The sequence below is a fragment of the Falco peregrinus genome, chromosome 4 (assembly GCF_023634155.1).
Source record: "Falco peregrinus isolate bFalPer1 chromosome 4, bFalPer1.pri, whole genome shotgun sequence".
Classification (NCBI taxonomy): domain Eukaryota; kingdom Metazoa; phylum Chordata; class Aves; order Falconiformes; family Falconidae; genus Falco; species Falco peregrinus.
In genome coordinates, this window is record NC_073724.1 from 42,365,715 (window position 1) to 42,421,890 (window position 56,176).

Consider the following 56,176-nt stretch of genomic DNA (forward strand, 5'->3'; position numbering starts at 1 on the left):
AATCTCTGCAGCTCAGGGCTGAGAAATGTCGCTGGGTGACAACTGACAAGGTTAGGGAACGACACCTCTTACTCTCCCCTGGTTTTCTGAGGTAGGTGGTACGAGAGAAGGCAGGCGGTGACTGCGGGTGCAAGCGAACACTGAGCGTGCGACGGTGAACGCGCACCTCTGCCGCTGCCGATTCCATAAGGAGGGGGCCAGAAACTGCCCTCCCCAGCCAGCGAGGGTGCCCACGCCTGCCTGTGCTCCAGGTCCAGCCACCAGCGAGGACTCCCCAGCTCCAGCACAAGCCGAGCCACACCAGACCCTGGCCTCACACGCGTCCCTGCTCATTCCCACAGGACATGTTCCTGTCATGGGGAAGGGGGCTTTACCCAGCACCCCTTCCCCCTCTGCTCTTCTCCATTTGGTTGGAAAAACTTAGTTCTTGAAATTGTCACCTTCCAGACCAGTCACCAGACGTCCCATGCTGGTGTTGAAGCCAGCAGCGTAACAAATTCTTCCCATTACAGGTTTTTAATTACATGCTGTCCAGGTATTTACAAATAGCTGAATGAATTCACATCCTGTACATGCTTGCAAGGTGTATTTCAGTCCATGGGGTTAGTTCTCTTTTGTGCCTGCCAAGCATTTAAGGAAATCAGAACGGGTTAGCCCGCGTAGTGATGGGTTTTGCAAGCACAACAATTGTTGGGAAGTCACCAGTGATTTGGACAGACTCCTTGCCGCCTGGGGAGGGTGGTGGTCTGCTGGGGTTGTTTATCCTTTGTCACCCATCTTATCTGTCACACTGCTTCCCTGTCTTGTGTGACTGATAACCTTTGAACAGGACAGAACAAGACAGCAATCCCTGAATATTGGTTTTGTGTGAATGCTCTTTATACAGGGCCAGCACAGGAATAACGAGACATTATTCTTCAAATCATCTGTGCAAAGAGTCTGTACCGGTTCCTTTGCAAGCCACCTTCTGGAGGTGGTGAACAGCTTCTTTGCTCTGCCACCATCTCTGATTTGAGGATGGCTTGCATCTCTAGCCTCTCTGCCTGGAAGCCTCACAGGATCTCTGTCTGTATTTCATCACGTTGAAATAAGCTGCTGCATTTTGCTACTTTTTCCATAAACAGCACCAGCACAGGAAGAAAAAAACCCAACCCTGTTCAAAGATGAGGCACCACTCAGTTGTCAGAATTTATTCATTTAACGTCTTGGGTTTTAGCATGCTTTATTTGAATGGCTGTTGTTCTGGATTCTCCAATATTAATCACCCATGTGCTTGTCTACATTTTGGACAGAGTATTGCTGGTATTTTTATTTCTGTTTTTCCAGGTCAGATTTTCCTCATGGTCTGTCAGGTGTAGTTTTACAACTACTCATTTGCATGGTCACTGTTACTTCACATCACAGCCAGAAAGGTATTTGCAGGTAAGGAGCCAAACGTGTTTCTTAAGTGCAAAGCAGCACACAAATGCTTGTGCATCCCTAAACCAGCCCTGAAAATTGAGTCAACTGAAATTTGCAACTCCTAAAAAGAACGAATTTTACATATAGCACAATAAAGTTTGGGGGTGGGGGTGTGTGTTCTTCAGTGTCTCATAACTTTGTAAAAGATCATTACTGCTGCTCAGTTATTTGTGGAACCAATAGGGCCTTTCTTCATTTTATTAATGATTTAATCATTGATTTAAAGAGAACCATGTTTTGGGCATCAGTCCTTTTCAACACACCCTCTCAGTTCCTGCCTCATGAGGCTGTAAAATATTATGGTAAAATATTCACAGGTGAAAGCCCATTAGGAGGTGACCTTTCAGCACGACTATACCCAGTACCAAGAAGTCAAAGTGTCTGGCCAAGTCCTTCTGCTTTTCCTGACCTGTCAGAAGTGAACTCCTTCTGGGTGGAAGCTGCTGCTCTGCTCCCCCAGCCTGCATCTGCAAAGCCTGGGTGTAGGGGGATGGCTGCCTTTTTGTCTAGGCATTATGCTCTTAAATTATTAGAAATCCTGATGCTGTGGCAGGTTCTGCACTTGTGATTGCTGATCAGGATGACAGCAACATGACAGAGGTTTCCCAGAGGATCCCCTAATTTAACTAAACTGGTTGGTAACGGACTGACTACACCCCTTCAGAAATACTTTTTTTAAAAATCTGAGGGCAGGAAGAGAGGTAACATTTAACACTATTTAACACATTTCAAATGTGTTCCTTAGAAATTTTAAGCCTGTACAGTGGGCCTGACATGCCTGCTGTCGTGCTAATGATGCAACTTACTAACCAGCAAACAGCACGAGGATGAGAACTAAACTCACACACACAAATGTGACTGGGTCAACATAAAAAGAAAAATATTATAAAGTAGAAGCTGACCTACACCAGGACATTGAGCTAAAGCAGATTTCTTAAATCACACTCCTTCCCATATCCCTTTGGTTCAATATCACAGTGAAAAATCCCAGAGGTATTTTAGAAGAAATTGCAAACAATATTGCATGACATTAAAAGTCCCGATTGTTAGATGTTCTCTGTGTTACAAACAGCAGCCTTTCCTTCTTCCCGGGGCGGGGGGGAAGTAGATTTGACATTTAAAACAGATGTCCTCTGGGAAAAGCAGAGAGGCTGACACTTCAGTTCTCTTAGTCAAAACTACGGAACAGCAAGCAAGGGGCTGCATAAGGAGGAGGATTTACTGGTCAGGAGTTTCAGGACAAACTCAATATATGCACAATTGATGCAGTATATATTTTCCTTCTAAAATTTTAAACAGAAATGGATTTTTCTGACCATTTATTAAGTGTAATTTCTTTAAATTAAGGATTTGCATGATTTACTAGGGAGGGGGTTTGCATGTTTCCCAATGTGCATACTTTGTGACACAGAGTATTAAAATATGCATTTCTGTGCCTAAGACCTTTTACTGGAGCAACCACAAACATTATAAAAAAACATGTACGTGACAAAAATGACACACATTCATTTGGGAAAATAATGTACAAATTGTTTTAGGCCTAAAGTGATTTAGCTTTAACATTGTGCATCTACGCTAAGGACAGCTTATTTTTAGTTACCATTCCAATACCGCATTCAGAGCGGGATCCACAACTCTGTTCTGTAAGGTTGTTGGGCTTTTTCCAGCCAAGCTGGATTTGAATCTTGCGAAGGATTTACAGAGTCATTATTCAACACTACTCACAGTTAAAAGTTCAAGAAACACAGAAAAAGTCCAGGGTATGTAATCAAGGATTAACTGTTGTCAGCTTTCAAATAAAGGAAGGAGGACAGAAAGAAAAAAAAAAAAAAAAAAAAAAAAAAGTCAGGAATACTGGAACAGTTGTTTGAAAGCAGAATGGAGCATCTTAGAGGAAAGTTATTATTTCTGTAGCTGCTTAAAGTGTCACTGCATTTACAGGTGAGACAGGGCTGTTTCCCCCACTACCTGACAAGTTGAAAAGGCAGCACAGGTATTATCTAACAACTGCCAACCCCGTTCCTCAGAATCTTGGCAGTTTTGCAATTCTGAGTTTCATTTGATGATGCTTCTTAAAATTTTCAGGGATCTCAATCCAGCTATAGTACTGAGTTAACAAAGTTAATCGGAATCAGCTGCACAAAGCAGTCCTCCTCTGTGTAAAAAACCCCAACCAAATAAAAAAAAATCACCTTGTTTCAATATAAAAATACAGTCAGATACCAGCAACAGAAATACTCTTTCTCCTTCCTGGCCTTGATCTGAATCTCACCCATGGAGCCATGCATACTCCCAAGTATCTTAGGAAAAAAAACCATCAGTACCTGTGCAGTAATTATTCTGCTTATGCAATTGCACAGGTAAGTCAGTTCCCTTGTCTTTACTGTGTGCAAGCCTCTGCTGAAAGTGGTCTAAATTCTAAAGACCAAATAAGGTTATAACCTGAGCTCTGCAGAAATCCATAGGAAACATAATGCGATGAACGTTAAGAGATTGAGGAGTCTCTGCAGTTTGTAGCTCATAGTGAAAGGATGCAGGGGGGCAGGGGTACAGCAAAAACAGCATTTAAATCAATCACTGGTTTCTTAAGTACTGCCTATTTTTATGACTGTTAAAAATCTTAGTTTAAAAATGCCTGGTTCTTAACAAAAGGTCTCTAAATTAAATTTTATTATCGAATTCACATTTAGTATATGCATCAGTTTATATTTAGGATTCAGTGATCACCTCAAGAAAAAGCTAGGAACAATTGTCAGGAGCAGGTCCAACGGCCTAATCTTCTGACTTGTGCTAGTAGTGACACAAAAGCCCAAAGACGAGCAGAGAAGATAAATATCCATAGATCTTCCCCTGTTACTTCGTAAGGTCTAGATCACATCTTAGCTGCATCAGGAAGACAAACCAAACCCGACCTACAAAGGTGACACAGTTTTCAGGTTTTAGTAGGGTATCTAGAGTGTGGTTTGTTGTTTTGTTTTTAAAATACACCACAGGCTTAATCCTGCATACCTTGCAGACTCTAGACTTGCATGAATTTAAACATGGATTTTAAATAAATAATACAGTATGCAGTATGTGTCCCAGCCTTATCTGTTATTTTTTGCAGAATCCTCATTTTACACTGCTTATGGTTTTTCCCCTCATTTTAGCACTGAGGATATTGCTCTCGTTTTCTGCAGTGTGGGGTATTTAGAAAAAGCCCTGAACTGCATACTAAATGATTACTGTTTTGTAAACAGGTGCTCCACAAAAGTAAACCATCATTTACTTATGACTGTGCTTCCAATTCCTGTAATGCTTTCCTGAACATGGAGTTCATCTTTCAGGGGAATCTGAAACAAACTGACTAGGAATACACTATATTTGACATAATTTAGGTGAAATAATCTGCTTTACAGATTGGTTGGTTCATTTTTTCTTCTCTTCAGATTAAGGAAAAAAAATTGCTTCCTGCCAGCAGTGGAGTTAGTATTTCCAATGATATCACCAGGAGTTACTTGAGCTGCTCTCAGGCGCTCTTCGAAATACTCCTGTGTCTAGAACACAAACTACTCGGCTAAGCACAGATTAACCCTTTAAAACCAACGTACGATCCAAAACTCTTGGGGACAGTTCTGGAGTAAGTAAATAGCTATAAAAAGGTAGTTTTCTGAGAAAATGGTCAATTATGCTTAGAACTGCATGTTCTTCAGGGTAAGCGGAACTCTGTCACACAGTCAGTCTGAAAGCTGACAGAGACCTGGTAACCTGAACAGTTTTGACATAGCCCATGAAATTTAAAGGAAGGTACCGACACCCCACCATGACACCCACCCAGCTGTTACTCAAGGGGACATGTCTGCCAAGCAAGGCAAGGCACCAGGAGGCTGTACCAGCTCTAGCCAGGACAGTCACACACAACCCCTTCAGCCAGGTGTACTGGGCTCTGGGCTGTTTTGTTTGGGAATCACACTTGGATGTCACCATGCCAGATGCTGGGGAAGCAAGAGTAGGAATAAATTACCCTTCGGTGCTAAGCAGAAGTAGCACTTCTTTTCAGAGCCCCCGTGACGGTCTACATCTTTGTGAGGAAGACTCACATGCACTGGATGAGTTTGGAGCTTCTTCCTAGAGGAACTGCTATCTTGTAATAAAAAGGCTGTTCATTTCCTGAAGATTTCTGATCTAGGAGAACATGGTAATTTTGGAAATGCATTACAATCTATCTGGCTAAACAAGTTCACACATGGGACTTACACAGAGGAAGTCTTTTCAAGTTAAGTCGCTGCCATATATGCTTGGAACCATTACTGAAAGTTTGATGTCCATATAATTTTAATTAACAATTTTGAAACAACAACAAAAAAAAAAAAACCAAAAACCCCAAACCAAACCCAAAGTCACACACATTATGGACTATTTATGTGCTAATTCTTTCTTTCATTGAAACTGCTCCTGCGTTACAAAAGAGTAATAAAAATCCCCATACTGGTAAGGACTAGTAAACATTTTTTTTTCATTTGCATAAACAAGGAAACCCAAACAAGTAACATGGCCAAGGATTGTCCTTGGCCAAGAACTGGTTAACTAGTTTGAAACTGTGCTCAAGATTTCTTGAAAACACATTTTTTTGTGTCTTTCAGCCAAACAATACTGCTAAAAAGTAATGCAAATGCTTTGCTTTACAAATGTGCTTTTTCTGTTCATAGGGAACAGTAGTGTAAAAATACATCATCCATGAAGCATATTCTCATTTTTAATGTCTCCTTTGATAGATCAGTTGCTTCAAGATCCCTTAACAACCAAGGAAGAAAAAGTTCTAGGGTTCACATTTTAAAGATTCCCAGTTGTACAGACCGAGTGTTGCTAACCCATGAAAGATTTACGAGCCATTTCTTCCACAACCTGAAAGCACTGGATTCTATTAACATGAAGTAAGTATCTTTATAGTAGCCTGCAAGGTTGGTAAGGCATTTCAGTGCTTTCTCGCACCTTGCTTTTCTCTGGCAAAACCAGCTGTGATCACTCAGCAGGTCCTAAAGAACTAAGTCACAGAAAAGGAACAGATTTTATATTTCCAGGTGACAAGAATGAACAAACAACATGATTTGGGCAATCACTTAAAAGCACATTAGTGCCAATTTCATTACACTTTACACTGGATGATGAAGTTAGTTTAGGACTTAAAAGCCAAACAACCCAAAACCCATTTGAAGGAGCTTAGCAAGCCAAGGGCTGGGGTGGGAAGGAATCCACACTGAGTTTGAGTTTGGCAAAATGAACCTGCTTTACTCTTCAGCTACGCTGAACAGTAAAGAGCAAAGCGTATCCAGCACAAGGCTGATGATTTGACTGTTCGCACACTACAATTAAACGTGCATTTTCATGGATATGTACTGTTTTTAGGAGGTGGCGAGAGTCTGAATTTATTATTAGGAAACCAAAACATTTCACTTAATTGTTTAACATGCGAGATTTTCATGAGGGAATGAAGGTTAGTTACATTTCCAACAGGATTTCAAAACTACATTTTGCCTCTTCAGCTCTAAAAAGTAAGCTGAATATAAGGCTGAAAGGTTTAAAAGACTAATCAAAGTAACAGAAGTCAGAAAGACAGTAACAACACAGCACCTAAAAATGGGTAATTCACACATTTTTGACAGTTGTGTCTTGCATAGACAAATACTCATTTTTTTTCTCCCACTCCCAAGACAACTCAACTTCAGAAAAGAAATCTTAAACTGACTTTAATTACAATTAGATGCATGTGTTCCAATTTTTCAAAATACCAGGGTGTTCTGGTTTTTTGTTTAAGTGCTACAAGCCTAACGGTTTTATGAAACTATCATCCTTTGAAAAGGCTTTGCTGCATCCTCTGGGCTGTCAAGTTCATCAAGTCAGGAAGCTGAACTGCCTTCTAATTATTTCAGAAACAAATAAATACATTATTCATGCATTAAGTCTTTGTGGCCACACTCCACTAGAACATCCATATACCTGAAGCTACTTTTAAAACACAGGGACTGGGAACTCTTAATTCCTCAGTGTAGGTCTGCCTCCTGGCTGTATTCTGAACATCAAAACGGTACATGGTGAACACCAGGTCAACATGAATTCCTGCCCTTCTAAACCCTTTGTCCGTACCCTGGTTTCCACTGAAAGAAAACCTAGGTATGCAGGCAAGAGGAAGCTGGAGTGCTCTCTAAGAAGTTCCTAACAGTGATCAGGCACCAGAACAAGGAACCAATTCTCTTACAGGTAAATGCAGCCTGAGGTGCAGCCTTAAGGAGTTTCCCTGAGGTCAGCAGGACTCCACTTTGACCCAACATCCAGATCTAGGAAACTCTCTGCAGAGCCAGAGCCATGCCTGCCAATTCTAAATGTTTTCCAATGTGATTATTTCTTTGGAACAGTCATTTAAAAATATATCCTCATTGACTCAGAACTGTTCTACTAAAATGCAGTGTTTCTAAAGTTAAAGAATAACAGGAACTTCTCTTGCCTGTTACAGAAATCTTGGAAAAAATTGGACTGAGAACCCCATTTTGGGTTAATGAACTTGATTACATGGAAGAAAAATTAAAAGTTTCAATGATCATAACTGCAGAAGAATTACACCGATTTAAAAAACAAATTAATTCTATTGCATATGAATACGACTTTAATTAGGGGTAAGGGAGGAATTATACATGGGTTTAAAGTTAGGTCCCCTACAAAGTCTTTTTAACTAATGTAAACATGTACCTTTCCTGAATAGTGATGCTTTGCTTAAACCAGCAATCTTTCTTAAACCAGCAATCTTTCTTAGACAGCAAAAAATTAAGGATGCTACTTTTTTTTTTTTTTCTTCTTTTTTTAAAAATCGTGGAACAAACAAGCCCGTCTGTGCAGTTCATACTCACTACAGAATTCTCACTGAATTAAAAGACAAGGTTTGAGTTCCATATATTAAACAATACCTTTGTTACACTGGTAAACCCTTTTCAGTTTTAGGAATTTGAATCCCTACCAGTTTATGTTTCTAATCTGACAGTACAACTATTCCATATTCCCCCTTTCACAGTAAATTTGGTCAACTTCACTTGCCAGGTACTAATAAACTTGCTGAAGGCAAAGTCACAAATGATTCAGAAGAATAAAACTGCTGCTGCATGTAAGGTGGGGGAATAAAAAAGCAGCTAACCAGATAAAAGTTTTTTTCTGAAAAATAAACTTTCAGAAGTTGGCAAACCCTGACGCCTGGTTGTTTCCAATTGAGTTCCAAGTGGCACATAAACTACATATTCCTGAACCTTCTTTCCAGCCCAGCTGTATAGATATTATTTTAATACCCTCTCTCTTTTTTAGGATCTCAGTTCTCAGTTTTGAAGTGCGGGCAAGTGTCCATTGCCACATTACCTCCAGACCACCCTTCCCTTCACTGCTGGCCACTTGCTACCCCAACAGCTCTGCTGGCTAAGCTGCTTCCACGACCAGCTCAACGCAGGCTGGGGAAGGCTCTGCTGCCACATCTGAGGCAGCAGCAACTGGTCAAGGGAGGGAAAGGAGATAGTGAGAAATGGCCTGTTCTTCCAGTGTATGTTGATTTTGAAAAGCATACATTTGTTCACAGGCCTGTACACACTGAGAAGCAGACTATTACCTGCCTACATGCTAGAATCACAGAATGGTCGGGGTTGGAAGGTACCTCTGGAGATCATCTAGTCCAACCCCCTGCTAAAGCAGGTTCTCCTAGAGCAGGTTGCACAGAGTCATGTACAAGATTAACGTACTATTAAACACGAACAAGACTAGCTGAATAAATCCCCCAGATCAACCAATATAACCTACTATATAATGGAGGCTGAGGGGGGTGATAAAGCACTTAGGGAGTTAAATCAAAACCAAAACAACTAAGAAGAAAAATACAGAATCTGTCTCTGTTCTAGTCATCTCAGGTATCTTTTATAGGAGACAGTGGGTTGAATGTTTCGAAAGGAGCATCATTTGTACATGACATTTGCCTTTTAAAATATTTTGGGGTCAAAGTGAATTTGACAATAACCTTCGAGATAGTTATGCTATGTCAAAGCCTGCCAAATTCAATCTGTCATTATTGATTTACTATGCTCTTTAACAAACATGGCACATTAGTGGCAAAACAGGTAAGTTAGAAGAAAACAAATTCTTTAGAAATTACCACTCCAGCTGGAGTGGATCATTACAGCATTTGAACTAAGAAGCAGGATCCTCAGCCAGGAATAAGCGAAAGCCATAGCAGAAACACCACTTGTGTTGAGTAAAACCCAATGCCAATTTTTCAGAATACCTACTAGTCGCTGAAAGCTAGTATTATTCTCCATGTATGTATACCAATGCTACTGACATTTATTTCTGAAGTTTTTCTTCATACCAACTTACACTTGCTTTGGAAGACAATCCAACCATTTAAGCATGTCAAAAAGTACATGCATTAATCCTACTGAAATCAACGGGACCTAAGCAGAAATTAAGTATTCAATTAAATATTTGCATCTGTCAAAGGGCTTTCTTCAAATACAATGTCTAAAGATTCTAAAAGCTAACATCTTCTTCCCAGTCACATTAGAAATGCAACTAGATTCAGTCTAAATCAGAAGGAAGTTCTGGCTTTGATCTAGCCCAACATTGTGACAAATGGACAGGGGGAAAAGAGGATGTTGATCATACCACGAAACTCTTGGAGTCTTACTTGTAGTTAATGATGGGAAACAGAAAGTTCCAAAAGTAACTGTTCATAGACAAACACAGATTCCAAACTCTTGGGGTAAAAAAAAAAAACCCAACAAAAAAAAAACCCTGTTATCACAAAACAAAACAAAAAAAAAGAAGTGTTTTCATCACTAGCTCCTAGTTTTTAAATGACACACACTGATTTTCTACTCTAATAAAGCCTGCTGTATACTCTGGTAGTGACGTTCAGATTTGAAGAAATTTTATATAAATCCTGAAGTTATATTTCTTTTTGTATTAGGGGAAAGTATTTCAAATGCAATAAAATAGCAAAGTGATAGCAGAATTCATGACTGTATAGTAGGCAACTCTTCATTTTTCAGGTTCAGCTGTACAAACTATAAACTGTTAAATTTCTCTAACAACTGGAAAAGTTGTGGGTATTTGAATTTACTTACCTGAATATTCATTTAGCAAATATCTTCAGATACAAGTCTAGATACAGAGTTAATGTAAATTGAATAGTAGTTTACACATATTATAAATCAATGTTTGACAATATCAAAATCCCATCAAACAGTGGGCCCTTCTTATGCTATTATCAAATATAGTATATCACTGTGGGATAGCTGAGAATCATAGAATGCTAGTGTAGGCTTGTTTATTAAATTTGGTCAGTTTTCAGACCTTCCAAATAGGAATACTAAACATTTATTTTTTTTCCCCTCTGGAAATTCTTTTTTTTTTTTTTCCCCCTCCTGCTTAATACAGTCGTCATCCCAATTCCTAGTGAATTTATAAAAATATTTTTTATCCAATAACCCCGGCAAGGTAAAAATAGGAGTTTTTATAGCAAATGATAAACAGGCTCACGGACTATGAGAGAAACTAAACTTATTTAAATTGCCATACATTCGCTACTTAATCACACATTAACATTTTCTTTTTATGTGTGTTGCTGTCCACCTCAGACTAGCAGTTTTTAAGGTGCAGAAGCATCTTTCAAATATATGCATCTAACTTAACGATCAAGTTTCACACACTAGTGTCACATGCTTTAAATTTACATCACCTCCCCATCAAAAGCTGTTAAATAACAGCACTAAATGAAACTGTGTAATTCTTTAGAAATTGCAGCACTTCCAATTCATAGAACAAATGGGTGCCCATGTGGTCTTTTATATTACTAGATATAATTTTCTGAAATAAGGAAAAGAAATTAAAAAACACATTTGAAAGAAGTTGCTGCACCTGCAAAAACACTCTTTAAGCTTACTATGAAATACAAAAAAGTGCACCCTTCTATATCTACATATAAAACATATTAGAAATAAAACTTGTGTAAAATGTTTGCTGTGCAAACTATAAAAAGTCAGTCAGTCAGTCCATTCTTTTTCCTAAACATTGTCACACTCTCTTGCTTCCTACTGCAGAGAATCGCTGTTATCCAAGACCAGCCCACTGATATTCGTTGTTGAGAGATCTCCTCCATCATCTTCACCGCTGTCTACAGACTCATCCTCACTTTGCCCTGCCATCATAACTTGCTGAACAGCCAAAGTAGCACCATCAGATGACAAAGACTGGAGACTGTCTACATTCATGTTGACTGGAGCTGTAATTGTTACAACAGCACCTGGAGAAGCACAATCATAGTATTTTAGCATCTTCCTTGGTTTCTAATTTTAAGTTATACATTTTTATATATAAGAGAATTTACTTCTAATCGACAGGAAGAAAGCTTAAAGAACTAAATTAAAATAAAAGCTATATAGGTTGGCAAACACTTAAATATCAGAAAATGACAAAATTAAGTTGGCCAGGAATCTTAAACTTAGCTGTGTCATGAACACCCATTAGAGCAATTCTCCAATCAAGTCATCACAGGACCGTTTCTGCAAAGTATTTCAGCTTAATCCATTGCAGAAAAAAAAAAAAAGGGAGTGTTCACTGAGATTCAAGGTGACTTAAATGGATAAAGCTGTTGTCAAATCCAGTGGAGACTGAGTGACAAGTTCATACAAACTGCAAAGGAATAAAGCAGCAGGCAGCAGGACAGAAAGGATGGTTTTGAGATTAAAGGAATTATTTATCTTTCTTAAATTGAGTCTATTTGACCTGATGCTAAGGAAGTTGCGCCAAAGTCTTTAGCAGCTCTGTAACATTTCTCTGCTTCTCAATGTTCAAGTTGAAACATGAGGCATACATAGAATTGCAGATGCTCAGTCTCTCTAACAGTAGTGAAAGGAATGTGAACAGAATGGGGAGTCAGAAAACTGAAACTTCAGTCCAATATTGCCAATCAAATGGAACGCTACTGACATGCATACACATACTGAGAGAACTTAGTTGTACATCTAACCTTTTCTCTGTGGTTTCCTAACTTTTGAAATAAAACAGTCTCCCAACATAAATTCCAATAAAATACCCCCCCCACCCCCGCAAACACAGGAAAAAATTAGAGGGAAAAATTGATACATTTCTGTTATATTTTTCCAGATTTAAAATCTATACTGAAATACCAAGAAGTTCTCCTCCCTCCAAAGGCATCAAACCCTTCATTTCCCTGTTGCAGAGGAATTAACTTTTTTATCTGTGGTTTAGTGGGCTCTCCTTACCATCTGACATTGTAAGCTCATTAGATTGCTGCTGAGCAACTCCTGAGGCAATGGAGTCAGGCCAGAACCTCTGAACTGGTCGGTTCTGAGCTGTTTTCTTCTTCGTTTTTGGAGTTTCAGAACAACTGGAATCCAGCATTGGCTGAAGAATTCGCCTTCTAGCATTGATAAACCTGAACACAATCAAAGGCAAGAAATGCTTATGACCAGTTGGCTGTAAATTCTCTCTCAGATTTACAAAGCACGCAGTGGGGAAGAAAAAATTCATAATATAAAATCTTCTCCCTACCAGCTTGGTTTGACACACTTATTAACGTGCAATACCGCTCCTGGAACACTGGCATTCTTTGATTTTGGCAAACTAGCCAAGAAAGTACTTCTATCATTTTGCTGCTAGTAGCACTTTTTCCCCCACCTCAGAAGGAGAAATTCTCCAGACAGTATGACAGATGTACATTTCAAGATCTTATTAAAAACTAAGCACCACATAATTTGCTGACAGCACAGTCCAGAAAGCTGATACTCCCCTCTCAGTAGGGTTCACCTAAAACCTAGCCCCTGCCTAACCTAGTTTGTTTGGTCTAATTTCACTTACTTCCTTAAGCTCCCGTATTACTTATTTTATAGGCTCTCTGGCTTTCCAGCGTCTGGTTCCTGATCCAGGAGACAATAGCAAACACATTTTTCAGCTCTTTCCCAATTCCTTTTGGTTCCTCTATTTTCACTTGTTTACTTTAGCATGCTAATTGTTGCCCTTCCCCTTTCTGCTAGTGAACAAAAAAATACTTAAACTACATCTTAATTAACTGCCACCAGTTAACTGAACGTCAACACAGCTAGCTGTGGCAAGGTGCTGTGATTGAGGATAGCACCCCTTGCTAAACTGACAAACACATCCAGGACCCATCTCCACCTGCAATGGAAGGAAGCAGGGTGTAGCTGGCAGGTCCACGTGGTGGAATGCAATGCTTTGCAGAGACATTAGTTGGATCCCAGTACCACAGAGCTCTGTTAGTACTGCATCACACAGGCATTGTTATACTGTTCTACTTTTTGGAACCAGTGTACTGCCACTATCTTAAGTATTTCCCCACTGGTCCCCTCTGCAGCTGTGCAGCCAGCATCATCTTTGACATCTGAGGAAGATCCCTGTTGGACTTAGCTGCGATAATTTTAGGAACCGATACCACAAGCAGAACAGGATGCATGTCAGCATCCTCACTCCTCTACTCTCCCAGGGCAGGGGTATTATCTTAAGCCTCTAGTGAAGACAAGACATGCTAAAACATGTTGAACCATGAACTAGAGTAGTTAAGGTACTGACACTCTCCATTTGGACATCACACTCAGAAGACAGCATCCTTTGGTACAAAAGCAGAATAGTATCTGCTGTTGGTAACTTCTTACAACATTTGCAACCATGATTACCAGAGAACACTTTTCAGAGCTTCAGGTCACTAAATGCCTTTAAACTTCAATTTCTTCACTGGCAGAAGAGACACATGAGTACTTCCGTCTCTTTCAGCAATAGAACAGAATGTAATTCCTTAATGCTGCAAAGTTTTCTGGAGCCCTTATATAATCTAAATGGCACAGGTATTATTATACCTTACTATTAGAATAATATGCTTGTGTATCAGTGCATAATTCTTGTGGTTTTATATGTATTTTGTAACATATGCAGACCAGTAAGTTCAACTCCAGATGTCCAAATTATACTCCTAACTATTTCTCTACCTTGTAAGCACATGGAGACAGACATTAAGTAAGTTTTTGCTCTTACCAGTTGTTAACCTGGAGTAGTGTCAGATTTGTTTGTGCTGCAATCTGTTTCTTCTCATCCTCTGTTGGATATGGATGCTAAACAGGACAAAAAAGCAAAAAAAAAAAAAGCATAAACGTTTCAACTCCTCATCAAAAATAAGGATTCCTTTATTACAACTGATTAAAGCTGCTAGATTAAGACCATCTGACTCATTAAAAAATGAACTTTAGAAACCTCACAAACTTTTATAGATAAAAATAATTTAACAAAGAGAGCTTTACTACACAAAATTGTTTTTATCCAGGAAAGTTATATGATATCATTAAACTACTGATGTGTAATTCAGAAGAAAAAGCCTCTCATGGCTGACAGTCTTTGTTAAACAGCGTGATCCCTGGGCAACACGGCATATGATAAGGTCTGATTAGTTATGCTCTCTGAAGGCAACGTCGTATGAGTACTGACAAGCATTTTCTAGTTAAATAAAGCTACTCTGAACTAAATAGATGAAGAGAGTGTATGCAACATTAGAAGCATACATGCAGTCTCCCTACAACTATTTTACAACAGCCAAATGACGCAAGTGAAAAGTACCAATCAGCTAAACATCGCGATATAACTTGAGACCCATTTATCCTTTCAGGGTAAGTATTTACGCAAAGGAAAGACATTCTACTGAAAGCACAATAAGATAGTATCACACTTGGTACACATTAGAAGGATTGTCAGAAAGAAGATAAAGTCAGAAAATTTGAAATTCTCCTCTACAGAATATCCCACAGAACACAGATAGAAGTATTCTTCCTTGCGCCATGAATGAAGGTATAGAAAGCATTAAGTTCTCAACACAATGAAATGAAGAAAGATCCCTTTGAACAACGTTTACTGAGCTCATGAGGTACAAATGTAACATACTTATTAAAATAATAATAAGATCAACTGACATTAGACTGTGGAACTACTCCAAATTACTTCAGGGAAAACCAAACTGAGATTACACAAATGACAACAGAATAAATTCACCTTCTTCATGAAGCAAAATCATAAGACATCACATAAAAGAGTTACATAAAAACCTGTGACTCCTGATCATGTTCAGTCCTTACCCCTATGTGCTGAAAAAGCCAAGATCTCATCACATTTGTAGCGTGCTTGGGAAGAACTCCTCTTTTATTTTTTGATGAGCCATCATCTTGATGCAAGATGCCTAGATCTTGGTTTAATTGCAACTGAAGCTGCACATATAATTTTAGAAGAAATAAGGCAGTTAACATAGTAATAGCAGTATTCTGTATCAATGTGTGAATAAGGAATGAAAAGAAATTAGGCTTGAGGCATGCTGATTAAAAAAAACTACTTTATTTGCTAGGAAAGACAATAGCAGTTCTCCTACAATAGCATTCCAAAATGTCTTTATCCAGGGAAAATGCTGTATCAGACTTCTATAGTTTTCACATTTTATGTAACTTCAGTTTTAAGAATTACAGCTGTTATCAGGCTGTATATGTGATATTGTGACAACAGCCAAATGCTGATTTACTATAATTTAGAATAAAATCCACTTATGTAGTACATGTCAGGTTAATGATCCCCTGTACTCATCTACACTACCCTAGGGATCTGATAGCCTTGCCACCCTATGCAGTCATTTGCACATGTGAAGAGCAATTGAAAAATACAACGCCGAATATACTCACTGTGTGCAAACATAAACAACTATGGAAGCTGCAAACCAGTACTGATTTAAGACTTAAACGAAGGACCAAAAGTAAAATTAATTATTATGCTACAGCTGTAAACAAAGACGCTAAGGATCCTGCTTTAATAAATGGATCCAAATTCTCAAAGAGCAAGAAGATACGTATGTTAGAACCATTAATTCATTTTATAACACTCCTACTATTTTCCTAAAGGTTCATATTCCTTTCTCACTTTTGCTTTCTTTTTCACTGCCTGTGGATACATCAAATCATTTGCACATGGGTTATCTGAACATTAGGGGATACATTGTTACATGCTTATGCAGAAATAAGAAGAAACAGCATATAAATTGCATACGAGATTATCAAATTACAACAAATACATATTTGGAGGATACCTTTGTTTTCAAAATAATGTTTTACATTTCAAATCATCTGCTTGTATATGGAGGCTTTATAATGAACTTTCAACAGCTGGCCCCCAGCATTTTTCCCCTACCTCCACAGCATTCTAAAGCACTGGAATAAGAATTCTAAGAAGGATTTCCTATGGGTGACAAGGATACAAATCCAAGCCCATACAGATGTGGGTTTGGAGATTCGTACTAACATGAAGAGTAGCCACAAATACAAATAGAAGGTCCTTTTTTTGTTTATAGACTACAGGTGTTATTTTCCACTCAGTATTTTCTTTTTTTTGGTCAGAATTATAAAACACGTTTTTCTTCAAACCCACTTCAGTCTAGAAGAGTAACATTACACATTTCTTTCTGAAAGGTATCTGAGGACAGAACTGCATGGATTCTAAAGAAGAGTATGGGCAAGTACATATATGCTACAGCAAATAAAAAGAAGGTAAGAATAAGCTTATTTTTTCAGTTGGAAGTCAGAAGAAGGGGAAGAAGAGAAGACAGTTAGTCAGTGATTACCAACAGATCTTATACTGTGGAGATGGTAGCTCCTCATTCACATTTTTAATTGACCCCAGATTCCTAAATGATTTGATTTACCACTTGCCAACGTTTTCCGTAACTGAAGATGGTCTAGTTTTCATGGTTCCTTTTCTTTAGTTGTTTCTTTGAGCTCTCCAAATGCAACTTTTACAAGCCTCCCCCAAAAAGGGTGCTGGCTATTATCTTTGAGGGTATAATGAGCCCAATGTGAGGATCTCCCATAGTCTCAGCTGGGTATTTTGAAGGGTTTGTGGCAAAATGCTTCTCAACATACATAAATTCTGAAATATATACGGTTTCACAGTACTAGTGGTTGCCATCATGATAAAAAGTAAAGTTTCTGACAGCAGCATTGTGGCACCATAATGCAATATCGTAAATCTATCTAGCCATAAATCTAGTTCAACAATTAGGAATGTTTTAATAATTGAAACTGAATTGTATAATTCAGACTTTTTTTGGTTTGGTGGGGGTTTTTTTTGTTTGTTGGGTTTGGGTTTTTTTATTGGTTTCTGTTTGGTTGATTGACTTTTGTTTTTTAAAAATCCCTGTACCTATACTGTTCTGCCACCAGTAAAAAACTGTATTTAAGAAGTAGGGACTATGATAACCTGTTGTGGCATGGAAAAATCTACCTGGGACCTTATGCCACATCATACAACTTGTAACTCCTATAGCAATGCTTCCATTAATTTTACATTAGTTACTATGTGTACGAACACAGAGCTTATTCTGACAGTGTGTTAAATTTAAACCAAAACTCTTAAAAAATGATATTTATTTGAACCCAGAATACTATTCTGTGAAGCCCATGAAACAAACCTGAGAGTTCTGGATCCGAATAGTTCCAGGTGACAGTGCTTGTGTCACCACTTGACCTTGTGGCGTGACCACAGTGACTGGCTGATACACTGTCCCCCCTTAAAACAAAACAAAGATCATAGGTAAGTAAAAGCCCTTCACATATTATTCTCTTGAAACACACAAATACATCAGAACTGCAGACAATACAAGAGTTTTGATGATGTATCAACTATTCTTTTTTAGTAAGCATGCAAGATGTGCTCCTTGCTACACTAGAATTTTTTCTGTCCACAAAAATCTGTATGAAATTTTATTATGTTTTCCTGTATTTTAGGCATTTTAAATCTATTTTCAAAAGGAAAATGCTATGACTATCAGGCTATAAAATAACTCATGATTTTGTTTTAACTGAGCTAACTACAGCCAACCAGGCTTGCAACACCAAAACCACACCCATGTGTGTTGAGTGGTTAGGGCAGTCAGCTGAGTGACACCTACATGTTCAGGTCAACTAAGGTGACAATCTCAGTGAATGCACTGGGGATCCTGGGCACCAAAGCCACAAAGCACACGCTGTGTCTCAGGACAGCCTCTCTGCAAGTACATGCCGTAAGAGCAGACTGCATCACTTTGTTGCATTTGTAGTCAAGGGGTTTTTTTCCCCTGTTTGTTTTAAAACCTTGTTTAGAAGATAAAACATTTCACTTCAAATGTCATCTCCCTACAATAGCAGAACAACTTGGACCATCAAGGATTTCACAGACTCTAGTTTCCAAATTCTATAGAGCATGAGACAGCTAATAAGTGCAGTATTGTAAGTAACACATGTCAAACTAGCCTTTTTTTGAAGAAGAAAAAGAAAAAAAAAAGGGGGGGGGGGGAGAGAGTAAAACACCTCAGTCACTGAAATGTCTTTCAAAAAAAGTAGTGTTGCACAGAAAAATCTCGTAGTATTTTTTATATATATATATATATATATATGTAACCTCCGCTCACACATGCATACTTGGTACACATATAAATTAAACATTCGGAAACCAATAAGGCACTTTACTGTATTATAACAACTTTGCAGGTATTAGAGTTAAATTTTTAAAGCATTTGTGTATTTTTTGTAACAGCCATAAAAGAAACAGAAATGAAGAGCAAGGTGCCAGTTTTTCTTCACTATGTCATACCTGCTACTGTTGCCATAGTTACATTTCCCTGCTGCAATGCTGATGCTGGCACCATAATCCCTTGGGGACTGAGTGTGCCTGCAATGGCACTTGGAATTTGCTAGAAAAATAAAACAATTAGTTGCTTGCATATTTTTTTTTAAAGGAGATGAAGCATGCTTGTGTAATTTTGGCTCTAAAAATGCATTTGTAATTCAATCACAGGATTAACTTTCAAAGAGAAAGAGACTTCATTAGAGGTTCATCATTACCTACATTAAGTTTCTCATTATCACCAACCATTACACCTTTGAAAACCCTCATGAAAGCAACTGTTAGAAAAGATGTAAAACTACCTTGAGAAATTTTAGAAGAGAAATGATTCTAGGTATATAAAAACTAAGAGAAACAGTTTCCAAAGTCACAAGGCAAAAAGGACAAACTGAATATACCCTTGATGCTCTTATTACAAACTTCAAAGCTTTAGAATTTTAGTTATTACCTTAATTCCTTCAATTTCAAAAAAATTGTATTAAGCATAAGAATTCAAGATGCCCAGAATATTTTAATCTGCTCAGGATAGTTCTTACTCAACCCCTACCATGCAAACTCTTATAAATTTCTTAGTATGTACGAATAATCTCGTTACCAAATGCAAAATTCAGTCCCTCCTGTCTCTACAGAAGACTGTAACAGACATGCAAAAATAATCTTTTAAAAGTTGGTTTTGTCTAATATTAGACTTTCCTTTCCACACTTCCAGATACCAAAACCTCAGTAAGGAGTCCAGACAGTGAAGTTTAAAAGTAATTGAGGCTTTTCAGAATACATACCATCAAACACATTAGTAACGCAGACAAGGGCCACACCCTAAGACTAGGTATCTAGTAGGTACTCGGACAGCAGAGCTTGCTTTCCAGCACCTAACGGCAGAAGCATCAACCATAATATACTAACTGTTGTTAATTAACTGTTGTCAATTTACTACAACAAATACAAGTGGCTATTGCATTTAGGTGGTGTCAGCGACATATAAACCAAAATGTGTTCTAGCACATTTCAACAAATTTGCCCATCAGGCAGTGGCACACAGGTGTGCACCAAAAATACAGCTCTTTCTACTCTTAACGAGTTTTGAGAAAGTACAAGAAACTGCAGAAACTCTGTTTGCAAACTAATAGAACTGTAGTTATAACTTCCTAAGCAAAACCTAACTGTGTTTGAAACATACCTGAGATTGCACAGGTGAATAAGGACTTCCAGGTTCTCCACTTAATAGAGTTTCACTGTTCATTTTTGTCTTCAGGCAGGCAATGTAACGACTACAGAAATCCTTGCAGAGTTCATTAACCTTTTCTAGCTCAAGCAGATGGATACGTAGAACTTGGATTGCTTTTACCATCTACGGAGAGTTGAGGAAAAAATATTTAGAAACAAAGTAACTTAATTTAAGACTACTTAGTGAGAGATTTAAACAAACACTACTTGCCAGTAACAAAGACCAACTAAAGCAGAGTTACTAAGTGCTGACTGGAGTTTTCTAGCTCTGACCATTATGCTCCCAAAATGTGAAAGGAACATGTTTACATACCAAACCTGTACCCTTCTACTACATAAGTAAACTACCATACAGGTGAAATGAAACACAACAACAATATAATCTTTGTCACATGTGACACACGAGGAAAAAGCGAATAGTTAAGGTGTACATGGAGCACAGGATGAGCCTGTATGTCCATGTGATCTTTATCCCCATCAAGCAAATCTGGGCCATACACCACGCAAGACCAAATGTGAAGGAAAGTAATTCCATCCACACATACTATTTGGAAAGAATGGTTGCAACATGCTTGGTAAGCAATAGTCATCTTGAGCTATGTATCAGAAACATCAGGTTCAGTTCCACATTAACCCTGACCCAAGAAAACCAAAAGTGTACAGGTGAATTAGAGATATATTGAGAAGACCCTTCTATGACTTAGCATAAATTTGTCACACAGATTGCTAGGGAGGCTGAAAGGTACAGGAGGTGGCCTGCCATCTCACCTGTAACAAAAATACAATAGCTTAGAATTAGAGAGGTGCCAAACTTGTCACACTGTTCAAAAAGCTTAAAAGTAACCAAACACTTCAGCCTGAGAGCTTTGAACTTCCTCTGCAATTTTAAGTCAAAAGATTAAAAACTCTGGGGTAACATCTTGTAAGAACTTTCAGGTGAGGAGACTGTTTCTGAAATATAAACCATTAAATACAGGGCACTAAACCCAGTAACAAATCCATGTTTAAACAAAAATTGAAGTGCAGGAGATATGTATGTCATGAGAATACTTAACATGCTTACTGCAAGGAAAAGACTTGTAAGCTTGGATAGCTAATGGTATTACATACTGCATAAAAATAGCTTAGGTGATTGTAAGGGTCATGGCAGAAGACCAAAAGCTGAAACCAAATTGAGATGGTCTAAATTTTCATCAAGCAGTAGGAATTCCAGGACATTCAAATATATACATAACATATTGGCAAAGTAATTAGTTAACTTACTTCTTATACAGCGCACCATCCCCATTTACTTGCTATACTAGATCTCCAAGAAAAATATCCTTTTATGAAACTGAATAATTGTAATTTTGAAACATAGTGCAGAGCTTGATTTTAGCATTATTTGGAAAAAATTGTCCTACATGAAGGCTCATTTACCTGGCCAGAGCACTGAATCCAATGACCAGAAATGATAGCTTATTTATATATATATATATACACTATACAGGATAAGTAATCCACTTATTCTAACTAAAGAAGCCAACCGGGAGCTGAAGTTGTCTTTGTTCAAAGCACCTGAAGGAGATCAACACAGGCAAACTTCTGGGTGTGTGCTCCCTTCTCCACCATCACCACTTTAGGTTTCATTGTGACAGACATTTGCCCTGCTTTTTCAGTAGAAGGTATTGCACACAAATGACACTCACCTAATGCAGGCAATTGTATGTTAAAATAAGTAAGAGGAAAAAAAATGAAGCGGTAAGAAGAAATCTTATCCCTTCTCAGGGCTAAAAAGAAAACCAACCCCAACCTGTATCTTTAAAAGCACAGCTGCAGAAAAATCTGAGCTGTAGACTTGGTATCTGGTAACTCTTTTGACCTTATGACACCAAAAGCCTTTTGAAATAAGTGAAATGGCCCAGCACTGAGGTATATAAAACAGCCCTCAGCAGTGGTTGCTGTTTAAACTATGTTTAAGTACCTTTAAACACAACCAAGTTAAATTATGCAAATTTAACTAGATTTTAAACACAGAACAAACGTCATCTATGTATAAAGATATTCTGTCACTGTTTCAGAGACAAAAAAAAAAGTTTAAGTTACAAAATTCTTCATGTGTGGCAAAGCACCTATGTTGGTGAGTGCCTTAAACACTCAGCCAAAATTGAGGTAACATAACTTTGGGCACATAATATTTATTTGTATTTCTAGCTCTGTATTTGTGATTAGTTTTGCTCCGTCAGGAGGGGTTTTTTTTCTTAAACTATTACTCATATTTATATTATTTATTTATTTATCAGCATTTGTTTGGAAGAAAAATTGAAGTCCTTTCTTCAGCTTAGATCTAGTTTCAAACTGATGGTTGATACTTGAAGTGAAGTTGAATTAAAGTAAAAATTAACTATAAACCAAGAATTAGTAACACTGTGCAGGCTTCTGCAGAGCCACACACAGTCACACTACTCTTACAGGAATCTGGGCTACTGTTGTTACGAAGGGAAACAAAACTTTGTAAATACACCACGCCTGTCACCAGGACTTACTCATTTACAACTACACTAATTGTGGCCACATGGCTCCTGCTCTCTTGCAACATGGGTGGACCAAACTTACATTTGTTATCAGAAGTTCAGGTTTCCCTTGAAACTAAATAAAAAAAATATTTTAAAAAAATCAAGAACTCCTGAGAAAAATAAATCACGTTGAACAAAGGTAATACAGAGAAATGTTTTCAGACAGATCACAGCAACAGTAATATTTCATTCCTATGTTCTTAAAAGGCACACCTTAAAAATCTACAACCATGGTTTTGTTCTTTAGAGCTGCTGAGTAGAATATGCCACAGAACAATGAATTTTTATAACCCAATTGATTCAGTCTTTTCAGCTGTAGAAATAAGCCTGGAGCATCACTTCAGAGGTATGTACAAAGATAGGAGTAACCATGAGATATACGTACACTACTGAAACTGTTGTAAATAAAAATAATGGTAAACTATTAAGCAAAGAAAGATTACTGGAAAATTTCCAGTTCTTGCTAAAACTGCTATCCAGAGCTTATTCATGTATAACAATATCATATATTAAATTTGGAGACATCTTTAGCCCTAAAAATGCTTTAGATTGTGCCTGCGTCCCATCTTTTCAGTGCCTCAAGCATGTGGTGCAAAGGGCACAGACCACACTATGCACCACCTTAGTCATAATCCCCAGCTCACCTTTGTTCATCTGAAACATATACACACAATTTTTTACAGATTTCAGGGCACATAACATAAGCATATAGCAAATACATATGTGCACAACATACAGGAAAGAATCTTCATATACTGACCAGTAATATTTGCACTCAAATGACTTCTCATTTGCAAGAATAGTTAAAATACATACATTCACAGCTCACCTACCCTACTGAGCAAATCCTCCTGGGGAAATTTAGGTCTCCAGGGAAAGAACACAAACTCTGGGAGAGAGGGTATTTTGCTTTCATTTATTTTGATTTGATAATCTCTCGCCTATTTTGAGTTCCCAGCTAGGAGACACAGCTAGGAAAGGGATGACTAGAGGTTTACAAGACAGTTCTTCATATTACAATAGCAAGAACACTTTTCAGAAACACAAAAGCATGACTTGTCCAGTCAAGAATATTCAAATGAAATCAGCAGGCTTCACCACCACAACCTTTCCTGATACAACTAAAAATTCAATAGGATCACCTTTGAGAAGAGGGTACCGAATCAAAAATCCTTACCCCAAACAAAACAAAAAACTCAGAGGTCTTCAAAAAAGGTAGTGTCCTGTTCAAATACAAAAGTGAGAGTGTATTTAACACTCATTGTTTTGTATTGTTTCTAGACTTGATAAAGCCATAAGTAACCTGCTCTGACTTCACAGCTGACCCTCCTTTGTGCAAGGGATTGGACTACAGACCTCTTGAGCTTGTAATCCAACCTGAATCATCCTAGGGCCCTATGACTGTGGAGAAATTTAAAAAGCCACACCCATATATGGGAAGAGTTTACTTTGAACAGAAGCAATACAAGAGGTAGGAACCATCCTGAAGCAACATGATGTTTCTGCAGTCGTTGGGTTAACAGTAAGCAACACAACTTATGAAGTACTGAATGTGTAAAGATACAATATAATCTGTGAAAACCCTAAAAATTATCTGGAAACACCCATGTTGAAAAACTTCTTAAGACATGTAGGAAAACGTCCATGTTAAGTCCTAAGCACAAAAAGATACTAGTGGAGAACAAGAAGAAGTTGGTTCATTGCTTCATTTCAAGATTTGTTTTATCTGTGAAAATGAGATAGAGATGGCAAAGGGTAAGGAGCTCCAACAGATGATGCTCCATGTTATGTGGATACAGCTGAGCGCACTTCCAGAAAGAAGCATGTGCATTTAAGAACCTACAGCTAGCAATGCAGACCACCAAGATCTGGTTCTTAACAGTGAACACACCTCTTCTGGTAATGATGCTTGACAGAAGGACTAAAGTGGATGACAAGTAACAATAAAAAAAAAAAAAAAGAGGAAGTTAAAGCTCTGGGAAAGAAAGCACACTTTCAGTCTAGCAAGTAAAATGTGCACAACCTTCAGCTTCCACTTCCTTCCCGCAAGGATCAGGATTCGAAAAGGGAAGGTCTGCAACACTTATTACAGCTAATCAGCACTTACATCAAGTTCAGAGAAGAACAATGGAAACACAGACAGTGTGAGGGACCAAGAATCAGAACAGACAAAACTGCTGAAGAATAGAATAGACCTGTAGAAGACATTCCAAGACAGAGAATAATTCTGGCTCCAACAATATACTGTGCCATGCATATCTGCGAGAGCTAAATACTGCACAAAATCATAAACCTGTACCTCTCTTTTTTTACCTTCCTGAATAGTCTAACCTATATGGTCAGTCAGTGACACTGGAAGGAAAAAAATTCATAGTTCTGTTTTCAGCCAATAGTTCTTGAAGAGCAAACATTACCTACCACGGAAAAGCTACTTTGTGTTTGTAGGTATTAATTAGGGATAGACTGGAACTCCTGGGAAAATTTCAGTCCCAAGACAGCTACCTCTTCTAACTGGAAGATGATTCTGCATTAAAAGTAAAGACATACCCAGAATGTCAAGACTTCCTACATCTCAGAGGGAGCTGATAAAATCTGCTCAGAAGCTAGCACTGAAGCTTCTCAGTTTTCTTTCAACATATTTCAGAATTGAACTTTGCGTTCTTTTGCAATATGCTCTTCTTGGAAGGAAAAGAGGCACCTTGTACACCTCTTACAGGAAGAGACAACATCATCAGGGAAGCCATAACACAATTTTGTGGGTTTTTTAGTGCTACAGGTTTTGAACACAAACACTTGCTGACTTTGTTATAGGAATGCACATACAAAAAAAGATCAGGAACATAACAATAAATCAAATAAAAAACATGCTTAATTCAGGTCATTTCACAGCGTACCTTAAAAATTACTTTAAGGAAAAAAACCTTCCATAGGGAAGTGCCAGTTTTTCTACCCTGTTTCCAAATTGTTACAATCTCTTTTGAGGAATTCTCACTCTTCTAAATATGCTGAAGCCTAATACCAAAGTTCTCACCCAATCCAGAAACCATCAATATTTACAGAAATGTTCTCATCCATTTCACTGCAAACACCCTGTTTTGACAATGCACCTGACAAAGTCAGACTTGGGAAAGGCAACGCCAAAGCAGAAGGCCTAGTGACACTATTTCTGTGTTGACTACAACCCTCTGCCATGCCACTTCAAAACCACCAACTCGCACTGCTGGAGTAGTTAACTAGAAAGAGTGGAATCCCTCCACCTAGATAATAAAAAAGGACTGAAACTTGGTTTACAGGCCAGCTTAAGATACACATATCCTCAAAAGGTGGATGTTACCTATATTTCCCTGTGCTGAAATCCTTCATACTACTAATGCAGGAAACCGCCAACTAGTTTAGAATGGGAACCACAGTATCAAAGTAACAAGGTAATGTATACTGCAGCTTACTAAGAGCTACTCAAGTTAGTACATTGCTCTTAACGACTTCCTTTCTGGTCAAACCGATCTAATGCCTATGCCACCCAGATTAACATTCCATGGTCCCCTGGATGAAAACCAAACTTTTCCTTTGGAATATTCAAGGCATTTCAAGTGAGTGCAGGATGTGAAACGTTGCCAGGGTTGTTAAGAGGCCCTACAATCAGTATCTTGACAATTTCTGTTATCTAGTTAATTAGCCTATAGGCAGTACAGAGCCTGAAATGATATTCTGCTGTTTTGGAACCATTAGTTCAATCTCCGTCAAATACACTGTGCAGTGTAGTTGAGTTGTACCTGCCCCTTCCAAAAGAAGGAAAAAACCAGAAAAAGCTGAATTAGTGGCCAATTTCCTTACTGTTGGCAGGCCTGCCACTCTTTTCAGATTGGACTTGAAATTAGAACATTATAGAACTACATAGAGCCATTCATCTTAGTTTAGCTCTGGCTTCAAGTTGAATGACTGCTATGGAGCAAGCATTTACACCTTATTTGTTCGACTCTGCTGGGGTCAGATAAAAGCAAGTAGGTGTCCTGCCTACCTACTCCACCCTTCTGGCTCGTTCTAATTAGCAGTCTTCACTAGCTTCTCCTTTCAAGTGAAGGTGGATTTAACTGTGCAGTTAAAAAGGGAGGGACAGCAAGAACAGAAGATATAACAAGGGTGCACAATATTAGAAACCCTCTCTACTAAAAAGAGATTCTAAATATATATATTTTTTTCCAGATTAATGTGACATAAGGCAGAAAAAATGCCCAGCTACAGCCTTGTCTGTGCAAGCACCAATATTTCAAGCTGAAGAAGAGATGAAAACCATAGTAGCTATTTCACAACTTGACAGAAACTCTTCTGCTTATTGCCCCTGACAAAATGAATAGCCTGTCAGAATGTCAGCTGTTCAGAGTCCCCAGCCTTCAGGACAGGCAGAGGACAAGTCATGCTCAGATTTCATTTGGTATCCAGTAACAGAAAATCATAGCTAACAATACAACTACAGAAGAGGAGTTCAAATGCCAAAGATTTTTGATTTTGCAGTGTGGTTCTAGTTTAAGACAGCACTGACCTCAGTAGCCACAGAACACAAGATATGAACAGTTACTGCCTCATCCATCTCAAGCAAAATCAGCCAGATTTGTGCAGGCCATCAACAAAGTGAATACCACATAAACCAAAAGACTTTTGTCACCACTTAAGTCACAAACAGGTCAATCAGCAGGAAGGACTATTTGAACACAGCAAACCCATCTACAACCAAAGCAAGCTAGACCTGAGGGAATGCTTGTGTACAACCAAAAGCATGTTAAATAGGCCAAGGCATGCAGGATCTTTGGGAAATGGATCTCTGAAGGCTCACAGAAACCTTAGGATAGCCGAGGTTGGAAGAGACCTCTGGAGATTGTTTAATCCAACCTCCCTGCTCAAAGCAAGGTCAACTAGGGCAGGTTACTCAGGGCCACTTCCAGTTGGGTTTTGACTGTCTCCAAGGATGGAGACTCCACAACCTCTCTGGGCCACCTGCTCCAGTATTCAATCACCCTTACAGTAAAAATGAGTGGGCGGGGAGGTGTCCCTATGCTTTAATGGAACTTCCCTGTTTCAATTTAAATCTGCTTCCTCTTGCCCTTCCACTGGACACCACTGAGAAGAGTCAGAGAGTCTGTCTTCTTTATTCCATCATTAGGTATTTAGATACATCGATAATATCCTCCCCCCCCCCAAACCACCACTGCTGCAGGCTAAGCAGTCCCAGCTCGCTGAGCCTCTCTTCGTATGACAGATGCTCTAGTGCCTTAATCAACTTTTTGGTCCTTTGCTGGCTTCACTCCAGTATGTAGGTGTCTAGTAGTGGGAAGCTCAGAACCATACCCAGCATTCCAGATGTGTCTCACCAGTACCAAGCAGAGGGAGAGGATCACACCCCTTGACCTGGTGACAATGTTCCTCCTAACACAGCCCAAGTATGTAGAACTTCTTTGCTGCAAGGATGAACTGCTGTCTCGTATTTGGCTTGACTCCACCGAGATTGCCAGATCCTTTCCTGCAAGCCTGCTTTCCAGCTGGTTGGGCCCCGGAGTGTACTAGTGCATGAGGTTATTCCTCCCAAGGTACAGGACTATGGCACTTCCCTTTGTTGAACGCCATGAGATCCCCATTTGCCAGCTTCTCCAAATACAACAATAACTCAACAGTGGCATAGTGATATGGTCATCACCCACTCACTCCTAGTTAAGCAAGTTCTGCAAACTTGCTGAGGTTATTGCTCTGTCCCATCGTCAATGTCATTAATAAGATGTTAAACCAGTGTTTGTTCTAGTATCAGTCCCTGGAGTAAACTGCTTATGAGTAGCCATCAGCTGGGCTTCATGCTGCTGACTGCAACCCTTTGAGCCCAGAAGTTCACCTAGTTTTCAGTCCATCTCACTGTTCATTTGTCTAGTCCATATTTTATCAGTTTCTCTATAAGAACATTATAGTAGACAATGTCAAAAGCCTTACTAAAGTCAAGATAAACCACATCCATTGCTCCTTCCTCAACCACTGAATCAGAACTACAACATTCCAACGATTAGATTTCAGATATGTTTCTGAAAACAAAGGACTGGGAGTTGAACTATAAGGGAAAAGTGTATTTTCATTGAAATCAGAGTTACAAATGAAGAAATTAATCTGAGGCTTAGCAAGTCATCAGACCTGCTTCATGCAGAACAGAACTAACTCTCATTTTTTGAGTAAAGCATTGGAGACAAGTATATTCAAAAAAGTCTTTGAAGAAAGAGCCATGGAAAAATTTATTGGTGTCTTCAAATTCACAGCTAATGCACAAGCAGCACTCTGGAGATGTCACTCGATAGCAGTAACAAAATCCCAAACGTATTACAGAGTTGAAGAGATAAAGAAAGAAGCAATTAAAAAATTATAAGCACTCCTGGTAGTCAACTTTCTAGGTACTTGGGTCAAACCACAAGATCCTGAAGCTGGGAAGTTTTTGGGTGAATTCTTTGTGTAATTCATTCTTTAACAACCAAAAGGTGTAAGATTTTGTACATATGCAAATTAGCATCCATGATGAATTGCAGTTTTTAGCCTGCATTTAGACCTGCTCAGAAACTAATAGCTCTTTAGAGTATTTATCTCCTTTTCCCTTGACATTACACTCCCCCCCAAATTTGCCCGAATGCTTTCCTGTTCAAGAAAGATCTAAAATTATGGTACCAGTGGCCCTCAGTCTTCAAGGATTACTGCAGCCCAACAGAACCAACATAACTTTTCACAGACAAACCATCTCATTATAACTGTGCTGAAGTACATATCTCTGCTTACAAAGGTAAGACAATCATTATATTGAGCTACAAGTATAAATGTATTATTACACCACTCACATTTCAAATAAAAAAAAAAAATATTTAAAAAGCAAAGCACCCCACACACCACTGCTGCTCACACTGGGTCAGTAACTAAAGAAGGTAATTATTGTTCATTTTTTCCCCTCCTGCTTTTATTTTTCTTCTTTTGTAGTATATTTTTAATTTCTACAGCAACAACAGTCATTCTACAGGTCTTATTCATGGAACTGTTTTAGTAGGTATGTCAATGCTTCTTTCTACTTAGAAAACCAAGTCACTGTCTGTATCAATAAATATTTCTCAGGTGAGCTGCATCAAAATTTGCCCACACAAATATGATGATTAAGATATTGAGATTTTGGGGGTTCAACTCTGTTCTAGTTGTAACTTTGGTCAAAGTACCCAACACCTGTTCTTCAGTTCTTCATTTATAAACTGAGAATCTTTACACTAATACTGAGAGTATCATTATGTATCATGTTACGCATCCTCCTTTAGCTGATTTTCCATCATTCTGAAGGGCACTGTTTTGGGTCACCTTCTAACACAAAAACCCTTTTTTGAGCCTTAAAATGTTTCCAAACTGAAAATGAAATCTTCTGTAAGACAAACAGCTCCATATCCAAAGCTGTAAGAGACCTTTTGGAAAGCAGGCGGATTAGTTCAAAGTGAATTATGTTAACTTGATCCATCCTTCAAGAAGATTTAATCTAAGATGTCTTTATATTTACATAAATGTATTAAGATACTTCTGTCCTGGTCACTGTAACCTACAGGTAAAAGGATATAACAAGTAGCCAAGAAAGTAACTTTTTACACCTCTTTAGCTAAAACTGTAAAAGCTTGTCTCATTCTAGAACAGACTGTCTTCTACCTTCTTTACTCTCACACTGGTCTAATTATACATACAGACTCTTGTAGCTTTATTTTTCATGACACTGTTTAAATACTATCTTCTCAGAACTTAAGTACACTAATGATTGGTCATAAAGTGTTTAGAAAGAAATCAAGTTACACAAAATGACTATTTGGTCTGATTGCAAAAGCAGGCAAAATTGACCTCTTTTTTGCTGTAGTACGTGCCCCTCCTAACACACTGCTCACTGCAACACTCCTGCCAATTCTAAACAGCATCTCAGACTTATTTCTTGTTTAAGTGTTGGTTTAGGTTAAGAGTTTTTGCCAGGTACATCATCTTAGCCTCCCACAAGGATACTGTTTGCCCACATAAGTCTTTCTAGCTATCAGCTTTAAAACATAACCATTTCTGTTGTTCACAATCTCTCATCAATTTAGTTCTGTTTGTAAACGTCCATATTTTAAATAGCCTTTTCTTCTACAAGGTAAACTCAAGGAAAAAGACTTGTTTTATTACACAGTCCCCTTAAAGGAACAGGTTTTTAAAAGAGTTAAACAAAACACGACCTCTATAATTCTAACACTCTTGAATATGATAACATCTAGTTGCAACATGACTCAAAAGAGAGGAAAGCAGGCATTAGATACTAGTATGCCAAGAGAGGTATTCTCTATAGATGAGATTCAAGAGAGACTGAAGCACTGGGGGACACAGGAGGAACTTTCAGAAAGTCCTAAAGGAGACAATGACACATAAGAAAAAATCTGTAGATGTTGAAGAGTTTCTAAAGCTCGTCTTAAAACAGCCCTTCACTCACACCAAGTAGATGAACCCTGATTAAAAAACACAGTTGGAAAAGATTTACATCGAATACATGTTTTGGATAAATTGATTTTTAAGTTAACACTCCAAAACTGATTTGCAGTCAACCTGGCTATGGCAAACATACGTTTCTGTTCATCTCCAATACACTGATCTCAGCCAGTTTAGAATAGGAGACAACTGTGAAGGGCTCAATGTAAGTTTAAAGATAAGAGGGCAAAAAAGGGGTCAGAAAAAAAGTGTTTCTCAGCATTAACATAAAAAAAGAATCTCTTATAGGAAGAAAAATGTGAGGAGAAACTATATGCACCAGTTGAGATCAGAATTTAGAGGTGGCAAATGTGACGATTGTTTCAGAAATAAAAGAAACAGCTTATACTTACCAAATTATCAGTTTCTGGATCTTCACAGAAAAAGGGTTTTCCTTCTTTCTCCTGCTTCCTTACAAAATTTTCAATATCTACATCAAAACTGGCAGAAGTTGTGCCTTCTGAGCCTTGTGTAGATTGTTCACATTTTTCAAATAATAGTGCTAACAAGGGAAATAGTGGGTGCCTAGAATAAAAGTTAAAATAAGTAAATATTTTCACGTATTACACATTGTACACCACTGAAAAGTAAAACATCTAGCTAATGTAAGGTTAACAGTTGCTCATGTGAGAAAGAGATAAATCTTGGAAGAGACTGAATATAACACCACTGGCTACAGCAAAAGATGAAAGTTTGGGGTTGTTTTCATTTTGATCTACCACACAACCTAGAGGCAAGTAAAACATTAAATATGCATATTTAAATAAAGAGAATAATCACAATCTACAAAGCTATGGCATACTATTTCATTCAATGTCATTGAGTGGCAAGAGATACATCAATACAGTGCATTAGGAATGAGGATTAGGATTTACAAATAGGATGAATGCAGATCTAAATTATGAAGAATAAATTATTTTTATCAGACTTTATTTCAATGTGGGTCATGTTTATACATCACAAAACTTTACAGAACTGAGAATAGTATCCAGACTGTACTCAGAGGCCTCCTATGAAATCATGCTCAGAGCAGAAGATGAATTTGTTAGCACAAGTCTGCAAATGAGTGGATACATCCTTTTGGGTTTGGTTTGGGGTTTTTTTGGGGGTTGGGTTGGGTTGTTTGTTTTTTGTTTTTTTACCTGCAAACTCATAATAATTATGTATTTACAAAGCACTTAAAGTGAAAGAACACTTAACCTCATAAAAACTGAGCATACTGCTCAGCAAAGCACTTAACACTAGAAAAACCTCAAATGAGTATGTTTATACATCAACATTTAATCCAGTTTGAGCTAATTACTGGGCAATAGATTGTTATCCCTAAAGAAAAGGGAGTAAAGATCAACCTAATTACAATAAAAATAAAATCTCACATTAAAGATAAAAACTGCAGTATAACAAATAGTGACCATAGTTCAACAGTCTGAGTAGCTTGCTAAATTTCACTTCTGCTTTAAAGGCAGTCCCGCTTAGAACATTCTTTAAAACTATGCTGAAACTGAAGAATCCCACAATAAAGGGAAGTGTTTTTTTCTTGGCTGAAGACTAACAGTGAAACTAATTTGATCTCATTCTATCCCTGCAAGCTACTAAGACAGTTAGCCAAGAGATCATTTGATTTTAGGCTACTTATTATTAATGAAAAAAATATAAAATCCTCTATTCTTTACCCTTCAAAGACAGAACACAAGTCCATTACTACCTGTAAATGGCTTGTTTGTCTGCATCCATTGGAGTTTGAGATTCTACAGGGGCAGGACTCACTCCTTCTGCATCAGTTTCAGAGCAGCTGGGATCTTGTTCAGTTTTTAACTCTGTTACTACTTGCATCTGTAGAAAAAGATAAGTAAATCTGTATGCTTGATGTAAAATAAGCGTACTGTTTTCCAATGAAACAGCAATGGAAAGGGCTACTAAATTGCCAGAAAGTTGGTATGACATAGCAGTTACCCAAAAAGCCAGAGCAGTTACAAAACCCCTTTTTTAATCCTTGACACTTTTTAATGGGTAATGTAAAGGTCACTTCAAGTTTCAGCACTCAGCTGTAAAATGGGAATGACAAATATTAGTAAATTCTTAAAGCATTTTGTCTCTGAATTTTTGGAATATGCTACAGTACATTGCTCCAAAAAAAATATGGGGATGTCTGCAGAAAAATCCTTTAGGATGAAAATAGAAAGGAAAGTTTCTAGTCATAAGTTCTCTTATTTCTTACTGTACATTTTATTGGGATACTGAACAAAAGGGATCCTGAAGTTTTTCTTGCCCATTGAAACATGCATTTTCTTAGAAATAATTGAAATATTCTATGTCCTTCCAATCTTTGAGTTATCAGGTGCATAACCTCCCCTGACCTTTACCACTCAAATTTATGTATTGTAATAACCAATTATTTCAGGAATGTTGACCTATTGGAGAAAAGAGCAGTAACTGCTTCTACAAATCCATTTAACCCAGTTTCACAACCTGCCACTGCTGGAGAAACACCACGGAGACACAGCTTCTACTGAACACCTCCTAAACTGCACTAGGTGGCTGGTAATGCCTTTGAGGTGCTTTGAAGGTGTCAAATGTGGTTGTCCCATCACCTCCAGCTAAATCTCTTTTCTTAAAGGAACCTGACCTGTGAAAGTCAGTTTCCACCCCCCAACCCAAACTTCTTTGTCTTCTCTCCTTTGACCACTAGGAACCATCTGTAAGAAGACAAGAAATTACTGCAATCTTTCTTTTCTACTTTAAACCTAACGACATCTATCTTGACTAGAGGACAGACATTGTTCTAGATATCACCAGGCAGCCAGAACTGACACCTCCAGAAAGGAAGTGTACAGAATGCAATCCTCTGCCCTCTTTTCCTGTGAGATGTACGTATCACGTCACTCACAGAAAACCTCCAAGAAGAAAGCTGGCTTCCAGAAACTAGTAGAGAACCTGACTCCGAGAGAATGTAATCTATTTTCACACAACAGTAGCAAATTAATTTATACTATTCTGAACAAGAAGTCTGGGATAACTGAAAGGTTTGTGCTCTATTACTTGTCGGGCCATCTCCTAAGCAAAATCAGAAGCTGAGAAAATGCCAGCGTATCCTACCCAACAGAGCAGTCTGCCTTGCAAAAGCTTCCTCAGCAAGCACAGATGATTTTTAAAACAGAGTGTTTGCAGAAAAGATGCAACTAATGGACTCGCCGTGGCTAAGGACAAGAAGGCGGAGCAAAATAAAAAGAGGATGACTCATACAATTGATTATAAATGTTGAGCTACACATCTGCAGAGTCTGAAGGGAGAGAGCATGTTCAGTTAGGGCTCTATCTCACTAGGAGGAGAAAACAGCTCACTTAAAACTGCAAACTACTTTCTGTGGGCCATTTCCAAACTACAAAAGCTACAAGATGCCAAATGACCTATCTTGGTCACCGAGAGGTTAAAATACAAAATAGAAAAGGCTCTCTCCCACTCTGTTCTTTACAAAAACATGTATTACTTTCACTGATGTGTCATAGGATGGCATGTATTTGCTGGGGGTATATAGTAAAAGATCTAAGGTAGGTAAGAGGACACAGAGAAATTAAGATTTGCAATAAAAGAAGCAAACAACAACAAAAATCAATAATCCCAGATTGCATTCAGATACACATCTTCTAAGAGATGGGAAAAGTTGCTGGTTTTCTTCTGACTGTTCGCCACTGTTGCCATCTGCTGACAGAAGTACTTGTTTTTACTGCTTAGGGCTGACACATAGTAATGTAAAAATGTGTCTTCACAGTACAGGCCACTGCATGACTTGTCTCCAGTTAATTTATTTTAATTTAGCAATTCAAATTGTTGCAATATACAGCCTGTTGTACAAAAAAGAAACATCATGACCAGACATATCTCAGTATTTTTCATTATTCTAGCTGTTAACAGAAATAAGAAACTGGAATCCCACTGACCAGCTTTGAAATTAGTAATTCTAATCAATAAACTCGTTAAAATTAATTCAAGTGTTTTAACCAGTTTTCAGCCTGCAGCATAATTGCATCAACTTATATGTTGTCAAAGTAGCATATAATTCTAGATAACTTGATTTATCCTTCACTTAAGCAAGACCAGCAAGTCTATGACTGCATAAACATCATCTGCCTACTGTAACTGCAAGCACATAAGAACACAGACACATCATATACACAAAATATTACAGATATCCATTTGACTTTCCTAAAAATAGGAACATTACAGCACACAAATCACCTAGAGCAGATTCAGAAGAAAATCCCTTACCTAACCATTGTTGCACAAGTTCAGCAAAGTCATGCTAAGTCTTTAATAAGTATCTAAGTATTAAAGAATAGCAGCTTATCACTTTAAAGATTTTGGTTTACAAACAAGAACAGATAGTTAAACAATGACAAAGCAGACTTTAAGGAAAAAAAACACTACCTTTTTTTCTCTTGCTAACTGTATTTAGTTTGTAGAGAAAGAAAACCGCACCCACCTGTTGTCCATCTTGATAGTTGTCTATACTTAATGTCTGTGTTGCCATCATGGTTAATAAAACGTTAATTATGTCAAATCATCATAAGTATGAACAAATATTCTTAAAAAAAAAAAAAAAAAGGTCAGTTACAAAAGTGACCACTTAGAATTCAGTTGTAAAAGATTAAGATTTATGTATACCTCCCCTTGTAAAAAAAAATCAGCAAGTTTACTGACAATGGTAGTTACATACGTATTCTCAGAAAAAAAGTTGGAAAACACAACAGATTTCATCAGCAAAAAAATCATTGTATCATTTTGTATTTTAAATTTAAATTTTTCATAAGAAGTTGAGGTTCTTTTACATGCATAAACTTCAAATAAACTTTAGCATTTATTTTTGCACTACTTATTCTAAGGTAATACATAAAATCTAGAAACAAGCAAAGATTTATGTTTCTGTTTTGAAAAGTCATTGCTATAACTCAAATAACAGTAGTTTACAACTAATGACCCAAATGTAAAAATTGTTAAGGAATTCCTCATCTCTTATGAGTATGAATCCCATATTGTAAAGTAATGGCCTGAAATTACTTTTAGAAACCAAATATTCAAATCACTTCTGACATCAGGAATCTACAGTCCAACTCATTAAGGCTCAACAAAGAATGGAACAATATCTAGCAACTGTTAAACAACTAGGCCTATGTGAATATATAGTTTCAAAAGCAACCTAAGAATTCACAAGTCTCATTTTCATAGACGTTCTATACTTTGGGAAATAATAATGTTAATTGGATTTATAATACAAGTAAATTTATGTATGTTATTCCCTCTAAGCATTAGCTGGAGCTTGGTGCCCAGATGAGTTCAGCATTTTTTTTTTTAAAGTTAGACATTCAGCGATTTAAAAAAAAAGTAGCATAATATCAACACCAGATAGTTTTTCCATCAAATTACTAATTCATGTTTCATTTTCTTGTCAGATTAGCAGCCATTATAACTGAAATCACACAAATCATTAAGCTATTACCATTAAAAACTACCACAAAACTCAATTTTCCTTGACACATAGGAATCCTAATTTTTAACGACTATAAAAAATACTAATATTAGAAAAGAAGATAGAGCTCAAGTCTTGAAAAAGATTACATCCAGGTATTAATTCCAGCTTTTCTGCTTTCTTCCACTTAGGTCAATATCAAACAACCAAGTTTTAGAATTTTTATTGGTTTAAGTTCTGAAACAGAGCCTTTTTTCTTTGTAATGTGTTCAACCACTACACATTTTTTCAGCTATTTTTAAATCGTCTCTTCACCATTGCATACTGCTACAGTATATGACCATTTTGAAGAGCAATTTTTACATTTCTGGATATTTTCCCCTACAGATTATAACAGTCTCGAGTACATGTCTAATTTAGGAAAAACAGGATACATTTCAAGATTCCCTTCATTGTTTACTTAACAGCTTCAGGCATAGAGACAAACTTCAGGCCTTACTTTGCATCAGGTTCTACTCAAAGTACGATTCCTAAACATTACTGCATTATTTATTTTTTTTTCCAGTTTTAAAGACCAAAGTAGTTCACCAGGATGACATAAGCATGACTTCACTTACAAACTAGGTTACTGACTTTCACTCACTCGTGCTTAAATGGAGCTGTTACTCTTAGGGAATCTGTGCCATTTTATGCACGCAAAAGCATCTTGGGAACCACAAATATGAGCAGACAGAGCAGATCTTGGTTCTGGCATTGGGTCATGTGCTTGCAGAGCTGAACAAGCTTCTATTTGTAGACAACATGCACATATCATCTTAAGTAGCTTGTGGAATACTAGCTAAAAGGTATGCTACAGTTTGGGGACTCCTATGATGAAGTGTATTTTTCTTAAGAATACAATTTACAGAGGAAAAGAGTAAAAACTGCATTTAGAGGTTGTCTAATAGCTTTAATGAATGTATTTTCTGGTTCTAGCTTGTCTATCTGTCTTTATAAAATCAGTATCTCTTTCTTTGAAACCCCAAATACATTATTGATTTCCCCACCAAAATAAAAAAAAAAAGGAACGACATAATGCACTCACCAATAGGAGTGCTTAGTTTTTAATTTATTTTTTTTAAAGTTGTGAATCATTTAACGTTAAAATTAAAACAGCATTTACTACAATAACAAAGTGAGATATCTTTCAAAATACTTTAAGGGGACACATTTTAAAACACCAGCGAGGGCATTAGTGTCTTTCAGTATTTAGAGTGAACAGGCACATACAAAATGCTGCTTTTCTTCCTTCTCGAAAGACACGCATCTAATTCCTGACCATGATATCCGAAGCACAGACCAGGCTACCCTCAAAATAAAAGCATAACAGTTGAACAGATTAACAAAGAAAGAGTAAACACTATTTAATCTTTTAGAGGCTGAAGAAGTTCCTCACAAAATGCTGTTAAAATAAATTGTTTAGCTGTGGGATAAAGATGAAGTTCTCAGCAAGAAGTGAGGAAATAAGAGGTAAAACAGTCACATAAAAAGAAGAATGCTTTACAGTTAGCAAGGATGCAAGATCATATTAGTGACACAAAGAACAACATGGAGAGGGAAGCAACAGAGATAACACATGTAAACTGGTAAAGACAATAGGATATGGCAAGAATTTCTGAAGAATCGGACAAGCTGGACCAACCCTTCCTTCCAGATTTCCATAAAGAAGAGCCATTCCACATCTAAATCCCTCAGGCCCCACTAAGGAAGAAAGAGGTGCACAGCTTTGAGCTAGATCCATAGATTATTTCATCAAGAAGGACTTTTGCCCTATTCTCTCCCAGGGGAACAGCTGGAAAGAATTCTACATGGGTGTATCATTTATTTCCCGTAAGAGCTTCCCCTCTGACTTATAATTACAGTAGAAGAAGATTAAGCTATTAGGCAAGATAGCAACTGATGAGATTTAGTGAAGACAACTATTGCAAATCAAGAAGAACAAATTGAGCTAATCACACACTTAAATTGAGGCAATTAACTGAGGAATTACTTTGGTTCACTAAAGAGAAACATCTCCTCATTACACAGTAGTGGTAAGAAACAAACTATGTTAAACTTTAAGAAAAATAACTGAAAAGGTATTTACACATTTGGCTTTTATAACCTAATTTAGGGTAAAGCATCCAGTTCTAGTTAGCAGATACACAGCCTAAGCAGATGTTCATTCTGCAAACAATGCTAGATGAAGCTGGTATCGCTCCCAGATGTTTACCACTGCCACCCTGCCAGAGCTAATTACTTCCACAGCTCTACCACTGAGCTCACAGAACACGCAAATGATTTCTCATCCTTTTTACATTAAGTCAGTTAGGCTAGTTCAACCCACTGTTAAAGGTGGCTATGATGTAAACCAGCTGACTTTGTCTTAAGTACACTGCTGTGCACTCATACAATCCCAGCTCTCGGTTGACCTATTAGCATGGTAATTTCTGGCTCATATGTGGTGATTATCAACTCACAGCAGGACCATCTTTAACCAGCACAGCTATACCCAACACTATATGACCTAAGGTATCTGAAACAAGCATACGAACCTATGACTTTTGGACAACTTAGCTTTAAAAATGCCAATTAATCTTTGTTAAAGAAACTGAGAGTAGAAGGAAAACTGTGCATTTGTGTTACATTCAAAGAGTTACAAGTAACAAAAATAAGCTGGGGGTAAGAGAGTCAGCCAGTCTGCTTCATCCAGAACAGAATTAACTCTCATTCTATTTATTTTGAAAACACAGTGTGAGGAAAACCCAAGGAAATGTTTAAGGTCATGTAAAGTGGAAGCTGATGCATGAACTGCAATCAGAAACTCCATTGATATTTGTGGTGAAAGGGAATTCATAGACGCATTGCATTCTGTAAAACAAAGCAAAAAGGAAAAAAACCTCAAGCCTTTAATAAAAATAAGTATGCAGGTAAAAAGTAGAGTAGAAAGGAAGCTAAATTAAGAGGAGTAATCATAATTAGAAATGTGGAGACTTTGTGCAAGGTAAGAAGCATCTAAGAGAATAGATTAAAGGTGAGCTGAAACTTGTACACAAAGTCATCAGTTAACACACATCACTCCTCACTTGCTCTACTTTTTCATAATTAAGAGCAAAGGGACCACCCAGTAACGTTAACATAGGGTGCAAGTAAGCTGTTGGAGTTCAGTAATATCACTTTTAACATATACAAGCTACAACAGATGTTTGTAAGAGATATAAATAGTTATGCTTCAGGCTATAAACTAACCACTAACTGTCTCAGGGTTGTGAAGAAACTACCCAACAGACTTGTTAACAAGTTCGTTCCTTCTAACTTTCCCCTACACACGTTCCTTTGAAGTCCTTCAGAGAGAAACCGACGATTGGCAGATTCAGCACGGCTATTTGTTCATTATTTAACTTCAGTCCTGGCACTTGCTCTATACAATATAGATTCTTATATTCACACACAAAGTTAAAAAGAAACAAAAAACAAAACGGCAAGCCTGTTTGATGCATAGAAAGCATCTAGAACTGGCTTCACTCTTCATCAAAATAGATGATGATATTTGCTTCCAGGGCACGCTGCTTTCTAAAGGAGGTAAAATACCGGCCATGAGAAAGCTGCTCACCCCTTTCCTTCAATGGGTTGAAGATGACATTATTTTGTTCCAGCAGAGTGATCCCACTGATGTACGATGTAGGGGACAGAAACCTAAAAACCAAGAGAAATATTCAGAAGGAGACAACAACAGAGAACATATTTCCTGAAACTAAATATGATTACAGAAGATGTTTTGCTTTATTATGTGGTCCCCTCCCCAAGTTTCAATAAACTGACAGGTTTTTCATGTTTTGCAATTTTTTTTTTTTATTTCTAATAATTTCTGATCATACCCACTATCCCATGCTATTACTTCAACTTTCTCGCATGTTATTCCATTCATTCTCCATAATTACCTTTGTCTTAACAGAAGACTACATTTGGACTGCTAACTCACTTGCTGTTCAACCTTCGTATTTTACTCTCTGGCTCAGCGTCTGTCTGCTTAGACTAGACAAGACACATCCCAAAAACCAAACTACAAAATGCAAATAGGAATAACTCAGCAGTGTTGTAAAAATTAAGCATGAAACAAAAAACAAAACAAAAAAAAGGCTTTCACCTTTCTTCAAGTTTAACTCCTGCACAATCATGCTTTGAGTTTACCATAGAATGTATTCTAATTATGGGTACGATCAAGTAATCTGCTACATGATACAGACTATAGGAAAGGGCACCAGCCACTGTTAGGATCACATGTTCTGTGAAGACAGGTTCTCCTACAAGATTATTCAGCAATTTTAAAAAGCTTTCAAAAAATTACCACTTAAAATTACTTTAATTATATTTAATAGCACCTGTTTGATATATTAAAGCTATTTTAAAAGAGTAGTAATGACTGTGAAAGCAAAGTAGCAAAGATTGTGAAAATGTGTTTAGAACACACAACTGCTGAAAAGCATCAAAAAGCCTTCAAAACTATCTCGGGGCAAGTTCCAGACACTAATGTTGCACCAAAGGCCATCTGAAATGATACAATGGCTAAACACACAGATGCGATCTTGATTCAGATTATTTCTGTTTCTCACATAGACAAGGCTGGGAACTACATACCCAGTTTTGCCAACTGCGTAAGAACTGGAATGAAAGTAACTCCCAACATTTTTGAAAGTGAGATGAAGTTGGTATTTGGATTTTGAGAAGCAAAATTCATCCACACATACTGTAGAAATAATGTTTTTCAGACAAGTTCACAGAAAAAACCAAGATGCTAAGGGTTAGTCAATATAGATGCCACCTCGGTTCATGAAACCTGGCTCTAGAAGAGCAGGGAGAAGATACTCTGAGGAGTTATAAGGCAGTATAAGTTTCAGACATGGTTAAGAGATTAAGTACTGAGCTAGAGGGAGTTTCAGTCCGAACTGATACGCCTGGTCTTGAAGCCTCAAGCGGAAGATGACATTAGACGTTCTTACCAGTTTCTCTTGAACTGTCAAAGACTTATGTCCCCAAAGAATGGGCTTCTCTCATTTTTGAAACTCAATTCTGTTCTGAGAAGACAGAGTACCCTCTTAGTCCCTTCTTCACACGCTATTTACCTTCCATATTTTTGGTATTCATTTTCACCCACCTCAACTTACTGGGCTACTTTGAAATAGAGAACTATTCACTATAGCAAGAGGACTTCTCACTGTAACATCTTCTGAATGGAGGTCAGATAAATTGGGATTATCTGTTCCTTGTCTCTTGCTCAGCCATAAAGGAGGACTACTTCACCATTGCAGGTCTAGAAAACTTGTTCCCTTCAATCAGAAACAACTGCAGCAAAGAACAGATTGTGCCACTGTGCCAGAACTGGTCAATCAAAAATATTTCATGTATGAAGAAGTAGCCCTTGCCTGCAAAGTCTTCAGCTAAAACTCTGGAAATAGGCAAGTTTCTAGACAGAATATGAGATACCAAGGGCAGAAAGAAAGAGGTACTGAAAAAAATGCCAGCCCAGGTGAAAGATGCTGCAGAGGAAAAGGTTTGGCTGAGAAGAAGCCAGAGGTCATTGCAGTCATATTGCCTTCTTCCATGAGATACTTGACAGCAATGAAGACTAGAGTCCAGCCTAAAACACACCAGACAAGAAAATGAGAGATCTGAGCTTGCATGTTATATCCTCTCACATGTGGGAGCAAGAACAAGGAGCAGATACACCTGTTAAAGGACAGAGACAACATCAAGGCACTATGGAGCCTAAACCTGGAATTGCTAGTGCCAATTTTTTCCTTTTATTTCTCTTGCAGACAAGTTTTAAAGTCATTTATCATAATAAAGATGCTTAACTATGAAACCAAAACCAAGAGCAACTTGCTTTGTCAATTAAAAGGCATATCACCATTGAAGTTTTTTACTACGAAAATATGACCTTGCTCATTCAAGTGTAGAAGTACTCTCTTTTCAGTCATTCTCTCATTTTGCACATCAGCTAGTAAGAAACAAAGACCTGTGCATACATTCACATACGCAAATATTAGCCAACATTGAGATCAAAATATATTTGTCTAGATTTAAGTAACAATAATTAAGCAGTATGTATAGTACATATGACAACACGCTATCAGGGATTCATTCTACTTTTGCTGCAGCGGTTCTCTCTCCATCAACCTGCCTACAAAGAGACACTCAGTAAAATTAAGACAAACAAATCAATATGAAGTTGATGCATACAAGTTTATTAAAACTGCTCAATGAGAACATACTCTTCATTCACCAGCAAGGTGGCTTCCATTTCCTCTATCTTACATACTTACAAAATATAGTCATTATTTGGAAAATTATACTTTTAGAAACACAATGTTACTATTCGGGAATATAATACCAGCCTCAGGGAGTTGTGCTACGTAGATACAGCTAAACAGTTATTAGACAACAGCTATGCTGTTGATTTCCCTGTGAGACAAGCCCTAAAAAGCCAAGAAACCAATTTTCAGCTGCAGTAAAATGAGATTTACTTTGTGTCACTTTTTTCCCTTTATCGTTTGGTGGTGCAATAAAGTTATTTCTATATTAATCATGATAAATATGAGATTACATTAAAAAACAAATGCATATTATACTTTAATAAACTGAAAACTAAAAATAAATTAGAATCCACCATTAAATTTCTTCAGAAATACGGGCTACACTAAAATCTATCATCCACCTTTCTTTGCCTGTAGGATTTTGAACATAGATACTATGTAACACTGACTTTACTCAGCAAGACCTCTCCAACATTACCGATTTGCTGTCCCATTAATCGTTCATAGCATCCTATTTTCATATAACCTCATTTCAGAATTTAACAAGCCATACAAAGTATTTATATCAGAGACTATATTCCAAGCACCACCACACAATGTCACACAGCATAACATATGACGAACCACCTCATGAAACAACTTGCATTACTTTAGCAATTCACTCTTTGTGTAAACTCTGTTTTCAGTATTTCAAAGTCGTTCCGGAAAATGCCCTATTTGCAGATACCAAATATGAAAAAAAGTATTATAAAACCCCATACTGCTTCACAAGTTAAAATTGCATATGCAGTAACTGATAAAATGGATATTAAAGATGCATAAAATAATTTAAGTTTCTCAAGGCACAACAACAAAAGCAGAATTAAGGGCATCTGGGTCTTCTAAAGAACTTAATTTCCTTAATTCTGCATACACCCTTTGGGTTTACAGCAGCATATTTCTTGGGAAGCACACATAAACATGGTTCACATATCACCAACTTACCAAAGTGCTTAACAATAAGAAAGAGAAAGATGAGAAATCCTATCAAATCTAGTCATAAAATAATGTCGCCTCAGTATGCTAGGTATCTTGCCTCCAGGTAGCTCTTGGCATTGCAGAAGGAAATCCTCAGGTTGCTCTCCTACATTCTGCCAAATGAAAACTTCATTCTTCTAACTATTAAGAGATTCTCAAATTCAAGATAATTCCTGCAGCATCTCAGTTTCTCCTACCCATTTCACGCTGTAATTTGACCCTGCTTTATTAGCTCCATAAAGTAAGGAATTAAGAGGACTAAATAGAAACTTTGGTAAAAGGAAAATAAACTTTAGGGAAAGAAAGCCTCCCTTCTTTAATTGCTCCAAGACTCCCAAAGGATTAGGGTATGAGGGAGCAAAAATATTTCCCATTACTCCCTCATCCATCCCCAATATTCACATAGGAAATGAAGACTCCTTCAGTTTTTACATTTTTTCTGTATTCTTAACACTGCAAACAGGACTTTGTATGGTTCTCACTTGTGAATCCTAGCATACACATCATGAATCCTCACACGTATCTGCTTGTCACAGGACAGAGAAGTATTTTTTTCCCCCCTCGGTATTTACCCAGAGTGCTGTCATCATAACATTGTAGACCCAAGATCAAGAAGGTAGTGTAGTATCTGCCTGGCTGCTATGGTGGTAAGAGGACTGCGTTAGAAAAGACTACCAAAACCACCTTACATACCAGAGGACGTATCAGCAATTCCATAGCTGGAACAAATTCTGGTACAACTTTCCTACTTAATGATATTTAACAACTTTTTAAAGCACAATTTTAAAATAATAACATACACACACCCCCAAAAAAACCAAATCCCTCCCCAAAACACCCAAACCAGCCCCCCGAAACAAACAAACAAGGACAGTGTTCCCCACATGGATGAAAAACAGGTCTGCATATGTGCTAAACCCAACTCCATTCCTTTGCCATTGAAGCCTGTGGAATATCTACGCAAGTATGTAGTGAATCTCTTGCTACTGGAGACACTCATTTTATCATATCCTTCTAGGCAAATTAAACCAAAGCAACAGGAAATCCTATTTTAATGATTTGAATCAGCACCCAATAAACTATGACTGAAATTGATCTTGTTTTGTGTTTATCCTTTGCAGTTTCATAAAGAAGACACAGAATAACCACCAATCTCAGTATGCCTTTATTGCTATTGAATACAATGTTAGCAAGCAGTTTATGTAAGCACACGTAACTTCTCTGACATTTTTATTAGAAAACCATAAAAGTTTCTAATGAGTCCTTCTATGAAAGACTGAATTCCTAATGCTGCTGAAGTACAGTTAAAGGATGAAGACGGTTTTTTTAACTAGTAACTCCATTTAAAATGCACTTAAGATGTTGAATGCATAAGAAAATCCCCTCTACACATTTTTGGCATTTAAACACTTCATGAAGATTAAGGTGTTCCATTGGCAATTATTTCATTTTTATGCTTCTACACAGTTTTAGCCTTAAAACACTTCATCAAGGTGCTCCATCATCAATTATTTAATTTTTATGTCCTTCATGATTTCAGAAATAATGAGCCTGTCAACGAACCAAGTGTTAACTTGGACTCACTGAATACACTAAAGTGACACAAAATCCTGGTCCTGCAACCCTCTGTGAAAATCCAGTTCCAACTGGTCAGTAACTTTTCCATAATCTTCTTCCCTCTTTTGACTGTAACATTTGGTTAAACAAGAACATCTTCGCTTTGCTACTAAGTGTAGGCCATAAAATGAACTGTAATTTTATTTTAAAAATGGTGATTAAATAAGAATTCTTCCTTTCCTGCTCCGCTTCATCACAACTCTTTAGCAATGGTGGACCAGAAGCCATCAGTTCAACTAGTTTTTGCAAGTCAGACATGTTCTAGCCTCTTCTGTTCCTCCCGCCAATGATCTTCATGTTCCCTTTCTTTTCTATCCATGTCCTTTCTGCTCTTCAGCCTCATACTACCCTTCCCCATTATTCCTTCCACACCCCTGTACCGCTTCTCCTCCTTCTCAGTTCTTGCCCTCTCTTTTCCCCCCGCTTCTGACCATGTGTCATTTTTGCTTTTCAGGTTCCTGGACCTGTATTGCCACCAAACTTCCATCTCTGTTCCCCACCTCTCCCCAAATACCAACCAGCCTTCACCCCTCCATGAGTACAGCTGCTGCCTATGCATTCTGGGGTTGGGGGAAATGCACAGATAAAGAAAGACTATTCAGGATTAAATCTACCCATCACCTACTGCAGTGGGATGCATCATGCTTAAATACTTGGTCCAGATGATGACTGCACAGTCAGGTGACATGCAAGGACCGACAGACAGGAAGATACCCAAGTTACATGGATTATTCAGGTAATTTAGTTAATAAATATTTGCCAAGTTACCATGCATGAACCAGATTGTCCAAAGTTTTATGTTTTGTTGAAGTTTCTCAAGGAACAGCTATATGCTCCATCTGAATGCTTATGCTCTACAATGCTAAATTCTAGAACTGAAACGTTGGTATGCTCTTAAATAAGGCAGACTAACAAGCATATCCCTTCCCCCCCTTAAATTAACATATTTACTTTCTCTTAAAGTAGTTTTCAAAATGCCAAGTCATTTTAGCTTAAAGTTTCCGGAATAACCCTGCTCAAACGTATTCATCATGGCAAATTTCAGTATGAGTAACAAATAAGCCACTGAAAACACTATCTCCAAACAAAAAATAGAATAACCAGGTCACCTTGCTCCTGGCATTGCTGCTGTCATGGCCTGTAACCCATAAAAATGGGCTAGAACACATATAAATTAAGTGATCATAGACTGACCTTGGAGTTCAAGATCTTTAGTTATAAAAACATAAAACAGCACACACATTTTTGTTCCCCTGTTCTCTAGGCATGTTAAACATGTGTAAAGCTCCAATTCCCATTTCAAAATTGTCTCAGTTTCCTTTAAGTATTAAAGACTTGGCTTTCATTTTTCAGTAATAAGTATTATAATATCCTTTTCCCTTTGTTTTGTTCTCTATGTAATTTGAAAAATAGCTAAGCAGGATGTGAAGTATAGCCACATTTCCTAACTTCCTGTCCTCAAGAAAAAACACAGCCAGTTCCAAAAGCTCACAAATAAAATATTAACTGGAATTTGGTGGTTTAAAAAGAAAAAAATGGATCCCTCTTTTAGTAGCAGTAAGCTACCATATTCTACTTTTTTTGCCTGAATTTACTGTTAGCTGCAGAAGATCACAGAGATCCACAGGTATAGCAGGCTAAGGGGCAGTATGTGATTATCACAGTCAGTTAGCTCCCATTTTCAAAAATCACCGTTTGACTAAGCACTGAAATGGCCTTCCATTTAACAGCAAATACCTCTTTTACACACCTATGTAGAAAAAATGAGAGTATCATGGCCTGAAGTAGCTGCTATATTAAAAATAAACAAGTGTGTTCATATGAAGGATGATAAGCAAGCATGTGATGACAAGTAGATCTAAGTTTTATTTCCACTTCTAACATCAACTTCCTTTTTGTCTTTCAGTAACACACACGACTTTGTATCCTCAGGCTGCTGGCAGGGGAACCAAGTTACTGCCCTTTACCAACTTCATAAAAAGATGCTGCTCTGTAAACAAAGACTGGTGTTCCCAGATTCTCGGTGTCACTACTTTTATTTTCTACCCAGTTCCGTGTGATGATACCTGTGTACCACAGTTACAACATGGAACAATCTTACAGAGCAAAGTGAAGAACCTGCTAACAAAGGTGAATACTTCAGCATTCCATTACCTCGGGGAGAGCAACAATGGTCTGGCTACAATACTTCAGTAACATCTGGCACCAAGTTAAGCAAAGAAAAGAACTCTACCAGCAGGTTTTTTCCTTGCTCTTGGAATCCTCTCGCTTAGAAGAGAAGTTGTTTTACATTTTGTACAATATTGAGCTGTGGTAAAATACACATCCCCACCCTGAGACTCACTTGTAAGCCTACAGACACTTTTAAACACTGAGAGTCAAGCAACCAGCTGCTGCAAAAGAGAAGTAACGTTTGTACCATTTCAAATTACACACCAAAAAACCCAATTCAGTCTTACTTACACGAAAATAAAATATTCAGCTGCTTTATTGTAAGCTTTCATATGTGTACCAGTTTTGCAGAGGTAACATTTGATTCCCAGACCACTACATAATATTCTGAAATACAATTTGGACTACATCTTTCTTCACTCAGGACATTAACACAGCCATTAGAACAAGCAGCTCCACTATCGCAGTAGTGGCTCTGTGGATCGTTCACCCCTGGCTGTTAGCACATGGCTTAAAAACATCAAGAGAGCTATTCTTTTCCAGGAAACTGAATTGCTCCTAAACACTTCTAAACTTGCTGTGGTAGGAATCAGAATTATGACGACTTTATTACAGCACTGCATTTACAGTACAGGAAAAGGTATGAGAAAAATACACTCGGAAAGCAAAATTCTGAAAAAGGAAGTACAGCTTCTAGAAGACACATCCATTTTATAAGACTGAAGTTTTCAGAATAAACACACGTATTGCACCCATTCTGAACTCCTTTCAGCTGCACTAATGGAAGACTGCAAGGATTTAGTTTTAAAATGTTATTTTATATCCAAAAGACAATCCGAAAAAAATCAAGGCTGTAACTTACTTTAACTTTTTACACGCCAAAGTGAAATTTCCAAATATGAAATAAACCTAACCAACTGTAACAATAACATACACAAAATCTTAAGAATTCTGTTTTACTATTAGTACACAGGAAATGTTAATGACATAAATTCCAGTCCAGCAAAGCACTTGTACTACATGATAATAAGACCCACTTCAGGTATGAGAAAGGTATTAGTATTCACTTTAAGTAGAGAATACACATGCACAGATAAAAAAAATGCACGCCCCAGAATCACTGGGGAGATCGATAAGAATGAACAGTATCAGTCGTCAAAGTCTCAGTGCAGCGCAATAGCCTCCACGCTGCCTATCTTTACCCTGCGAATGAAATAAATGCAGGTATGCCTTTCACTACTTAACTGAAGCTTACATTAAGAAAATATAGTGAAACCTACACTGAAGTTTTCCTATGGATACTTTGAACCTAAGATGACAAGAAAATACGTAAAGTGGCAACAGTCAACAGTAAAAACATACTATACACTTTGTAAGATAAACTGAAGATAAAACACACATTTTAAAAAAAATCCCAATTATTTGTTTTGGATAGATTAAAAATAATGTCATACCAAGAAGTGTGAGACTGTTTCTTCACACTGAATAAATGTGAAATATTTTGAGTTTTTTCCCCTCACAAGTTTTTGAAAACTTAAGTGTAATGATTATATATGGCTACACACAGACTCAGAAAAGGATAATTTGGCAATTTTATTTTACAGAGCAATTTAGAAAATGCACTCAAAATGCATTTGCTGTTGCTCGATTACTCTAGCAGTGACACAGTCTGGAAATACATCAGAAGATTCCTGATACAATCACAACAGTTTGTTTCCTGGTTCAGTATAATCCATGAAATTGGTACATGCAGCTAACAGGCACTAACCAGATCTCATTCTTAAACAAGACTTCAGTGCTTACCCAGCTGCAAAAGCTATATTACTTTAACTGCACATATGCAACTAAAGGGATATAACCCCATAGCACAGGCAGACCATAAACAGTTTATATCCCACAGAGGAAAGGGACCTGTAAGTGTATCCATGGTATAGAAAATAGCAAGGTGCATAAATTTCTTAAGCTACAGTTGTTACAATTCCCCTAATCAAACAATCTGCACTGGTGAAACTTTGCCCAGCGCATGCTCTAGAATGAAATTACAAACAGTATCAGGAACCAACGATACATGCATATTTTTGTAAAGACTAAGAAAGAATCTTTTAGCTTTTTTATAACAGTATGATGAGACATTTAGCATACATTGAAAATGATCTACATGCTCCTGCTATCCTCCGTAAGATGCTGGCTCAAGCGTTTTCCACCATCCACAGATCAGAACATATTGTCCACACTCTCTATTCCTGTGATCTATTTAACGGAACACACACATCATATTCCAACACGGGGCAAGGACAAAAACTGATCTTGCCTGGATAGCTCTTAACTGCATGTGACAAAACAAAAAAAAAAAAAACCCCAACACACTCAAAAAAATGAACAAACAAACAAACAAAAACCCCCAAAACCACCTTAAATCATTGTGTGGCATAAAAATTCACCTATAAGGGCATCATACCAGATCTAGAGTCTCATTCTCCCTCCCAAAACCACACTAGTGATCTAGTTAGACGTAACTGACAAAAAGGGGTCACAAACTGCAGCAGCAAATAAAAAAAATAAGAATACTGTGACTGTGTCTCTAAAGTTACACTGTATGTTCCCATTTAGAACAACAGAAAATATTTAAGAAATAATAAAAACAGGTAGTTACAAGCTATACAGAGAAGTATCACACAGGCGTGTTAACTACTTATGTTGTTAAGCAATGAACTCTGCGCCATACAGCTGGTGTTGTGGGAATGAGGGAAAGCCATCGACTACTCCAGGGAGACCCGGGACATGTGGCTAATTGAGGCAATATTTCAGGATAAAACCAGCACTTGATTTATTATTGTTTACACACATCATATGCAGGGCCTCTGGGCAATGTCAAGTTTCAGCTCCTAATTGCGGCTGTGTAAACACTCAGGAAGCCTCGGTCTAGGTGTCAAGAAGCCTCTACACATAACCAAGAGACAATGAGGTCACATCACAAAAAAAAAAAAAACCAAAACAAAACAAAAACCAAAAAAGAGAGGAAGAAACCGCCTCACGCCAGAGCGGCGCACACCGCCCCAAGTGCCAGCCGCTGACAGAATCTGCTTTCTATGAACTGGAGGGGAGGCGGGGGGGCACAGCCCAAGGCGCGCCAGCCCCCGCGCTCCCGGGGGCCGGGCCGGGCTCCGCCGGAACGCGCCGCCACCGCCGCGGCCCCGGGGCCGGGGGTCACCACCCGTCCCGCCGGCACGGGGCCCGCGCGCGGCCAACTGACGCCGCCAGCCCCCTCCCCCCCCCCACGCCGCGGGCGCCGGGGCTGGGGCCGCACCCGGCCGGGCCTGGGCAGGTGCGGAGGGGAGGCAGCTGCCGCGGCGGTCTGATCCCCGCCACGGGCGAGGGCTCCTCGGGCTGGCTCGGGGTGGGCCGGGTCGACGGGGCCTGGCACGGCAGCGAGGGGAGGCGGGGGCGAGGGGGACCCCGGAGAGCCCCTGCCGGGCGCTCCGTTCAGCCTTGCCCTGCCCCCCTTCCCCCCCAAGGAACGCCTGCCAGCGCGGCGCTGGCCCTTTAAGTATCACGTCGCCTCCCCCCCCCTCCTCCCGGCGCCCCCTCTCCCTCCTCCTCCTCCGCCTCCCCCCCCTCCGGCCGCCGCGTCTCCTCCGCGCGGCTCCGAGCAGCGGCCCGCGCTCCCTCTCGCCCCTTCCCTCCCCTCCCCTCCCCTCCCCGCGCGCGGCGCCTGCGCGCCCCCGCCGGCGCGCGCCCACAAGAGACAACGGTTACATCGGCGGCCGTTCCAGAATTTTCCTCGCTCCCCCCCACCCTCCTCCCCTCCCCGCGCCTGTCCGCCACCGCCCCTAACCCCCCTCTGGGCGAGTTGCGGAGTGCGGGTGCCCCCTCCCCGCTGTTCCGCGTGCCGGGCTCGCCCCCCCCACTCCTTCCCCAACCACCCCCCCGGTCTGGTGGTACGCCTGGGCCCGGCCGGCGGCGGCGGCGGCGGGCGCGCCGTGATGGATGGCTGGCTGGCTGGCTGGGAGCGGGTTTGAGTGACAGCGCTTACCTGGGTGCCAATCTTCGTCACACTGACAAGCGGCTGCAGCAATCGGGACCCGCACCGCCGCGACACGCGTCACCGCGCACACACGCACCTGGCCAATCGCCGGCCGCGCCGCCCGAGACGACACTACGCCGCGCATCACGCCTCATCAATATTCACCGCGGGGGGCGGGGCACGCGCCGGCGTAGGGAGGTGGCGCGCGGAAGCCCCGCCCCGCCGCTGTGGCGGCGGGGCGGGGCTTCCGCGCACCGCCTCCCTACGCGGGCACCTCCCGGCTCGCGCTCATGAATATGGACGAAGGAGGCGGGGAAACCCCAGCCAGCCCGGCCACGCCCCTCCCCTTGTCGAACGGGGTGGGGGGGAGATGAAACCATCTCCTCGCGGTGGCGGGGGGGGGGGGGCAGGAGGGAGATACCAAGTGACTCCTCCACGGGGGGAGGGGGTCGCCCTCTCCCCGGCAGTTTCCCGCCGTTTCTCCTCAGCCGGGGTCCGCTGCTTTCCCTGGGGCCGCCTCAGGGCTCGGGGGTGTTGGCCCGCCTGGCACGGCCCGGGCGGGGGCCTGTGGGAGTCCCCTGCCTCGGCCGGCTTGTCCTCGGCCCTGAGAAGCCCCGAATCAGAGAGACTCGGTGGAGGCAGCTGGGGGTCTTACTGGAGGACTCCGCAAAGGCTGTACAGGCCCATGTTCCAGAAACTCCGGGGGAACTTCTTTCTTTTCCGCCGTGTGTGGTGGAACTGCCTGCTGAAACTGCTCGGCAGGACCTCGGCCATGCTGTGACGCTTCCTTCCCCAAACCTGCTCCTGTCTTTCTTCAAAGCCCGGTCCCACTAAGCCTCTGAGTGAGGGCAGACGCCACACTGCAGCCACCAAATATCCCCAGGACCCCCCGAGGTCCTGCCGTGACCCGAAATAAAGGTGCTGGGTACAAATGTCTTTTCCTGAAACTCTGCTTCGTTTCTCTGCTTGGAAAACAGCATTAGCGCAGCTCTTTCCTCATGTTTTACCACCGTTAAATATGCCCTGTTGCCCTAAACTTCTCAAGTAAGGAGCAGGAGAGTAGACGAAATGCAGTTTCAGACACATGTGCCTTGTGGCTTAGCCCTTTAGCTGGTGGGATATTTCAAAAGTTTCTCTCTTGTAGGTTCTCTGCTGTGCAAAAGGGCTTGAATGTGTACCTTTCAGTCGAGTCACTGAGATGATCTGTCCTCCCTGCCTTGCTCCTCATTCTTAAGATGTCTGAAAGATCATAGCAACCTCTCTCTTTGAGGGCAAAGGTTATCAAGGAAGGGAAGAAGCTGATACACACAGAGCAAATCTCATCTTGGGAAGCTCAGCTCAAAACCAAAGGAGGTTTAGTTTCAGGTTTTGTAGTCCCTCTGCAGAACAGCAGCTGGAAATCTCCTTGATTATCCTGTACCCCCGTAAACTGGGAATGCTCTACATTTTTTCAAGGTCAGTGCCACTGTTCCTGTTGGTTTAACAGTAGCGAGCCACCTAGTTTGTTTCATATAACACTTTCCTGGGCCAGGCCACTTAAAGAAGATCTGGCTAATAGTCTGGCAATAGAAACAGCTACTCTAATGTTCCTGCAAGCCAGGTCTGCCTACAGTCCTCTGAGCCTAACTGCTGTGTCAAGACCCTGCTCAGCCAACAACATAGTTGCTCTCGGTCTTCAGGCATCTAGTCACTCTGTGCACACTGCCACCACTTGTCTGCTAACAAAACAGTCGTTTCATCCTCTCGCTAGACCGCCTGGAGCCTTTACAGGAGTTCATTTTTGAGCCGTTTTTCCCTGTACAGTCAGAACCATGTGGCCGTCAGGCTGGTGAACAGAGAAAGAACTTATACACCTAGCAGAGAGAGTGGGAAAGAAAATGAACTAAGCTAATCCAGAGTGCTCAGATGTGTGAATCAGGTCTCAAAGTTCATGTGAATGACTTATATAAATAAGATTTTAAAAAAATACAATTCTTAGTTTGTCTTATTCAGAAGAGCCTCTTTCTCTATTTCTGCTCTTGCATCGTGTACCACCACCTCCAGCAGAGTTCCTGTGGCCAGGCTGCTACCTTCTGCCGCAAGTTTCACCTCTCATTATCCCTGACACATTAATTAGTGACACATTCACTAAACAGTGCTTAAAATTAACTGGTTCCCATGCCCAAACCTGCCTCTTCTTCAAATTTGATTCTCCCTGCAAACCCTTTGTTCTCCTTCTGCCTTGCCTGCACTTCTTTGGATAGGAGTTCACCCATTTCTTCTGAGAAAGTAGAGATTAAATTCAAACTAATTTAGTTTCTGTTTAATCTCTTCTCCCAGTGATCTTCAAAGCCTTTCTCGATGCCTTTCCCAGCCAGAATTTTCCTTTCTCCTCCTGCTTCCCTTTGCTTTTCCTTCCGTTCCTGTCTGCCACTTTCTCTTCCCCAGCTCTGCCCTCACATGAGAGGTGTAGAAATTCCTTGTCTGCTGTCTTCCCCTTACCTCAGTAATCCCATCTCTTGGGTCTCCTTTGTAATTAAGATTACTCTACCCTTTACTCCTCTCAGCCTCTTACACTTTTTGTGGTATCAATAGATGTTCTAACTCCCTCGATCTTAAAGCACGTGACTCCCCAAGCACTAGAATTAAGAAAGTCTGGTTCCCCACTCTTTTGTGCCTCATGGTTTGTTAACTTTTAAGTTCTAAGGTGAAAGCTTTAATGGAAATCTCTTCCAAAATTGTGGGGTACTTAAGCTCTCTCTTTTGTCAGTAGATGTTACCTAAAAGCTCTTGCTGCAGACTTTCTGTCATTCAGGGAGAACATGATACATCTTTCCTGCTCCACACCTTATTTTCATGAAAGTTACAGGAACTAAATTATTCTGACAACTTTAATCCTATCTGAAGTAAGTCGCTAGGTTCAAATGTTATTAAACAACATGGATACGCTCCGGAATATACCTGTACCTACATGACATGATCATATAAACCTCGCTCCCAGAAGAAAGTAACCTATAAATCATGCTTGATCTAACTTGTGCCTTCCAGCTGCCCATCTCTAAACTCACTGTTGCCAACCACTGCCGAGAGGTGCCTGCTTTTCATTTTATCTTTAGTTCTCTCTGATACAGCCTCTTAAGGCTTGAAAGCTAAGCTTAATTTTTAAAATATCACAGCTGCAATGACTCCAGGAGATGAAGATTTAAGAAAAGCACTAAAAATTACAAGGCTTTTGGGAGAAGCCTGCAACATTTGGAAAATAGAAGGAGCTGGAAAGAGAGGAGCAGCAGGGGAGAGGAATGAAGTAACTGAGATGAGTGATTCAAAGGCAAACAAAAAACCCAACAAACAAAAAAACCCAAACAAAAATGGAAAACATAGGTACCCTTTTCTTTCTTTGTTTCTAGTTGTCCAAACAAACTCTGTTGTCGCTTACCAGTTCTGAAAATGGACAAGGGTCCAATACATAGGACAGAAGGCAGCAATTCTCCATACTACACTTTTTACAAGGATTATTACGCAACTGATGCAGTTTTAAGCCATGAACTTCCATTGGTATGGGTTACTTATTTAAATGCAATGGTGAGAGGGCTGCTTTTTTTTCTAAAAAAGCAAAAAGCTACATGCCAAAGTGAATGAAATGCCATTTTAATGTTTTGCAATTGCTAATTACAAGTACATAAAAGTGAGGTTCTGTAATATTTAGGCTTGTAGCTGCAAATAACACAAAACTCAGATTCTCAGACTTCTGATACTCTCTTCACATTGCAAGTATTAAAAAAGCTTATTAGGTTATAATAAGCTTTTATAAAAATGCTTTATTACTTAAAGCATGCACAGATATGTTTGTAGGGTCAGGACCTTACTTGGTTACTGAGAACAGTCCCAGATATGTAACAGCATTCTTCACAGTTGGACCAAATATTTGCAAACACTAAGCTCTGAAGGTTCTGTCTCACCAAATGAGAAAAAAAAACCACTCTCCCAAATCTGTACTCTGAAATGCACTTTCAATTGCAGTTTAGTGATAGCAGGATTGTGTAAATGTATTAGAGTGCAAAATTGTATCTTACATACG

The 56,176-nt window shown here is 39.0% G+C and overlaps 1 protein-coding gene across 4 annotated transcripts; it reads right to left on the reverse strand.

Annotated features, from left to right (window-relative positions):
- Nucleotides 1-7,143: 7,143 nt before the first annotated feature.
- Nucleotides 7,144-52,275, reverse strand: PKNOX1 (PBX/knotted 1 homeobox 1). Of its 4 annotated transcripts, XM_055801348.1 has the most exons (13): nt 52,129-52,257; nt 41,219-41,279; nt 40,589-40,671; nt 35,974-36,075; nt 33,199-33,326; nt 31,847-32,018; nt 20,360-20,530; nt 19,150-19,249; nt 17,990-18,087; nt 15,621-15,749; nt 14,533-14,609; nt 12,750-12,922; nt 7,144-11,767 (listed from the first exon to the last, which is right to left on the reverse strand). In XM_055801348.1, the coding sequence occupies exons 4-13, from the start codon at nt 36,022-36,024 to the stop codon at nt 11,556-11,558; spliced, it is 1,311 nt and encodes a 436-aa protein (XP_055657323.1). In that variant the 5' UTR covers nt 36,025-36,075; nt 40,589-40,671; nt 41,219-41,279; nt 52,129-52,257; the 3' UTR covers nt 7,144-11,555. The 4 variants fall into 4 exon arrangements, with proteins under 4 accessions (XP_055657323.1, XP_055657322.1, XP_005229524.1 ...); XM_055801347.1 differs by lacking the exon at nt 41,219-41,279 and having other exon boundaries at nt 52,129-52,275; XM_005229467.4 differs by lacking the exon at nt 52,129-52,257 and having other exon boundaries at nt 41,219-51,662.
- Nucleotides 52,276-56,176: the final 3,901 nt, after the last annotated feature.

Coding starts and splice junctions, on each gene's coding strand:
- PKNOX1 (XM_055801347.1), bottom strand. CDS start 36,024: ATGATGGCAACACAGACATTAAGTATAGACAACTATCAAGATGGACAA. Junction 32,019..33,198: donor GACAAACAAGCCATTTACAG/GTAGTAATGGAC, acceptor CTTTTATTCTAG/GCACCCACTATTTCCCTTGT. Junction 18,088..19,149: donor AACTATGGCAACAGTAGCAG/GTATGACATAGT, acceptor TTTTGTTTTAAG/GGGGGACAGTGTATCAGCCA.